Source organism: Eublepharis macularius, chromosome 7, assembly GCF_028583425.1.
Source record: "Eublepharis macularius isolate TG4126 chromosome 7, MPM_Emac_v1.0, whole genome shotgun sequence".
Taxonomy (NCBI): domain Eukaryota; kingdom Metazoa; phylum Chordata; class Lepidosauria; order Squamata; family Eublepharidae; genus Eublepharis; species Eublepharis macularius.
The window spans coordinates 98616303-98688391 of NC_072796.1; the positions used below are offsets into that span (position 1 = coordinate 98616303).

The 72089-nt window shown below is 43.3% G+C and overlaps 1 protein-coding gene across 1 annotated transcript; it reads left to right on the forward strand.

The window, feature by feature from the left end:
- Positions 1 to 3405: 3405 nt before the first annotated feature.
- CRISPLD1 (cysteine rich secretory protein LCCL domain containing 1) lies at positions 3406 to 51147 on the forward strand. The gene is made up of 15 exons (XM_054985195.1): positions 3406 to 3457; positions 4684 to 5003; positions 35679 to 35797; positions 35922 to 36054; positions 37798 to 37913; positions 39782 to 39882; positions 40733 to 40888; positions 40978 to 41038; positions 41148 to 41214; positions 41659 to 41789; positions 47101 to 47144; positions 47231 to 47303; positions 47810 to 47885; positions 49940 to 50070; positions 51018 to 51147. Exons 2-15 carry the CDS (start codon positions 4746 to 4748, stop codon positions 51067 to 51069), a joined length of 1518 nt encoding a protein of 505 aa, XP_054841170.1. The 5' UTR covers positions 3406 to 3457; positions 4684 to 4745; the 3' UTR covers positions 51070 to 51147.
- The last annotated feature ends 20942 nt before the right edge of the window (positions 51148 to 72089 follow it).

Below are 72089 nucleotides of genomic sequence, written 5' to 3' on the forward strand. Positions count from 1 at the left end.
GCTTTCTAATGCCAGTATGGGAGGAGACTCATTCTACTTTCAGTCAAACTTACATTTGTCAAGGTTGCAAAATGTAATGTTCCTACAAATCAACAAATGCAGTGAGTGCACAGTCATAAAGTTTCAGTACTTGCTTACTTTCTGCTCATTTAACAGCCCAAACTGAAATTGTAATTATTATAGAATCTATATTTTCTGATATATTTTTCAGAGCATAAAAGTTTCAATAAATTTTATATGATGCAATGAAATATCCTACTGGATTAAATTCTGATGATATAGGAATCTGGAAGCATGCATATCATCTTGAACAGGCATCACTGAAACAAATACATATGCTACATAAAGAACTAGCTCCCGGTACTTACTATAGCAGTACTGAGACTGTGGTTCATCTAATTTGGCAAGAGGGTTGAGGAAACAACTTGGTATTTTATAGTGGTGGTAAACGGGGTGTGTGATCTGGGATTTGTGAACCAGCAATATAGCTGGATTTATGCCAATCCAGCATAATCACATTAAAGAATCCTGGATCAGATCATGGTAGCCAAATTTTGATGAGCCAGATTATTTGACTGCAGAAAAAGCAGGTAGCTAGCTGAGTAGTCATGAGTGAGAGAGCAGCACTAGCTGCATGAAGTGGAGGCAAGCCTTGCATGCATAGAATTGGACCCCAATCTTTCTGAGATGTGGGGGGTCTTTAGTGGAGAGGAAGGAGTAGGTTCCTTGCTAATTTGATGGAGTTTGCTTGAAAAATGCCTCCCCCGCCCCCATGGATAAATTCAAGATTCTCTAACCGGATTAGAGAAATACTTTCTACAACCTCACTCTAACCTGGAAGATGGCTTCTTTTGACCTGGCCGACCTGGCCACCTGGATCTATGCTATGGTAACATCAAAACTTGACTGTTGTGATGCACTATACATAGGTGTCCCATCTAAGTTAACTAGGAGACTCCAATTGGTGCAAAACGCTGCAGCTTGACTGTTATCAGGAGCGAGCATGAACATCACTCACATCCTGCAGTGACTCCATTGGCTACTTATCTGTTACCATGCTCAGTTCAAGGTATTGGTTATCACATACAAAGCTCTTCACAGCCTTGGTCTGGCATATTTATGGGACTGCCTCTCTCCCTATGTACCTCCACAGCAACTTCACTCATCTAAAGGGCATCTCCTGCAGGTGCCACCTGCACATGGATGAAATCAAAAGCAGCCCAAACCTGGGCTTTCTCTGTGGTGGCCCCTACCCTGTGGAATGGCCTGCCTGAGGAGGTCAAGAGACCCTCCACTCTCTTGGCTTTCCACAAACAATGCAAAACCAAATTATTCAAAAAGGCTTTTTACTCAGATAAGAGGGAGGGGGTCTCAGATGCTTCACCATGGACTCCACCACTAAGTTCCCTTACATGCTATCTGTTGCTTTAAATAGGTGCTCCTATGAGCTACCTGTGCTTCATGTTGTCTAATGTCAGTCCTGGAATTGCTTGTTTTCTTTCATCATTTCTTCAACTCTGTATTAGATTCCTGCTAATACTATGTCTTTATAAATTTCTATTTATTTACCTCTTGGCATTGTTTATGGAAATGTCCTTGATACTGAGTGTACTAATCTCACATTGTGTAATCTACTGAGTCTCAGTGAAAAAGGTGGACAATGAATGATATCAATCAATTAATTAGTTTCAGAGATACAGATTTTTTTTGGTATCCCTGAAACCCAGTTCTGGATTGAATTAATGTTTTGTTTGTTTGTTTGGTGCACACCCCTACTCAATGCTGGCTTATGGTCTTTCAATACTAAGTGCTGGCTTACCAAATAGAGAATTGCCAATTTTTTTGGTGCATGTCCCTAGTGATGGAAGCTGAACTGAGATCTAGTGATGCTTCATGTCCCATTTGCTTTCCCTGAACATCAAGAAAAAAGGTTTGGATTTTTCAAAGCTCATGAACAGGAATTGGTTGGAAACATTGACTTTTTTTGGTACCCTACAGGATTTATTTATTTACTTAATTTTCTTCTCAAAGGGAACCCGAAGTTGCTTATATTGTCCTCTCATCCATTTTATCCTTACATCCACCCTGTGAGGTAGGCTAGGCTGAGAGCATGTGACTGGACCAAGATCACCCAGCAAGCTGCTGATGGTAGAGTGGGGATTTGAACCTGAATCTGCTAGATCCTAGACCAACACTAACCACCATACAACACTGTCAACCAAGATAAGGCCAGAAGAGCCAGTTTACCACAAAGTGATGTGATATAGGCCCAGTTCAAATGTTACCTGAGTTACTAGATTGCATGTGCAGTACCAAGACTTATGTCAACTAGTAGGCTGAGTGAAGAGCCGGCAGTTACTGGCACTGATTCCAGAAGTGCCATTTTCCTGCCTTCATATTTCTGTGTTAATAATCATAATAATTATAATTATACTGTCATCCAGTTCACAAATTGCATGATTTCTCACTTTAAAAAGAACATGAACATACAAAGCTACAGAGTTAAACCACTGGTCCATTTAGCACAATATTGTCTGTTTTGATTGGCAGCATCTATCACAGGCATTCAGAAAGGCTCTCTAAGCCTGAGAACCTTACTTGGGAGATGCCAGGAATTGAGCCTGGCACCTTCCGTATGCAAAGCATGTATGTGCTTTGTGCTCTACCACTGAATATTATCACTTCTACAGGTGGAGAGAAGGTGACTGAATAGGAATGTCTTTTTGTGGTCTTTTTCTAGCAAACTCCACTGCCTCGAACCGTTGCATGACAGACAAACTCTAACAGGCGCAGCTTCCCTTTACCGCATTCCCATGATAAGACCCGTCCATCTGTTAAATGCCTGTCATTCATCTGGCCCTTTCAGCCCAAGCCATCCCTCAGGGAAACCCGTAGCACTTCTCTAATAGGTTGGGGGAGGGGGTCACTCTCGGGCCAGCCAGGTAAATCTCCGTCCCCTCCGTTCCCACAAAAACGAACATAATTGCCCACTGACCCGCCCCGGAGCAGGTCGCCGGCTGACATCACGCGAGGCCCCGGAGGTGGGCTGCGGTGCCGTCAACCGGGCATCACCCAAACGGGGTCAGGCGGCGGCGGCGGCATGCTGGGGAGGGGTGAGCGGCCAGGGCGCGTCATGGTGGGTGTGGGCGCCCTTCGAGCTCGGGATAAATGTCTGGTCGCGGAGCAGGCGAAGGCGAGAAGCGTTGAGCTCCTCTGGCCGGCGGCAGCGCAATTCAGAGGCGGGAAGGGGAAGAAAAGCCCGTCGAGCAGCGTCTAGCGGAGGGCGCGACAACGGGGGCAGGAGGAATTCCGCCGCGGGCGCCTTTCTCGCGCGGCTCTCTGAGGGTCGGAGGAGCCCGCCTTTCTCAGCTAAGCAACCACCCCCCCACCCCCCACCCCCGAGAGGAGCTGAGAGCGTTTGGTTCTGAGCAGGACCGACGGCGACGAAGGCGACGAGGTAAGAGAGAGCAACGCTCTTGCGCCCCCCCCCCTTCTTGCCGTGCAAAGCCTCTCTCACGTTTGCATCCCTGAGGGAACGGAGACCTTGACTGCAGTTGGGCCAACGCGCGAGGGAGGGAGACCTCGAGGGAAGAGCTCGCCCGCTGCCCTCGCGCTCTTTATCCCCACCCCACCCCCGAGCAACGGGTTCCGGAGGGGAAAGGCAGGGGGAGGCTCTGTCGCGGGCCCTTGGCACGCGGGGGGTCGCGTGGGAAAGGGTAGGGGCCCTTCTCGTGGGAGAGCAACCACCGAGTTCGATTTAATCTCTGCTTTAAAGTGATGCATGACATTGTTCGGGTCTGGAAGAATGTGGTCCTTCTCCACCTCTCCCCCAGTAACTGGGTCCATAACCTTGGCCACAAATAGTTTTGAACAGAGATGAGGAAACGCCGGTGTGATTGTAGCCTTTCCAAACTATGCCAAATACTTGCAAGTTCAGCTGATTTCTGTGGGATTTACATGTTGCTTAACTAGTGCAGCTTTGCATCCAGAGAACTATCCAAAACGTTTGTTAGTGGAATTTTTGAGAACACCAAAGAAGGTTGAGTTTAAAATACCCAAGTAACCTATCCCTTGTAATTCATGATAAAGTCAGCTTGTGACTTAGAAGTTTTGAAAGTTTTGAATTTTGTTGTAATGTGGAACAAAGCACTATATGATCTAGCCAGCAATGAATATCATTAGTGCTGCGTGTATATAAATTGAATGTTGTTGTTATTTCCATGGCAGAGTTAAGCATCTCTCCCACTGAATTTGGTGGTTCTTTTGGCTGGATTTCCCCATGTTTCAAAAACATATGATTCTTTACATTCTTATTTTAAGTTTGTCTTGCAGTTTCAAAATATTTTGAAGAGGATGTTGTAAGAGGACAGATTTATTCAGTGAATTCTATGACTGGCTCTTTTTAGTATGTTCATGGGGAAAATGAGTTTCTTTCATACAGTCTCTCAAATGAGCATTGAAGTACAGGTTTCTAACTACACTTTTCACTTCATGGATCTGAAGATAAGTTATCGGTTCAAACCCACAATGTCAACGTTGAGTGTCTGCATAAGCTGGCTCCTTAGTCTCCCTAGATACCACATTGGCATACTTGTCTTCAAAACATCATTTGACTTATTTAGTAAATTAGCTCAGTACAGCCCTTAAACCTCAAAATTATCTTGCTTTCTTTTGCTATTACAGCCTGCAGACCTGGAAGAAGGTTTTGTTTTAGAAGTAACTCAGGAGTTTTGAGATCATTCATCATGAAACGAGTAGCAGAGGAATGGTTCAAAGTAACTGCTTTGCTATGCATAGCTCAAGCAGTTTCTGCTATGGTACTTCCCAATGCAACACTTTTTGAACAGCTGCTGGAAAAATACATGGATGAGGATGGAGAGTGGTGGACTGCCAAGCAAAGAGGGAAAAGGGCCATCACAGACAGTGATATGCAAAGCATCTTGGATCTTCATAATAAGCTACGAGGTCAAGTGTATCCACAAGCTTCAAATATGGAATATATGGTAAGGATGTATTGCTACTGGGTTCCAGAAAGAACAAATTAAATTCTTTTTATATCTTTGTAGAACACAGAAATATTATGCTTGCTGTTTGCTTGTTCTAGAGTACTTATTTGCTTCTTATATTTCATGAGGTGACACTTTATCATAGGAGCTTATCTTTTTCTTGTGGCCCTACACTTTGTTCCAGAACTGTCGAAAGCCCTTCTCCATTCTACATTTTGTAAGAAATAATATTTAAATAATTAATAAAAGATATCCAACATGATGTTATACAGCATCATAACATGAGATTTTCAAGGATCTGTGAATTAAGGTCTTGATTCAACCAAAAATGCTATTGAGTCGTCCTGATTTAGGAGGAAAGATTCTCACAGTCCCACTGAAATTCTAGTGACAAAATTGTTTAACTTTAGCTGAGTTATGTCCAGAATCTACCGGTCCTTGAAAGAGTTTATATTACAAAGTTGGATTATGTCATGCTGGACAGTTCTTATACATTACTGTAGGACCCAAAGATTGTAATCCCCAACTGTACAAAGATCAATTATGGGAAAATGTGTCTGCAAAATGAGCTTTTGCTTTTCAGAATGATCATCTACTTGGTATGATTTTTAGAAACACACATGAACAGTAACTCATAGACAGAATCAATCCTGCCTGCTAATGAGAGGTTGATCCTGTCTAGAGAGGTCAAGTTTGATATACTTCCAGTTCTCTGCCCAGTGAACAGATTTCTGCTTTTGTGTAGGATATTTAAGATTCCATGAACATGCAGTATCATATAATCTTAATTTAGTTATCACAACTTGCATGCAAGGACTGGGAAGAGAACAGTTAATATTATTTTGGGGATGGAGTTTCCCCAAAAGGTTAACCATTTGGAAGATCACTCGGGGATTAAGGTGAAAGAGCAAGTTCTTTTATACAATTGCTGTGTTTTTTGGGGAATTTGTTGTCATCTACAAGGGTGGCATATATAATTTTTAATAATGAGTCATCAGCAAACTTCATAATTTGCAACTGTGATGATAGGTAACTGTTTCTGGGAAGGGAAAACAGAGCTTTCCGCCTACTAGAATGGACCTAACTGGTGCTGTCCCCTAGGAGTCATGAACACGGTGCCTGTGGGGGAGTATCCAGGGAAGGGGAAAGCAAAGCTCCCATACACTATTTCCAGCTTTAGTCCTAAGGCTTGTCCTCTCTTTCTTGCTGAGCCATGCTGTACTGCTACCATGTGGCTTAGTAGGGAAAGTACAACTGAGGCAAAAGATTAAGTTTCTGAGCCACAGGGGTCCTAGCATGAGGAAAGAAAAAGGGGAGGAGTGTGGTGGGGACAGCGGAGAGCAGTGCAGGAACGGCATGTGTGTATGTTGTTTTCATGCCTGCTGCCACCATGGCTGGCACGTGGTTTTGCTCCTCTATGAAGTATCAGTATTATTATCCATTTATTTGAATGAGGTGAGATGCTGAGTTTCATAGAGGGTTACTTAGGCAAGCCGCTAGATCAGAAAGTAGCCCTTAACCACTACACTACATCAGGCTAACTAGAGAGTTTTTACACATGTTGAATATTTATTATGCAGAACATATACTAAGGGCCAATATTCATAATGATCTGTAGAAGGTATTTATTTAGAATTATTTTTATATTGCTTTTCTCCTGGAGTGGGGTGGGGGAACAGAAATATATACACAGAAGGAAAAAACCAAGAAAGAGTGGAGAGAGTTCCAATGTTCAAGCAGGTCTTCTGTCTCCAAAGGATAAAAAATCTTTGGCTCACACCTCTGGGCATGCCCAGCCTATGTATACCTGTGTGCAGAGAGGAGAACAAACTGATAGAAATTGAACCCTATGAAGACAGAGGTCCTGCACCTGGGTTGTGGTCTGCTGGGTTCAGCGATCTGGCTCCTGAGCCTCAATGGGGCATCTCTTGTACCCATTCTGATGGTTAGAAGTCTGGGGGTGATCCTGGAATCTTCCCTATCAATGGAGGTCCAGGTCACAGTGATCACCAGGTCTGCCTTTTTTCATCGGTGTCAGGCCAGGCAACTTGCTCCTTACCTTTCAATCCATGACCCAATGACAGTGATCCAGGCAACAGTCATCTCCAGATTAGGTTACTATAACTTGCTCTACATAGGGCTTCCCTTGGGCCTGATCTGGAAATTACAACTGGTCCAGAATGCAGCTGCACATGTCCTTATGACTACACCATATAGGCACATATAACACCGGTTTTATGCCAGCTGCACTGGCTTCCGGTGGAGTTCTGGATCAGGTTCAAGGTTCCGGTCTTAATCTATAAAGCCATTAGTGGACTGAAACCACTATATCTGCAGGACCATCTCTCACTGTATGTTCCCCGGAGGGTGCTCCATTCAGCTGACAAGCAGCTGGTGGTCCCTGGCCCCAAGGATGCTCGCCTGGCCTCGACCAGAGCCAGGGCCTTTTTGGTCCTGGCACCAACCTGGTGGAACTCTCTGCCTGTTGGAACAAGGGCCCAATGAGATTTACTATCCTTATACTGGCCGTCAAGACAGAGATGTTCTGCCAGGCATATGGTTGAGGCCAAGGTGAGTACAAGCTCCTCTGCTGGTCTCCTGTTGAGGGGAATAGAAGAATCCCCTCACCTACAGTTTTCTGTACCAATATATTAATGTCTGCCCACTTCCATCTCAGGAGATGTTTTTGGTCACCAAATTTTATTGTGTAAACTATTTTGATGCTTTTAATGTTGATTTAATTGTAAACTTATTTATCTATGTTGTGATCCACTCTGATCCCGTTCACAGGAAGAGCAGATAATAAATTATTCAGCTGCTGCTAACTAGCAGTGTCTTCCCCAGTTCTTCCCTTGCCTGGTAAAGGTAGTTTGAAATATTACTTCATTGGTGAAAACTGCTGAAAATGCTTCCACATAGCTGTTCCCCAGCAGCAAGTGTAGCATTTGAAATCCACCCACCAGATCCAGTCACATGGATATTTTTCTTGATAGCCTCAGTGTCTTCTCTTTATTAGAGCTAAACTACAAGAGACGAATTACACAAGGAGGAGCATGTGAAGGGAGTCACAATGTTAGCCAGGAAGGTGAGTTTTAAAAGAGATCGGAAGGCTTTTTTAATTTTCCCTCTCTACAGACCCAGGGAGATCGCTGCTCAGAAGGTTTATTTCCTCTTCACCTCTTAGAAGGGGGAGGTGAAATTTACAGAGCCTTTGGGAGGCAAAGAGGAAATTAACAAACCTTCTGAGCAGCTATCTCCCTGGCTCTGTAGACAGGGGAAATTGACAAAGCCTTCAGATCACTTTTAAAACTCAGCTTCCCGGATAACATTGTGACTCTCTTCATGTATTCCTCCTTGTGTAATTTGTCTCTTAATGTCATTTCTTCCTGAGAGGAGCTTATGGAAGGCACAGCTTTAGGAACAATAAGACATTGGAAACAAATGGGGATTGTCCGGGGTCTGAGTCCCAGCCCCCAGACTTGGTAGGAGGGAACAGCAGGTCAGCCGGGCTGACGGGCAAACAGAGGGGGCAGCCAGCAGACAGCAGGTCAACTGGTCAGCCAGCTGACAGCAGGTCAACCCCTCCCACAGGCAAATGGAGCCAGAACCTGCCGGTGCCAGGGGCAAGGGGCAAAAGCCCAGGGCCTCAGGAGGCAGGGGGAGACAGAGAGAGGCCAGCGAGTCCCACTCCCCTAGGGAGGGAAAGGGGGCTAGGCAAGGCAGAAGGGGGCAAGGGCAGAGGGATTGGGAGCCCAGCAGTCACCCACCCAAAGACCTTACCTGAGGAGGAGAAGCAGCTGCAGCCCCAACAACCCAAAGCCACGCCCCAGCTAGAAAATAGTAGCCTGGCCCAGGGGTTGCCAAAAGCCAAGCCACTCCAGGTGGGGCTATTGGAGGCACTCTGCAGGAAGCCCTGGGCAACCAGCCAAGGAGCCGCAGCTGGACCCACCTTCAGCCATCAGCTCAGCCAGGGAGGCCGAGCTGCTAGCCAGGGGACTGCAGCTGGACAGGCCTTCAGCAATCAGCCAAGGCAGGGAGGCTGGGCGGCCAGAGAACAAGGCACAGCTGGTGCTGGTCAGTGGGGCCAGATCAGCTACCCCAGCTGCAACTGCTTGGTGCAGCCCAAGGCCAGGCTGGAAGAGGGGTGGGGCAGTAGAAGGAAGCCCTATAAAAGCTGGCTGGGAAGAGCCCTGTGGTGGTGGGTGTGAGTGAGGAGTGATGATGTGGAGTGAGAGCAGTAAGATGCAAGGGTGGAGGCTTGGAGGAGAGTCCTGGAAGGAGGAGATGAAGGAGGACGCAGAGGGTAAGCAGGCCAGGTTGAGCAGGCCAGCGAGTGGACTGAGAGGGAGTCTGGGTGAGGTATACCGCCCCTCCTTCCACAGAGCAGGGTCCTGCAGAATCCCTGGCCCCCCTGTGATGTCAGGAGCAGACTGCCCAGGGCCACGCCCAGCGGCAGCAGCGGCAAGCCCTGACAAGTTGGTGGCCCGTACGGGGAGAGACGTTCTGACGCAGGCGCCAGTCAAGGGGCGGCCTCCCAAGGCTGCCGCCCCAGCGGAGCTCGGACCGTGGCTGGAGGAACGCCAGGATAGGATGTGGGGAAAGCTGGAGGCAGCCTACCCAGCCGCTCCAGTGGAACTAGCACAGACAGCGGAGCTGCAGATGCAAGCTGGCGCGCTCACTGAGGCCTTGCCAAGGGTTTGCGCCCTCGTTTGGGAAAATAACCCACCGCCTGGCAAGCAGGTGCAGAGTCTATGCGCCACCGTGAAGATAGGCCGGCTGATCCTACAAGCCCTGTTGGACTCTGGGAGTGCAGTCTCAGCAATTCGGCCCCAGCTCCTCCCAGCTGCCACCCCAGTGCACCGCTGGATCCCGGTGACAGATGTGATGGGCCGCACCCAGCCGTACCCTACGGCCCTAATCACAATAGAGTACCTAGGGGTCCACCACCAAATGGAAGTTGCCCAGTTAGCTCACCTACCTGTACCAATACTGCTGGGAAGAGATGCCCCGGGGTTCTTCAGGCTCCTCCAGCAGGCAGCGGAGAAATTGGGAAGAGACACCCCAGAGATCGCCGGGTCTCGGCTGAAGGCGGCAGGGGAATTGACAGACCCACAAGTTGCCACCGCTCTGCAAGTGGAGGAGGCCAACGACCCGGGAGAGGGTCCCTCCACCAGACCAGGGGCAGAACCACGGACTGGAGACCCAGTTGGAACCCTGGCAGACCGCCCATTCCGTGAGGCTCAAGGGGCAGATGAGTCCTTGCAGCGCTTGCGAGAGACAGCCACTCATGAGGAGGAGCAAGTGCGGGATGAACGGAGGTCCCAACGGCTCCCTCGCATCGAGAAGCAAGGAGGGGTTTGGGTTCGCCTAGCTCGTGCCCCAAATGGCCAGGGGGAGGTCCGCCAACTACTCGTGCCAGCAGCCTATCGGGCAGAAGTCCTCCGCACGGCCCATGAGCACGCTTGGGCCGGGCACCTGGGGCACCACAAGACCCTGAGGAAGGTTCTTGAGCAATTCTTCTGGCCCTCCGTGAATGCAGACGTGAAGGCCCACTGCCGCTCGTATCCCACCTGCCAGCGGGTGGCAGCCCGCCGCCCGCCGAAGGCCCCCCTCTCCCTGCTGCCCGTCATGGAGACGCCCTTCCAACGCATCGCAATGGACTTCATCGGACCGCTGCCACGCACACCCCGGGGCCATCGCTTTGCCCTGGTGATTGTGGACTATGCCACGCGGTTCCCCGAGGTCATCCCGCTGAAGACCATGCAGACCCCAGGGATGGTACGGGCCCTGTCCAAGTTTTTCGCGATGGTGGGGCTGCCAGACGAAATTTTGACGGATCGGGGGGGCCCGTTCCGTGCCACAGCCATGCGCCAGCTCTGCCGGAATTTGGGGATCCGGCAGGTGTTCACCTCGGCTTACCACCCTCAAACAGACGGGTTGGCAGAGCGGCTGAACCAGACCGTCAAGGAGGCCCTGAAGAAGATGACGCGGGACAAGCCTCACCAGTGGGACTTGTACATTGACCCGCTCATGTTCGCCCTCCGGGAGACCACGCAGGCCTCCACCGGCTTCAGCCCATTCGAGCTGCTATATGGGCGCAAGCCAAGGGGGATGCTCTCCCGGCTGATGGAACGCTGGGGGCCCCGGGCCAGCAGCCCCGCACCCCCCATACAGGAGTATGTGAGCCGGCTCCGTGACCGGGTGCAACAGTCCCAAGCGGAGGCAAATCGCAGACTGACTCGCACCCAGTCAAAGCAAAAGGCCGCCTATGACCGGGGTGCACGGATGAGGACTTTCCAGGCCGGAGAGAAGGTCCTCGTGCACCACTCGGTGTTCCCAAGAGAGGAAGGGGACCCATGGAGGGGTCCCTACCAGATTCGAAGGGTGCTGGGCCCCACCACCTACGAAGTCCAGTGTGGGGTTGGCCGGCGTCGGCGGAAGACCCTGCATGTGAACCTCCTAAAGCAGTGGCACGAGCGCCCAAAAGAGGAGTGCGGCGTGGCTGAGGACCCGCTAGAGCTCCCTGACAGTGTGCTGCCTTGGACCACTGATGCCCCGGAGTTCGAGGAGCCCAAGGTGGACCCTCAGCTCGACCCAGCTCAGAGGGCCCAGCTACAAGACCTCTGGGCTCGGATTCCCGGGGTCTTCTCCCGCAGGCCGGGCAGCACGAGCCTGATCCAACATGCCATTCCAACAGACCCGGGGCAGACAGCCCGGGCTACCTGGCGCCCCATCCCCAGGAAGCGGTGGGAGGCAGTGGAGAAGGAGACCGACGAGATGCTCAGGCTTGGGGTAATCGAGCCCTCGCGAAGCGCTTGGAGGAGCCCGATAGTCTTGGTGCCCAAGCCGGATGGGACCACCCGATTTTGCATCGACTATCGTGAACTGAATAAGGTGGCCCAGTTCGATGCATACCCCATGCCCCGAGCAGATGTGTTGGTAGACCACCTAGGGTCCGCCCGCTACCTGTCGGCCCTAGACTTGACGAAGGGCTACTGGCAAGTGCCCGTGCGGCCAGCGGACCGGGAGAAGACAGCCTTTGCCACCCCACGAGGCCTCTTCCAGTTCAAGAAGATGCCGTTTGGTCTACATGGGGCAGCTGCCACGTTTCAGCGGCTGGTGGACCAAGTGCTGGGAGAGTGCCGGGCGTATGCAATGGCGTACATAGATGACATCATCATCTTCAGCCCAGACTGGCCCACCCACCTCCAACACTTGGAAGCTGTCATGAGGGCCCTCCAGCGAGCCGGACTACGGGCTAACCCAAAGAAGAGCCACCTGGGGTTCCAGGAACTCCAGTACCTGGGCTTTGTGGTCGGGGGAGGCCGAGTTCGCCCACCACCAGACAAGGTGGCCTCGATAGCTGATGCCCCCCAGCCCCGGACCAAGAAGCAGGTCCGACGTTTCCTGGGACTACTGGGGTATTACGGGCGGTTCATCCCCCACTTTGCCTCCCGAGCCGCCTCCCTGACAGACTGCTTAAAGAAGGGGCTGCCCAACCAAGTCCGGTGGACCCCAGCACTAGAAGCAGCTTTCAAGGACCTGCGGTCAGCCCTCTCTAATACCACAGCCCTGTGGAACCCGGACTTTGACCAACCGTTTACGCTGGCCACAGACGCTTCTGACACCGGCCTTGGGGCAGTCCTGACTCAGGAACGTGACGGAACCGACGTCCCCATCCTCTTCCTGAGTCGGAAGCTGCAGCCCGCAGAGAGGCGCTATGCAACAGTGGAGCGGGAGGCCCTAGCGGTCAAGTGGGCAGTGGGGGCCCTGCAATACTACCTGGCCAATAATCCCTTTGTCCTACTAACGGACCATGCGCCCCTGCAATGGCTCCACCGCATGAAGGCACACAACCCCCGTGTGCTGCGGTGGTACCTCTCCCTCCTCCCCTTCCGGTTCACCATCAAGTACCGCAAGGGGGCGCAGCATGTGGATGCGGACTTCATGTCCCGCATGTTTGAGTCTGACCCTGACCCCCACAACTCAAAGCTAAGTGGGGGGGGGGGTGTCCGGGGTCTGAGTCCCAGCCCCCAGACTTGGTAGGAGGGAACAGCAGGTCAGCCGGGCTGACGGGCAAACAGAGGGGGCAGCCAGCAGACAGCAGGTCAACTGGTCAGCCAGCTGACAGCAGGTCAACCCCTCCCACAGGCAAATGGAGCCAGAACCTGCCGGTGCCAGGGGCAAGGGGCAAAAGCCCAGGGCCTCAGGAGGCAGGGGGAGACAGAGAGAGGCCAGCGAGTCCCACTCCCCTAGGGAGGGAAAGGGGGCTAGGCAAGGCAGAAGGGGGCAAGGGCAGAGGGATTGGGAGCCCAGCAGTCACCCACCCAAAGACCTTACCTGAGGAGGAGAAGCAGCTGCAGCCCCAACAACCCAAAGCCACGCCCCAGCTAGAAAATAGTAGCCTGGCCCAGGGGTTGCCAAAAGCCAAGCCACTCCAGGTGGGGCTATTGGAGGCACTCTGCAGGAAGCCCTGGGCAACCAGCCAAGGAGCCGCAGCTGGACCCACCTTCAGCCATCAGCTCAGCCAGGGAGGCCGAGCTGCTAGCCAGGGGACTGCAGCTGGACAGGCCTTCAGCAATCAGCCAAGGCAGGGAGGCTGGGCGGCCAGAGAACAAGGCACAGCTGGTGCTGGTCAGTGGGGCCAGATCAGCTACCCCAGCTGCAACTGCTTGGTGCAGCCCAAGGCCAGGCTGGAAGAGGGGTGGGGCAGTAGAAGGAAGCCCTATAAAAGCTGGCTGGGAAGAGCCCTGTGGTGGTGGGTGTGAGTGAGGAGTGATGATGTGGAGTGAGAGCAGTAAGATGCAAGGGTGGAGGCTTGGAGGAGAGTCCTGGAAGGAGGAGATGAAGGAGGACGCAGAGGGTAAGCAGGCCAGGTTGAGCAGGCCAGCGAGTGGACTGAGAGGGAGTCTGGGTGAGGTATACCGCCCCTCCTTCCACAGAGCAGGGTCCTGCAGAATCCCTGGCCCCCCTGTGATGTCAGGAGCAGACCGCCCAGGGCCACGCCCAGCGGCAGCAGCGGCAAGCCCTGACAGGGATAACACTCACAAGGCAGGACATTTTATTTGTATCCTATTTGCTAACAGCTGTAATTTCAAAACCAAGAGCAAGCTATTAGTCAATTTATTGTAGAATAGTTCTATTTACATACTTACGCCAATGATATACTACTGGGGAGCTTCCTTTGAAGCCTCTTCAAAGAGCTTCCGCTTGAGCAGAATCCTGCTACCTTATAAGTGGTACAGGGAAGCAAGATCAATAATCTGGTATGCAGATTACTTTCAGTGCTGTAGGAGTTGCTACAGTTCCTTATTGTGTAATATATTTCTGTACCACATTCTGAACAGAGATATTGAGGCAGGTTCCAATAAATACATTCAACCAAGTAAATATAATAAATGCAACCAACAGCAACCTTAAACCAAAGGGAACATCCAGAATAATAGTTCATAACAAAACAAACTACCAATCAAAGTAGCAACAAAAAGACCTAAAGAACAATGTATAACTGTATAATATATACATGACACTATAACTAGTTAAATTTGGTTAAACTGTCACACTAATGATTTAGAAATACACAGGCTAACAGAAGTCAGAATCCCAAAAGTTATTACTGTAAATTTGGCATCAGGCAAAGATTTATAGTGTTTGTATGTCCTCTGCTTTCCTGGCAATGTCTTCAGAGAGGAACCACATAGGTTGGTGGAATAACATAATTCCTTCCCACTACAGCAGTTCCTTTCAGTTGCCGTGCCATTTTAGCAACATATGAATTGAGTTTTAGAGATAGCTGATGTGCTGAAGCACAGAGAGTAGGATGGGTCTGGGTGGAGTTGTCTGAGGCCACAGAAGCAGGATGGACTTCTAAGGAGTGAGGAAGATGAATTTGGCATACAGAGTCTTAAGACTGATTACCAGCTGCTTTGATACTATTTTTCAGAGGTTATGTATATTGGCCCGGGCATGGGTTCAAAGGCATTTTACCTTTATTAAACATTTAGAATTATCAGTTAGAGTATATATAGATTTATGTGGTAACGGGCTTCAGCATCACCTATTTCAGAGATTATTATTGCCTTTTGACAATCTGGTTAGTGATTGTGGTTGTGAGGTTTGCTCCTTGCATCACTTAATACATTTTCAAGGTTACCATTATATTAAATAAACAGGAATGGAGACACAACAAACTGAAGGTAATGGAGTGTTTCTGTTTGACTGTTTTTCTATACTGATCATAGTGCTTTTTCTCAGTGATCGTTGCACTCTTTCAAGTATAGGCTGGTGTGCAGGTAATCACACTCTAAATGACAAAAGTGCTACAACTCATGTCGATTGCTTCTAGTCCAAATATAATCATGCTACTATCATGCAAATTCCCTTTGCTTCTTTACTGAATAGCTTCCTGTTTTACTTGTATATAGAAACAGTTCTTTATTAAAGCAAGGATGGTTCTATCACTCATAGCTGCTTGTGCTTGTGCTGTTATGAAGCCTCCTTTTCAGAAGGTTTTAATCATCATCTAGTGTAAAATACTGTACAAAGTCTAGATGAAAAAATTTGCATTTGAATGCATAAGGAAATATTTGTGACCATTAAAACTTATACATGTGCCTGTTTTATTTTAATTCACTGGCTTCAAGAACATCATGCTAAACCTACAGCTGTAAAATGGCCACACTTAAAAAAGTAATTTTTATAAGCTAGTACATTGCAATGAGTTCAGTTTTGTAACTGGACTTTCAATATAGGATCATTACCATGCCCAGTAATTGTAAATATTGAGAGGAGGACTGATGCTTGTGGACTAAGTCAAAAATAATTCAAAACATGCCCTTCGAGCTAGCTTTTTCCCAGGGACATGGTTATAGTTGAAGTTTATTGTAAAGAACCAGCATGATAGCAATGAACTTATGAAGTAGGAGTGTACATTTGGATATACATGAGCTGAAATTAGCTGTTTGAGGTCAGTTTGGGAATATCCAAAATGACCTAAGTATTCCTTAAATTCCAGGAATAATGAGAATTTGTCTCCTGGAATTTCTGGAATGTTTGGATCTTGAGAGGTGCAAGATTGGAGAAGAAGAGAGAGGAAGTGCCCCTGGCAAACACTAAAGGGCCATTGTTTTCTTTGCCTCCAGAGTTTCTGCTTCCAGAGAAATACCTCCCTCATGCTCCTGTCAGAGGGTGGGGGTGGGGGTGGGGGGAGGGCTGCAGCAGGGCTGTTGACTCTGTGAGCATTCAAAATAATGTTGCCATTAAACTTAAAACCTTGTGTGGCCACCTGGGTGCCAAGAGATCGCTCCTGATTGCCCAGCGGGAAGTAAAAATAACTGGGCTGGAAATGACATACTGCTGCTGATGGAGGAGTGGGGCCAGCCCTGGCTGTTGCAGCCTTTAAGGTCTGGCAGTGGGCCAGCTGCAAGAGAAGGCTGGAGAGGGAGCCATGGAGGCTTGAGAAGGCTTCAGGCAGAGGGGGAGAGAGGACCACAGAGGCAGCTTGGCCTGGAACGGCTTGGAAAAGAGCTAGTGAGGAGGATGCAGCAGCACCAGAGCTGACAGAGGCCTGTGTAAGAGGGGAGACTTGAGTTCAACAGGCCCACAAGACCAGGTCCAGTCCAAGGGGAGCAGAGGAAGGTGGCAGAGTTGCAGGAGCTGCCAGAGGCAAGGGTGGGAAAAGAGACCAGAGCCTGGAGAATGGCCCTGCTCTGCTTAGCTCTCCAAAGGCATGAGGAAGTGACCAAGCCTGATGACCACTCCAAGGCCCATGATGTGCTGGAATGGACTGGGGATACCCAGCCGGGGTGGGCAAGGAATGGGCCTGAGAGAAAGACCACCTCATGGGAAGGAGGATTAGCAGAATGACAAGTGAGATCACTATGGTAGAAGACACAGAGGTGTGAGGAAGGCACGAGGGATCAAGAATTGTACAGTAAAAGAGAACTATCTGAGAAAACAAACACATTTGGGCCATGGAAGAACCTCTTGGGACCCTTCCTAAGATAATAGAAGGCATTACACCATGTTTTTTATCTCCCTCCCCTAGCTTTTTTGGTGGAACATATACCCTTGAAATTTTAAAGGGTGATGTAGCACAGTAGTTAAGTGGTCCAGCTGCTAATCAGCACTCTACTGGTTCAAATCCCACTACTGCCAGGAGCTCAGTAGGTGGTCTTGGGTAAGCCACTCCTCTCAGCCCCAGCTCCCCAGCTGTATTGTGGGGATAATATAATACTAACTTGTTCACCACTCTGGATGAGGCACTAATCTGTCTAGAAGAGCAGTATATAAGTGTAGTAGTAGTAATAGTAGTAGTAGTTGTTATTTTCTATAGGGGTAGACATGGCACATGTACCACCAAACAGCTGTTTTCTGAGGGCATGTTGCTGCTCTCTCCCTCTCTGCTCTTGCTGCCGTAGAGGGTGGGAAATGGAAAAAGAATGGTCATGAAATTCCAGAATCTGAAAAAATATACCCAAAGTGGAAGCCTAAACTAGTAACAACAATCCTGAAAATATGGGATAACAGAAAGCATGCCTTCCTTAAAATCCAGAAATTAAAGTAAGTTGAAAACTTTTAAAGTGCATACTCCTACTTATGAAATCTTGGGGTGGGTGGGATTTATTCATTTCCCAATTTGGAAAGTATGGCTACCAGCTGCAAAATATAAATGGAACAAGTAGATTTCTAACAGTTCCACTTGAGCCTCATTTCATTGAAATGTCAAAAGTTGTATGTGTATCTAGAGATGGGCACGAACAGCAATACGAACAAAAAAAAAGCCACAAACAGCCCAATCTGCTGTTCGTGAGCAAGCTGTTCATGAGGCCCCATTCTCCACGAACATGTGTTCGTTCCAAGCCCTATTCATGGCGTTCATCAGCCGTTCGTAAAGCCAGTCTGGCACCTTCAATCAATTCCCTTGGCAATGTAGGCAGGGACTGTCTGAACTGAGTGGGAGAGAGCTGTTGCTGGCATTTGAGAGAGAAAGGGAGAGTGCATTGGAGCATGATTTTTTTCTGTATGTATTGGGGTGGGGCTCTAATCCCTCAGGTTCCACAGCTGCTGCCAGGCTCTGGGATCAAGCTATTCTTTATTATTATTACCTGTCCTGCTGCCTGCTCAAGTCAGGTTTCTTGAACAAACTTGAATGATGGCTGGAGGAGAGTCTTCTGAACACTCCCTGTGAATATGGGCTCTCTAAGTCCCAAGGGGGCCAGTCTGGCCCCAATGAACATCCAACCACGAACATGTTCGTGAACAGGTCATGTTCGTTGATGTTCGTGAATCACTGTTTGTGGATGGCAACAAACATTGTGTTCATTTTTTTTCCTGTTCGTGCCCATCTCTATGTGTATCTACATTTCATTCTTTCTTGATGCAACTAGTGATTTCAAACTTTTGCTGTGTCCTGAGAAAAATGCTTTTGCAAGCTGTTAATTGTAATGGGAAGATAATAAGATCATGCAATTTTTTTTACTAATTAGTTTTACTAATGTGCTTTTGTGAATTGATATAATAGCATATACTTTGCAATTGTACATCATGGCATATACTCTTGTGACATTTTCCTCTAGAAACTTCACTTAACCAGACACCAAGCCAGGATTTGTCCCCTTTCCACCATCTTTACTACACCAAGGATTCACAGTGGGAATAATGTTCTGGGATAGAATTCTGGCTTGTTTACAAAACCCACCCTCCTGTGAGTGGTAATTAAGGGGAGAAGTAAATAGGACAGAGACAAGATGCTTTTACTTTTAAAAAATGACTTAGAATGAAATTTATTTATAATAACACAAACTAATGTAAATATAAACAAGTGACAAGTAAATATGGGGTTTCTGCTTTCAAAGAACAGGCAGGCCAAAGGGAGAGAACGACCCTTTTCCAGACATGACATGGCAACATTCTGGTGTTGTTGTTGGATGACACAAGGACATTGCATCAGGTGTTCCAACACATGTATACAATTTTTTTTCCTTTTGACCATGGCATGTTGATAGAAAGTGGCTTCAGCCTTCCCTCCAGTGCTGTTTTCAGTTCCTCAAACCACCCTGTGGAGCTACTATTGGCTCCATTGTGAAACGTACATGTAGCTGCTTAAGCAATATGCAGGGGATGCTGAAGCCACCTTTTAGTCATGTGCCATGGTCACAAGGAGAAAAAGGCATGTGTAAGTCAGGCAGGCTCAAAATGTCCCACTCCCATTGTACATGTGATGCAAAGTCCTATCTACCAACAAACATGAGGACTTTGTAATGGGGAAAGTGGTTCTCATCAACATCTTATACATTCAGTTATGCAGACAGTAACTCCTGTTAGGTTTAACCCTTTAACTAACAACTCTGCATTCTATCCGACTTCTTCTAAATGTTAAAACCCAATTCTCAAATCTTAATTGACGCCTTACCAGCCAGTTCCTATTCCTTCCCAGCCAGCTCCTCTGTCATTGGCTTAACTGTTGCTAGTAAACTTTTGTCTTCTCTCTGTCACAGTGATGTTCTGTTTATATATGTAGCAGGGACAAGATACAAATGAACAGAAGAAAACTGAAAACTCCACAAACTGCATATGCTCCATTTGCAAACTAAAAACAGAACAATGGATTTCGATTCATCATGCCACCAGATAATTTGGACCTCCCAGATTCAGATTTCTGACTGGCTGAAGAATATTTGGGAAGCACTGCTAATCTTTAGAAAGAAGGAAGACCATCAACTATAGGAAAGACAAGTTCTTTCATGAAGTGATAGATACAAGTTTTTTTTAAAAAAAATTGTTATATGAATCTGTGCAATCTTTGTTTCAATGGACTTTGGTTACTACCTATGTGCTATTTTCTGGCTGGGTTCCAGCAAATGATACACAGACACCTCTGTTTGGTTGGAATGGCCACAACTTTACTGATTACAGCCAGATTGGAGCATTGGCCAGGCATTTGGGCAGCGGATGCTTTGGCATCGAAAGGTTGCTTGCTGTTCAATGCATAACACCCCAGCCCAATGCTGGCCTTTGGGATGGCAAGTGTTGTTCTGCCATCAGCCATGCTGGCTGGTCCCTTGCCTCCCTTTTCCACAGGGGTGAGCCACCCTGCTCACCCCTTAAGGATCTACCCAATGCCTCAAAACAGCCAAACCCATAAAGTTGTGACAGGCCCACTGGTGTTTCACAACTTTATGGGTGGGTGGGAAAGCGTCTTGCTCTTGCCAGTGCATCTCTGGAATGGCACCAACTATGTTGTTGCTCTCAGAAGAGGTTTCCTGCCACTCCTCCTCTTCCATCACTGGACCATGCCTCCACCTCAGCCTTGTCCTCGGTAGCAACACAGCCTGCACTGAGTCTGCAAGCTTCCTTTACAAACATGTCTAAGTAAGTTTAAGTCATAAATGGTACCTTATCCTATACTGATTTCAAGAAGAAAATCAAAAATTTGCTGTCCTACGCATGCTCAACTCTTGCACCTTCGGAAGAAATTCAGTTTGCTATCTTATTGTATTGGTAAAGGAAACATGCTGAGGTGCTAATTAGAGATGGGCACAAACAGCAATATGGGGAAAAAAGCCGTGAACAGCCCAATCTGCTCTTCGCGAACAAGCTGTTTGTGAGGCCCCATTCTAAATGAACAGGTGGTCGTCACAAGCCTCATTCGTTGCTATTCGTTGCTGTTCATCGAGCCAGACAGTCTGGCACCTGCAATCAATTCCCTTGGCAACTTAGGCAGGGATTGACTGAACTCTGTCTGAACTCCTGCTGTTGCCCTGGACACCCCAATCTAAGCCCAATTTAGCTTGATAGGCGGTCTTTCTTTCAAGTGTGGAGCTCCAAATGTGTTACAAGGGAGCAAAAAGCAGGGGGGAGGGGCTCCTAGCTCTGGCTTAGTTTGCAAACAGTGGAGAGGGAGAGAGACAGTTGCTGTTGGTATTTTGATAGAGTGCATTGGAGCTTGAATTTTCTTTTTGTGTGGGGGGATAGGGATCTACCCCTTCAAGTTCCAGGGCTGCTGCCAGGCTCTGGGCCAAGCTATTATTTATTATTGGTACCTTTCCTGCTGCCTGCTCAGGTAAGGTTTCTGGGAGTGGTGCGGTAGGGATCTACCCCTTCAAGTTCCAGGGCTGCTGCCAGGCTCTGGGGCCAAGCTATTATTTCTTATTGGTACCTTTCCTGGTGCTTGCTCAGGTCAGGATTCTCCCTTTCTCTCTCAAATGCCAGGTGGTGCAGTAGGGATCTTGACTTGGATGATGGCTGGAGGAGAGCCTGCTGGCCCCCATGAACAGCCAACCATGAACATGTTCACGAACAGGGCCATGTTCATGGTTGTTCATGTGAGTCCGTGTTCGTGGATGGCAACGAACAATGAACATCATGTTTGTTTGTTTTCTGTTCGTGCCCATCCTTTCCAACATTTAGCAGGTTGTGATGTAATGAAAGCCTGTGGTTGAGAGACAGTGCATGAGGAAAGATGCAGTGCTGTCTGAGACTGGAGGTGGTGGGGAGCAGAGGCAAGGAGAGCAAAAGAAGGATGAAGCAGGAAAGGCCAAGATAAAAGAAAATGGAACTAAACTAGCTGGAGGACCTGGGAAAGTGAAGATGAAACTAAGTAATTTTTCAGCAATAGATCCAACCATGTGAAAGTGCTTCATAAAACTAGCAGGTAAATCTAAGCTATGAGAAGGTGAAGATTATAAACACTAGTGCTAAAAATGCCAAAGCAGTGATACATTTCTAGATACCAGGGTTTAGATTCCAATCCTCTTTTTTGCTTATGAAGGAGGACTGATTTTTGGTGATTTACACTTTACCTTATGCTGTTTTGGGGGGTACATTGATTTCCATGTGTATGACTTCAGGGGGAACAGCAGGCTTTAATGGGAAGGAAGAGGTGGGAAAATTCCTCATCTCGCACACTTCTACTTATTCTAGATTGGGTCCATCCCAACAATTTTATCAAAACCATAATAATTTTCAAATGTAGGAGCATTTTTCCTTATCTTATATTTTTCTGCAAAAATTAGGTTCTGCATTTATAACTAGGACTGCAATCCTTAACTGGTATATTCATCAGCTTTAGTAAGAGATCATTTGGGATAGCAAAATATGAGATATAGGATCAAAAATGAATTTTAGCTATTGTGCTTAAAAGAGAGAGATGAAAGTATTGGGTCAATGCATGGTAAAAACTCAGAAGTCTGAGAAGCAGAAAGTAGCACTTCCAGTGGTCAAGAAAAGGGGTTCAGTGCTCTTCATTCTTACATCTCCATATCACTAGTAAAATAAATTATGCAAAAAGGAACGCTCAAGTATGAGACCTGTGAGGACTTGTGGGAGAGGAGAAACCCCTTGTTCCTACAACCATTTCCTCTTCGTCTGCTGCCATCCCAACCCGCCTAGTTGTGTGTCTCCCCCTCCTCCTGCTTGCATGCCTTTCTTTCCCTCCTGCCTAACCCTCTCATTGTATACTTGCCTTCCCATTGTGTACTTTCCTTCTTCCTTCAGCATACCTAGTTTTTAATTTTCTTGCATTTCCACATGCACAGATGTCACAGGTTACTTTGTGGGCAATTTAAATCACTTATGTGTAATTGTTGAAGCTTTTATATTATTTGCAAACCTCAGGATTACCCCAGGTCTGAGATGGCCACCAGCAGAATTAAATATATGGTGTGCATAGTTTCATAATGTGTACAATTTATACAAGTCCTAGATTTGCTTTTCTTGGCACAGCAATTTTTTTAGGTCAGAGTACACAACCCTGACCCTAATACAGAGTGGTTTCATACTTCTATAATGTATGTAATGGTGGCAAACATTTTAAGTTTTTGTGGACTAGAGCCCACTTCTTCCACTGCAATAAATGGGACAATTTATGTAGGAGATATGAAAACAAGCAGCACGGTCAAGGGTCTACAAAAGGAAAAATGCCACAATGTAAAAGTCAACTTGAATCAAGAAAGATGCAGAAACAAAACTCTAGCTATGCTAAGCTAAGAAATCTGACCTGAAACTCACCATTCTTCAACAAAAGAACTTCAGTGGGAGACTCCAGCATGAACCTGCTGAATTAGAATGTATTAAAGTTTCATACCACCTCTCTAGAGTTGAACAGGATTTTTTTTTAAAAAAATCATGCCATGTTAACTAAGAGGAGTCAAACCTGTGACTTCTCACCATTTCATGTGTGCTACTAGTTATTGTTGTTGTTAAAATTAGATTTATAGGTTGCATGATGGCATTTTATGGCCCATTGACTCTGCACCTATTGCAGATGTTAACTATTTCAGGACCAAACTGGATGTGTATGCTGTTGTTATTTTAAAGTTATTTTAAAATACCACAAGGACCTGAAGTGTGGCGGGTTGAAGTGCTCTGATTCCCTGCCCCTCTGCCTTTTCAAGTGCCAAAACAGTGTGTGTGTGTGTGTGTGTGTGTGTGTGTGTGTTGGGGAGCTTCAGAATTGGGCCTCGCAGCATTTTAAAATCATTATAAAATGATAGTGGCATCCACAGGTCAGGCCCTGAGCATCACGTTTGGTTTCTGGCTTGACTGCAAATTACAATTACTGGATTTGAACTTTCTATATACTTTTTGTGTCTGAACAATTTCAACATGCTTGGGCATGTGCAGTTATATATTTCTCCATAAGCCATCAGCCCATATCTAATGTTGTTGCCTCCAATTGCTATGGCACACTATTAAAAGAAACAAAACACATTTTGAAATGAGATGAGATTTAAAAAGAAAGGACATAAAATTGTCTGGATTGGGATACATTGTCTCGTGGAAGTTGTAGTTATTTTTCTTGGGATGACCTTTTGTTCTCCATGCTTTGTCTCTGATCACAGTAAGTAATGTATGCAGTGTATATGGTGCAAATGAAAATACAATCAGTGTGTTCCCTGTAGGTCACCCAAACAATGCATTTGACAGTGTCCCTGCAAAGAAGAGGTAAGCTGTAAGTGACTATGTGCTTGGCAAATGATTACTGATGACCTCAGTAGGAACTAGGAGAATTCATGCCTTTTTCGTGGTGACCAGAAGATTTAGTTCATTGATTGCATGATGCAAAAGCAAGTCATAAACTGTAATACTTAGATATTTAGCTTATTTACCAAGTCACAAACTATCATGATCCTATAGAACAAGCAGCTGCTGGGCATGTGGAATACTACACAGCAAGGCATTTGAATCATAGTTCAAGCAAACCATTGAGGCAGTTGGTGAAGGGGTTCAGTAGGATGATCACAGTAAGTTCAATTAGTGATCACATTAACGTTTAAGTTCTCATCATACCAGGATTACGCTTCCTTTTGGGCTCTCTTAAGTCTTGGTGCTGTACTATCTTCATTCTTTTTTGGCCTGCAGTATCACTGTAGTCAAATTCTATTAAATTCTTTCTCTTGTTTTTTCTCCTTTTGTTTCTCACTAATGCTTCCAGTTATCTTACAGTTAATTTTGCTTGGATGTTGAATCCTTATCTCAATATATACAGGACAGAATTTGAGTTTCTCACTAAATTTCTACTTTAAGTTTCTCTTTTTCAATTGATAACATAATTCTTCTAAGCAAGGTAAAAGATTGGGTTTCGTCCCTTCGCTTTTCAGCTTTTGTGGCTAATCTAGTTTGAGATTTTTCCTTCTTACAATATTTCAAATATTCATCCTTTTAGATACTGATTTTTTTTTTACTAATCATGCCCCAAGGAGCAGGCCTATTCAGCCATCACTTTCTCTAATTCCATTTTCTCCTTGGTATTCTTGTCTCTTGACACCTAACTTACGCCTGCCTCTTTGCTTTCCTCCTTACTCTATCTCTGTGTTGTATTCTTTTTATTTCATTTTATCTTTCCTTTCTTGCCTGGTTCTCCTTATGGTACTCATCCTTCTCTTTTCCAGTCACTTTCTTCATATGCTGAGCAGAAAAGAGGCATGTCAATTCCAGTGTCAGTGTCACACCACCACATCCCTGGCTCCACCCTTCTCTACTGCCACCTTCTCTCTAGTCACACTACCTTCAGAGTCATGTTTTGGTCCATCATGCTCCCTGTGGTGGCTCAGTGCCTCAATCAATCCCAGTAGCATCCCCTTGCTTCATCTGTGGGATGTGCCCCACTGTCTCAGTTCTACTCCAGTCTTGCTGATCTATTTATTTATTTATTTATTCTCTGTGCCACCACCCCAGAGAACCTGCTCGTGTCTTACTAAACGTGATATAAACCTAACAGGATAAGAATTGTTAAACAGTAACAAATTGATCTTTTAGAATTGGGATGAGATGATCCAAGAATCACCCCCTCCTGATATTATCTTTGCTGCATTTCTAACCAATTGAAGTTTCCAGACCATTTTCAAAGGCAGCCCCCACTTAGACCACATTACAGTAATCAAACTTGGATGTGACCAGAGCATGTATTAATGTGACCAGATGGTGCTTTTTAAGGAATGGCCATAGCTGATAAAAGGTGCTGTAATCTATGGAGCAGGCCTGTGTCTCCAACAGTAGGCCAAGATAGAGCAGTTCCTCCAAGCTACAAATGTGCTTCTTCAGGGGGACAGCAGCTACTTCCAGGATAGCTGACTCCTCAGTCTTTAAGCAGCTTGGTCATTGATCAACTGCTCTTCAGTTTTGTCTGGATTGAGCTTCAATTTATTGGCCTTCACCTATCCTATCACTTTCCCAAGGCATTTGTTTAGAATTTATGTGACTGCTTATTTTTGTAGTCTACAATGGCAAGGTATTCTGGGTCTGTATTCAGACTTTCATTATAATCTCAGTTCACTACCATGTAGTGAGAATAAATATTAAAATGCTCATTCCACTGAAAATAATTCCATGTGGACAGATAGTATCTATGCTCATAGACACATTATGATATACATTTGATTGCACATCAGATTTATACCCATGAATGATTCCTGAGCAATGTGAAATATATGCAAGGAACAATGCTTCTGTACATAGATATCCTTAGCTAAGGGCTTCACAACATGGTGCCCACCAAGTGTTTTTAGAAAGTAAGTGGGGCCAGATGGGGCTTTTGCTTGGCTGGGCAGATTTTTAAAAACATTGCTGGGCAGAAGTTGCTACCATGGTACAAGGATCTTTACCATGTGATTTTGTGGCTGGCTTTATCTCCTATAGCAGCCATTTTGTGGCTGCTCCCACCCTACTATGTCAGAATTCCAAATGTGCCCACAGGACCAAAAAGGTTGGGAACTTCTGCTATAGCTGGATCCAGATATTATTATACAATTAAACGTCACAATTTTATATATTTCTTAAAAGGTAAAGGTAGTCCCCTGGGCAAGCACCGAGTCATTACTAGACATGGGCACGAACAGAAAAAAACCCCGAACACCCTGTTTGTCATTCGGTGCCATCAATGAACAATGGACAACGAACATGAATGAACATAGACTGTTCCTGGACATGTTCATTGTTCATGGGAGCCAGAACCCCCCCACCCCAAACCCCCCACTTAACCCCCCTCCCCTCAAACCCACTTACCTGGCCCTTTAAAGATCCCTTTAAGCTATCAGCTGGCAGGTGGCAGGTGGGGATTCCCCCTGCCGCCTGTCAGCTGATAGTTTAAAGGGCCCTTTCCTGCCACGTGCAAGGAGCAGGGCCCTTTAAACACCCCACAAACTGGCCTTCCCAATGTCCAATACCCACCAGATTTGCAGGGGACATAGTCCTCACTGTCCTCTGAAGACCCCCCCCCCCCAAGTTTCAGAGAGATTGCACCCTGGGAAAGGCATGATCCACAGGTCTCTCCATTGGCTGTCATTTTCTCTTCATAGTGGCAAAAATGGGACTCTCTGCTGGAAGTACTTTGAAGGGTTAAAGCCAGAAGGAAAGCCAGAAGGAGTTCAGACAGAGTTCAGTCCCTCCCTCTCTTTGGTTGCCAAGAGGATTGATTGCAGCAGGTGCCAGACTGTCTGGCTTGCCGAATGGCTGCCGAAGGCAACGAACAAGGATTTTAACGGCCACCTGTTTGTTTAGGATGCGGCCTCACAAACAGCTCGCTTGCGAACAGCAGATTGGGCTGTTTGTGGGGTTTTTTCCTGTTCGTAATGCTGTCCGTGCCCGTGTCTAGTCATTACTAACCCATGGGGGGACGTTGCATCACAACGTTTTATATTTCTTAACCAGATTTTATTCTCCTTTTCCTCTTTTCGTTGTAACTTGTATTAAGTAATATTGTAGATGTTGTTAAAAAGTAAATAAGTACCATACTGTACTGTTATATTTACTCTACCTGCCTGTTCGTTATATTTAGAATGAATACAGCATTGAGGCTTTATAACATGCCACAGTAAATGTTTACTTTTGTTGGTGCCAACCGTATGCATTACTGTCTTACTAACTCTGAACTTTAGCTCTTTTTATTTTATATTAATAGGTCTCTGCATCAAGTTGTACAAGAAATCTCTTTCTGCTTGTATGTCACTCCAAAAGATTGTGTGGTTCTGTTGTGTGGTTCTTTGCCTGAAATGTGTTGCATACTTCCTTAAACAAAGCGAATGACGATACAATTAAGAAATGAAATTAATTACCTTGGATTGCTCCAAAATTATCATTTACAGAGATCCTTCTGGCAACTTCTTTGCCTCCCTCTGTTGTAAATTGTACAAGCAGCCTCTGCTTTGCATGTTCTTCAGTCTTGGCCCCTCAGGGATCCTGTAGCAAATTGGTGGCTGCTGAGGCTTTACTGAGAGACTGACTACAAATGCAGGCTGAGCCAGAGTGAAAACTGAATAAAAACTTGTTTATTGTAAACAAAACTGGTGCATCATGGTGTTCAAGATACAACATATGGTGATGAGGATAAACTGAAGCCCCATCTTGGCAAATGACTGGCCTCAGAAGGGAGTATTTCTCTATTTTTTGGTTGAAGTTGTAAGTAATTCCTCAAGATAGGAGAAACTGGCTGCCACTGTGTGGACTATGTCATGATTTGATCTGCGGCAAGAAACTTGGTAGGAATACTGTGAAATTATCACACATTTGATTCAGCTTTGAGGTTGGCCTTGGCCATGGAACCTGTTACTAAAAATGTACAGGACTTGCAGGCACCAACTCTGTACCAGGAGGAGAAGGATCCCATGCTGAGGATGCCTGAATGTGTTTTGAAAGTTATCAAAGAACCAGAAAAGGGAAGGAAAAGTCTGGACAGCTGTTATCATTGTGCTGGATTGCATGCCTTTGCGGCTTGTAGATTTAAAAATGCAAAATGTTACAATACTGTTCTCATTTGCCACATTAGAAGAGTCTGCAGATCTATGAAACAAAGTAATGTGAAACATCAATTCTTATCTCATAGGATGCGTGCAGTAGAAGATGAAAGTAGCTGAAGATGTAGCCTATACCATTTACAATCTTACTGGAACAAAAATTCCCAAGGTGGACCCTATTTGCAATATATTAGATGTAAATAACAAGAAGGTATCCTTTGAACTGGACACAGGTTGCAGTGTGACTCTTATGAGTCAAACGTTATTTGAGGTGTTATGGCAGGAGGGGGAGGCTCCCTTATTGCACCCTAGTGGTGAAGTCTGTGGTCCATAACTCATTAGTATAGCATTTCTTTGAGGCCACCTCCCTACAATACAGCCCTCCTGAGTAAAAAGCCCTTTTGAATAATACAGTTTTGCATTGTTTGCAGAAACCCAGGAGAGGGGCTCTCCTGATTTCTTTAGGCAGGCCCTTCCTCAGGGTAGGGGCCACCATAGAGAGTGCACATATAGTAAGTTTTTACCTAACTTGTCAATTCTTCTCTGGACTCTTTACATATTGCTTAAGAAAAGAGTGACATGGCACTGGAATGCATCTCAAAAACAGGTGTTTGAGAAATCAAAGCACTTCCTGAAAACTTCAGATGTACTGGTCCATTATCAACCAGATAACGACTTAGTTTTAACATGTAATGCTTCACTTTATGGAATTGGGGCAATTCTGGCTCATTGGATGAAAGATGGGTCTGAGAAACCCATAGGATCTGTGTCACAAACTTTGTCTCCTGCTGAGCACAACTATTCACAGCAGGATTGAGAAGGATTAACGGTTATATTTGGAGTTCAGAAATTCCACAAATATATTTATGGGTGAAATTTTACAATTTCTACAGACTACAGACTACATACTCTGATTTTTTTTTTATTTAATGAGATGAAAGCAGTACTACAAAGGCTTCACCAAGGATCCAGAGATGGGCTGACACTTTGTGAGCCTATGAGTATAATATTGTGTATAGAGCTGGAAAAGAACAGGGCCATGCAGATGCTTTGAGTGGCCTAACATTATCTGAAGTGCCTACAACTGTAAACAATATTGATCATATCTTACTCATAGATTACATTGCCTCTCCGCCAGTGACAGCCAGACAGATGAAGGCATGGACTGATACAGATACTGTATTAGCCAAAGTTAGGGAATTTATTTTGAGGGGATGGGCACATAATTTGAAAGACAATGAATTTATGTTATTCTACTAACATTGGTGTGAATTGAGTGTCTACAATGGATGTGTATTATGGAGTGGCTGTGTAGTAATTCCAAAATAGCAATGGGAGACCATATTACAAGATCTACACCAGGCTTACCCTGGAATCACGAAGATGAAATATTTAGCTAGAAGTTATCTGCAGTAGCTGGGAATGGACCAAGAAATTGAGCATATGGCACAGGAATGTGAATTGTGCTAAGAAAGCTGTAAAATGCCTACTGTGGCTCCCTTCCATCCTTGGGAGTGGCCAGATCAACCTTGGAGGGGGTTACATATAGACTATGCTGATCCCAATCATGGAAAGATATTCCTTTTATTGGTGAATGCACTTTCTAAATGGGTGGAGTTTTATCCTATGTCTACGTCAATTAGCAAAGCTACTATTGAGCAGTTAAGGATGTATTTCAGTATGCATGGACGTCCTGAAATGCTTGTGACAGATAATGAAAGTTTCTTTAGTAGTCAACAATTTAAAAGATTTATGGAACAAAATGGCATTCAGCATGTTATGTCTGTACCATATCACTCAACAGCAAATGGACTAGCAGAAGGTGCACTACAGCCTTCTAAGGAAGGCATTTCCAGAATACTGGGTGAAAGTCTCAATATGAAGCTTGCTCTTTATTTGTTCAATTATAGGATTACTCCATATTCTACTACAAATCCATCTCCAGCTGAAATGTTGATGGGATGGAAATTGAGGTCCAGGTTTAATTTGTTACACTCGTACCTAACAGAATGTATGTATCACAAATGACAACATGACAGGCAAGCGAGGGGATTTTTTTTTTATAGGAGATGCAGTTTATGTGAAAAACTTTGGCTTGGGTCTATTGTGGATACCTGATGCAGTACAAACAGTGACTGGCCCAGTGTCCTATTTTGTCATATTACAGGATAGAAAATTTCAAGTGGTAGAGAAGTAGTAATGCACATCCAGTCTTAGGTTTTCCAATAATAATAATGTTTCATCCTGCAGTTATAGAGTGCCTCTCTCAGGAAGCCATTAGTGAAACTGTTGGGATAGCTAGGCCTTCCACATACCAAGGTTGTTGAAGTTCAGTACAACTCCACAAAAATAATTTATTATGAGGACATTATGCACAAATAAACTACAGGGAAAGTACTAATAGAAATGCTTGGTTATTTGCCTAGGAGAGAGAGAGAGAGAGCCTGCTATATGACTGCACATTACTGAAACTTTGAAAGCTTAGTACATCAACAACTACCCTCATCTTTTGCAACTACCCTTGACTTCAGTATTATTTAATCTCTATTTTTATATGAACAAGAATTCCAGGATATAGGCTAATTCTACTTCTTCTGTTCCACTGGACATGGCAAATCTGCCAGGGGAGGGATTCTTACCTATTCTCTCACTGCAGACTCCACTCCTCATCACACCCTAAACCCCAGAGGCAGCATTTTGAGGCACACAGTGAGCTGCAGTGAGACAGGCAAGAGGGGAAGTTTAATCTGTAAGTAAAGACTCCTTCCCCTATCTGTGAGAAGGGATGGTTGAGTCTAGTAGTGGCAGCAGCAGCTCCTTCTGTTGCTGCTACCCACCTGGAAGCTTTGGGCTCACCTTGCTGACTCTTGCCCTCTCATCCTGCTGCCGACTACACTACCCAGGTAAACTTGTGAGAACCCAACATGTGTCGGGCATCTCGTGTAGTTTTGCTCTCTGTCAGAGAGACTGGAACAGATGTGGTTCTAATGTGGAGCTTGGATGCAGATGATGGATTGTTTGGTGTGTTTAGGATGGTAACTGGAGGAATGTAGATATGTTTGCCAAATGGTAGGTTTCCAGTAAGGTGGCTCTTAAGAATCTGTCATGTATTTATACAGGAGAGTCTAGAAAATGTACTTCTTGTGTGGATTGATTCATGTTCAAGTTGATGGTGGGGTGGAAGTTGCTGAAGGCCTGGTGAAATTCCTCCAGTGTTTCTTTCCCATATGTCCAGATGATGAAAATGTCATCAATAAATCTCAAGTACAGGAGGGATGTTAGAGGGTAGTAGCTGAGAAAACACTGTTCCAAGTCAGCCATGAAAACATTGGCATATTGTGGTGCCCTGTGAGTGCCAATGGCTGTGCCGTTGATTTGATTTAAGATAAAGTTTCCTTGCTGGCCCTGTAGTAGTCACTATGAATTGTTATTGTAGCAAGCATTGATTTAACTATTTAGTGGCCATATGAGAATTTGGGTCATTGGAAAGTTAATTAATGAAGTATTGCATCTGAATCATTTAAACAACACAAATGCCTTATTTGCGCCAAATTTGTTATATTTTGGTAAGGAATATGTATATATTCTTATGTCTGCATTTAAATATACATAGTGGAGGACATTTTCTAATGTGGACACAGTAGAAAAGAGAATGTTATTCTGTAATGTTTGACTAGAAAGCCCTTTGAAACATGTAAATATTTCAGAGACACCTGAAGTATACTATCCAATCTCAACAGTTCCCTAGAGTGAATGTGTTCATCTGTCACAAGCATTCACAATAAATTAAATGTTTCATGGACATCATTTTGCAGTGCTTTGGACAGCTGCATTTCATCATTTTTCCATAGAAAATGGTTTCCTGTTAAAAACTCACTTGATCACAAACATTGTCTTTGCTTGCCCAAAGACACTATTGACAGATTTACGAGATTAGTTCTGGCAGTTAATCAGAGTTCAGTTGTAGATTAGCATTTTAAAGAAATTGATGTTGGGGAGGGGGTGGAAGTATGTGGATAAAGATATTGAACATTCCATTAATTATCCTTAAAGGATGAAAAAAAAGTTTTCATTGTAATATATAAGAGAAAGAGTCTGAAGAACTGTTTGAAGAAGCAAAATTAGAATAAAGTGTTTTAGTGGGGGAGGGTTGCAGGAGAATGATATAGGGAAATATACAAGGAAAGATAGCACTGTATATCACTCTCTTGGAGACTTGTAGTGCTACAGAAAGTAAAAAAGGAATAAAAGAAGACACTCTTCAAATTTAAGAATTATGTCCATGGAAGAATTAATATAGGATCAAATCAAGTGAAGAAATAAGACAGCTCTATAAGTTAACTCTCTCTTGAGGTGTTGATTTATGAACTTTTAACCACAAAGAGCTTCTAGTTAACCGCTAATGGTTTGAACCCGAAGCATCTGAAGGACTGCCTGAAGTTTAGGGTTGCCAACTCAGGGTTTGGAAATTCCTAGACACCTGGTGGTGGTGCTTTGGGGTGGAGAGGGGGGACCTCAGGGGTTATAATTAGACATGGGCATGAATGGAACCCCCCCACCCCGATCAAGCTGTTTGTTGTTCATTGCCATCCACGAACAATGAACAATGATCAGTAACGAACATGACCCTGTTCACAAACATGTTCGTTGTTCATTGTTCGTGGCCCTTTAAAGATCCCTTTAAACCAGAGGTGGGCAATTGTTTTGGCTCGGGGGCCACTTTGTGGGAGCGGAGGTTAGCGGAGGGCCACACCTTTTAAAATGAATGCATTCATTAGTTAACCTAGTTAATTGAATTCATTAGTTTCATGACAGTAAACACACTGCTTTATTCCCTCTATTACCAAAGAAATATTTGTTTGTCCATTCTTCATTAAACACACGACATTCATAACTGATTTTATGTTTTTTCAGAGGGTTCATGGTTTCACTAAAGTTGGAAATTTATAGATTTACTGTTGCAAAGACAAAATTGAAATTAACCAGATCAACCGGAAAAGCGCGTATCTACACTGTGCATGCGTATTGACGTAGCCATCCTAGTGGAAAATACGAGATGAATCTTCGGTCGCGCACGGGAAGGAAATCTCGGTTCAAGGCGGATTTTTCTGACTGTCTTGGCGGGCCACAAAAAACTCTGTAGCAGGCCGCATGTGGCCCGCGGGCCGCTATTTGCCCACCCCTGCTTTAAAGTATCAGCTGGCCGGTGGCAGGGGGGATCCCCCCTGCCGCCGGCCAGCTGATAATTTAAAGGGCCCTTTCCTGCGATGTGCAAGGGGCAGGGCCCTTTAAACACCCCACAAACTGACCTTCCCAATATCCAATACCCACCAAATTTGCAGGGGACATAGTTGTCATTTTTTCTTCACAGTAGCAAAAACAGGACTTTGCTGGAAGCTACTTTGAGGGGTTACAAACTGACCTTCCAAATATCCAATACCCATCAAATTTTCAGAGGACATCGTCCTCACTGTCCTCCGAAGACCCCCCAAGTTCCAGAGAGATTGCACCCCAGGAAAGGCATGATCCATGGGTCCCCCCTTTGCTGTCATTTTCTCTTCACAATGGCAAAAACAGGACTGCCTGTTGGAAGACAGCTACTTTGAGGAGTTACAAACTGACCTTCCCAATGTCAAATTACCACCAAATTTGCAGGGGACATAGTCCTCGCTGTCCTTCAAAGACCCCCCCAGAGAGATTGCACCCCGGGAAATGTATGATCCATGGGTCTCCCCCTTTGCTATCATTTTCACAGTGGCAAAAATGGGACTCTCTGATGGAAGTACTTTGAAGAGTTAAAGCCAGAAGGAAAGCCAGAAGGAGTTCAGACAGAGTTCAGTCCTTGCCTCTGGTTGCCAAGGGAATTGATTGCAGGTGCCAGACTGTTTGGCTTGACAAATGGCTGATGAAGGCAACGAAAAAGGCTTGCAACGACCACTTGTTCATTTAGAATGGGGCCTCACAAACGGCTTGTTCGCAAACAGACGGATGGGCTGTTCATGGGTTTTTCCCGTTCGTAATGCTGTTCATGCCTATATCTAGTTATAATGCTGTAGAGTCCACCCTTAAAAGCAGCCATTTTTCTCCAGGAAAACTGGATCTCTGTGGTCTGGAGATAAGTTGTAATTCTAGGATATCTCTAGGCCCCACCTAAAGTCAGCAACCTCCCTGGGTCATATCCATGTATAACCAGCACATTTCAAAGTCCTAATTCTTACCTTTAGTGCCCTAAACAGCTTGGGACAAGTGAACTGAAAGGACCACCTCCTCACATATTGTCTAACCCACTGGATATGAGCTGCCTTACAAGCCCCATTCTTTGTGCCCCCACATTCAGAGGTGGAGTAGGTAGCAACCAGCAACAGTAAGCACCTTGCTTATAGAATGACCACCCCATCAAGGTTCACCTGTTGCCTACATTACTTTCTTTTAGGTGCCAGGCCAAAACATTTCTGTTCACCCAGGTTTTTAATTAATGGACTGAAGGCCAGTCAAAAGGGGGCATACAGAGCTCCTGAAGAAGGAGTTCTACAATTTAGGTGCTGTTTCTGAGAAGGCCTTCATGCAGTTCCCCACCAGTGGCATATGTGAATGTGCAAGTTCCCACAGATCCCTCTCCCCCTTCAAACTACTTTGGGGCATAGTCAGTAACATAAGAGTGGAGGTGATTCTTCAGATACCCTGGATTCAAGCCATGAAAGATTTAAAAGCTCAGAGCCAGCACTTTGACTTAAGCCTGGAAAAAAACCTGAGAAGCCAGAGTAATTGGTTTAATATTGATTTAACATGTTAATGTCAGTTAGCATTTGGGCTTCCATAATCAACAATTAGAAATTCCGAACAGTTTTTAACGGCTGCACCATATCCCAGAATAGTTCTGGGAACAAACAACTGTCAAGTGATCTGCAACAGATGCAAAAAAATGTGTGGAGATTACGATGTATTTTGCTGCCTTGGTACCTCAGTTGATAATCCTATATTGTGTCCCCCCCCCCTTTCATAGAAGCAGATAGGATAATCGACTGTTATGGGTAGAAATTGTATAATGGAAACACAAATTGACTAAATTTTAACTGGAAAGGCAGATTTCTCCCCCTGCCCCCCATTTAGTCTGATATGAGGTTGGAAGGAATCTGATTGTTTGCTATGAAAGCAGCATATTGCCTTGCTCTTGCTCTTTGTCTATGACATCATAATCTGGATTGTGTAAACAGATCAAAAGAGAAGCTGGTAAGTCTTGCCCTGAGGCAAAAGGTTAGCTATGTATCCATTTCCATTTATGAGCCTGAAACAATGTTTCTTAAAGATTTTTCTAAAAATTCAAAAATGATGATTTCCAGTGAGTAACCCATATAAGGGAAAAGGGCATTCCCCTTTCAAAATATTAGTATATAAAAACTAGAATTATTTTCTTCTCTCCCCCCTTCCCCCCCAAATATAGACATGGGATGTAGAGCTGGAGAGATCAGCACAATCCTGGGCTGAGACGTGTCTGTGGGAACATGGACCGGCAGGTCTGCTTCCATCCATTGGACAGAACTTGGGAGCACATTGGGGAAGGTATACAAAGAAGTATTTTTTGCAGTAATTGAAAATAATGTGAACATTTGGTTCTTTGTTTAAATATGACCAATGGAAATATAGTTTTATTTTGATGACATCGTCCAATGCTTTCTTTCTGTAGATATAGACCATTGACATTTCACGTCCAATCATGGTATGATGAAGTAAGAGACTTTAGTTATCCATATCCTCAAGAATGCAACCCTTATTGCCCTTATAGATGTTCTGGCCCTGTGTGCACTCATTATACACAGGTATGTGCATTTCCTTTCTAGTTGGTTTGTTTTCAGTAAACACATACACACACACACACACACACACACAGGAAAAATTCAATCAAAATAAAATTCAAACATAATGTGGAAGTCATAAAAATGCTTTTTGTACAGGAACCCTTACTAAAGATTTACTGAGCCACACAAAATTTGTTTGACTTGTCAATCTATTCAAAATGAAAGAGTATATTTATTTATTTATTTAAATAACAAATTTGGCTCTCTTTACTTAAGCAAGAACGTTAAACAAGATCATTCCTGAAAGATAAGAGATACAATGGCATTGATCCATCAGAACATTTCCTTGATCTACTAGAGTGATTCTATGAAAGGATTTCCACCCATGGAGCCTGACTTCCTCACTCCCCTAGCCCCCCTCCCCTGAGCTGCAGCATTCTAGGAAGCATTTGAAGTTGCAGTGGGAGAGGGATGCATGATAATTAGGGCTGCCAGACCCCCGGTGGGGGCGGGGAATCCCCCACCCCACCCTCTCACCCCCACCCCCACTTACCTGACTTTCCATGCGCACCCCCCTGCGGTGCTGCGCCCCCCCTCCCCGCGCACAGCAGCCCCAGGATCAGGCCTGTTTTTGGCCTGGATCGGGGCCCCTGTGGAGCGCAGGAGTGTTCTTGCGTGCCGCAGGGGCCCACAACGGGCCCAATCCACGCCAAAACATGCCCAATCCGCACCCATTTTGGCATGGATTGGGTCCGTTTTGGCGCAGATTGGGCCCGTTGTGGGCCACTGTGGGGCATGGGAGTGTTCCTGCGCTCCACAGGGGCCCACAACAGGCCCGATCAGCGCCCAAACGGGGGCTGCATGATGATGTCACTCCCAGAAGTGACATCATCATGCTTGCAGGAGTGTGCGCACACGCTTTGCGCGTGCACCCACGAGCTCCACCAAGGTAAGAGCCAGGCCCCAGTCTCCCGCTGGGAGATCGAGAGGACCTGGCAACCCTAATGATAATTGCACTCCATGGATGGGCATTTTTCCATCTGCAGAAATGTGGTGAATCCAAGCCAATACTATGCTGTGGATTATGGGCTAAGCACCAAAAACATTCCCAAAAACATGTCTGGTAATTTACTGTGCAAAAATGCATATTTCTATAGATGGAAAATCAAGTTGAGTACAGTTGTCATAAATATTGTTTGAATTATATTGCTGTAAATATTATTATTTTGCCTCAGTAATAAAAACAAATGATTCTATCCTTTGTAATGTTTGACTACAGACATATTTTTCATATATTTTCTTTTCACACTGGAAAGACTGTGTTATAAATTCTATTTTAAGAAATAGGCATGAAATTTAAGATTCCTGTTATTTAAATTCATATTTATCTTAAACCAAGTGATTTTAATAGTAACAATAAACATATGTAATAATCACATTTAAATTATAAAATCTGATTTTTTTTGCCAATCAATTTTATTCATCTTCCCTCTGAAAATGCCTTATTTTTTCATGATCAAAATAATTTATTCTATTTAAGAGTTATATATTATTTAAATCAGTGGGTTCTAGCCACTTGCACCAATCACAAATATGCCTCAGATTTTCTTGTATTAAGTTCTCTATATATGATTGAATTATGCCTGTAAATGTGTTTTTGAGTAAAGGAAAATGAAATAATTGTTGCTTTTTAATTTTTCTGGATTACAGTTTTATCAACATGTGTCTAGTGTTGAGATAACTATCTTTATTTTTATCTTCCAGGTGGTATGGGCAACAAGTAGCAGAATAGGTTGTGCTGTTAACTTGTGCCATAATATGAATGTCTGGGGACAGATATGGCCAAAAGCAATTTACTTGGTGTGCAATTATTCTCCAAAGTAAGTATGTACAAAAGACAAAGGATCTAAGTACACATTATAGAAATGTAACAAAATTCCAATGCCATTTTTCTAAAGAAAAGCTATTGCAGAAGGATCTGAACTGGAAATGCAATGAGGACACAAAGGGTAACCATTCCAAATTACTCCTTGCCCCAGGCTGCCAATAGGTTACTGTCCTAAGTTTGTAAGAGTTAAGCACCACTCTAGCTTATCCACTCTTAGCCTCCCATTCTTTCATCTTCTTTTAAAAAATGGTGCTGTCTTACATGTATTTGCACATGTAGTTGGACCCTGACACCCACTTTTATTTAGAAAAGGAAAACAGTATATTATCCACTAGATGATGCTTCTGGAGAAAAATCAGAATGAATTTTACATTTTGTGGGGGATTTTTCCTAGTGGAGTTTTGATTCAGTGTCTTGTTAACACATTTTGATGTTAGAGAACTTTGATCTCATTCTTATATAGTCCAGAATTTCAACATTCCAAGCATTGTCTAAAATCCAACAACTCTGTTTATTAAAATAATTTGTTTATTTCATTAGGAATTATTAGAAGAAACCTAACTAGCAGCACTTGTATGTCTTAAATAAGGTTGTCTTTTAGCTATAGTCTTGATTGGGTTTGTTGCAGCATTGTTGGGTAATTGAGTTGCAGAGATGTTGAATATGCATTTTAAAATGCTTAAACAAATTTCCTATTTATTACCAAAGAGCATTATTAGATAGTTTTTGAATTGCAGTTTGATGTGTTCTTATATTGAGGGAGATTATGGATGAATTTCCAACATGATATAGAATGCTTTGGAGACACTGGAGACTATGTTTTAGGCTTAGCGGTCTCCTTTGTTGATATAATACACTGTTGTAATTATTTCTCATTCATGATTGCCATAGAACGTCTTTAAACATAATGGTTGTCTGTAGACTTAAAGATGGCTACAGCATGAAACAGAGATGTGCTGGATTCAGAATATGAAGCAAATTTGAGGTTTCCTTCTGGAAACAAAGTGTAATCCTGAAAAGTAGGAATGGAAAACAATTCCATTCTGACAAATTGCTTCAAGAACAGATCCAATCTGGCCACTGTCTATGTATAACTGGAGTCAGTAGGGATACCATTGGTACTAAATCCAACACATATGGTGATAAAATGAAGATGGCAAAAGCCATTATCTTTCTGTGCTGTTTTAATGCTGTTTGTCTTTCTCCCAATAGCATATCCTTTTCCATTTTGTTATCCCAGAGAGGCCTGTAACACTTTCCGCAGTTAGTTAACAGCATGCCCCATCTGCTACAGTCATAAGTGAAAATTAAAGCTTACAAAATTATTTAAGCCTTCCCCAAGTACAGACCTATTAACTCTCCAGGTAGTCTGCAACTGAAACTCCCCACTTCTCTTAAAAGGGCAAACATTGGAACCCTTCAACTTTGTCTATTGTTATTCATCCAAGCTTGAATTTTGGAAATCTTCCAATTCCTTCAGAATTTCTGATCAGCTGGGGTCTGAGGGGGTGAGGGGTCATTGACTGGCAGGCAAGTCAGTCAGTGCTTATGGATCCGATCCATATGATTCACCAATGTTCCTCTTCATGCTGCATTTAATAAAGTTGTGGCCTTATTTTCCTCCAGCTAAGCGTGTGGGTTTGATTTGTTTGCCTTGCGTCTGCCCTCTTCCTTGCTCTCAGCATAGGCTGCAACCCTTCAACTTTGTCTATTGTTATTCATCCAAGCGTGCATTTTGGAAATCTTCCAATTTCTTCAGAATTTCTGATCTCACTAGCAGCAGTGATAATTAGCTCAGACAGTGTAACTATAAATTGTGTCACTGTATTTAGCAAATTCTAAATATATATTTTTTTCTAGGGGCAATTGGTGGGGGCATGCACCATACAAGCATGGCCGTCCATGTTCAGCATGCCCACCTAGTTTTGGAGGCAGTTGCAGAGAAAATCTTTGCTACAAAGGTGTGTACTCAACAAATTCAATTATAATGATTGTCCCAAGTGCCAGCCTTGTATTTTGCTTGATGCCCTAGGCAGAGGAAGTATGATTCTGATTTAATAAGAACTCCTGTATCCTGCTTGGTGTGCTTGTGTGCTTCCCCTTTCTGGAAAGTTTATTTGAAAGCAGAATGGAGTTTGTTTCTTCCCTACAAAGCAGGATTCCAGAATGTGATGCTTTAGAATCCTGTTTTGTAAGAAGGAAACTTTGCTCAGACACCTACATTTAGCATTGGAGTTTCATCATTCAAGGCTTTCTTCAAATCAGGAAACCCATCATGTCTTCCACGGTGAACATATGAGCAAAACTAGCCACATTTGTGTCTGCTGCAAAGAAGCAAATGTTTATTATGATCTAGGAATGCATTACTTTTGCCCAGGTCATTATAATTCACTGTGGCACCTTTATATTCTGACTTCTGGAAGTTTGTGGTTAAAAGGTTTTGTGAAGAAAATCCACACTTGATTATAGTGCAAGAGAAGAATGTGCAAGAGAAGAATTTGTGCAACGAATGAATGAAAAACATCTTTATTTTCATAACAATTCAACAGTTTCTGAATTGATTTTATAATTTCTCATGGATTCAGTGAGCTTTGCCTTTGGTTCCTTACTGCTGTGTTTAGATGAACAGTATCATGTTATTTGATATAAAATTAAGGATTATAAAGAACCATGGATATCACAAGGAGACATTTAAATACAACGGTCTTAGAAGTACTAAACTTTGGATGAAATGTATACCATTTTAATGTTCAAAAACTGAACAAGTCTGTTGAGAGAAATAATGTTTGTTTCATATGTTTTCTTTCACAGAAGGTTCAGAAAGGCTTTACTCTCCAGAGGTGGAAACCAATGAGATTGAACAACAGCAGTCACATGTTCAGGATACATCACAAGATCGATTAAGGTCGCACGCATCTGTCTCTGATGACAGTGAGAGAAATGAAGTCATAAGCACGCAACAAATGTGTAAGAATGTTTTAAACATCTAAAACTTTTAAAATATCTGGATCCCAAACAACTTGACACACTGCAATAACTGGTCATTTTTTTGACAGCTCAGATTGTTTCCTGTGAAGTACGGTTAAGGGACCAGTGCAAAGGAACAACTTGCAATAGGTAGGATAGATGCTTATTTTAGAATCCCTGAGACCATGTCAATTTCATTTAACTACAGATATTCATTTCATAATAGATTCTCAGATCAATTTCTATTTTAATTCTATAGGTATGAATGTCCTGCTGGCTGCTTGGACAGCAGTGCCAAAGTTGTTGGAAGTGTACATTATGACATGGTACAGTATTTGATTATATTTTTAGCTAGCAAATTCAGCTAGTGTGTGTTGACTTTGAGAAAACTTTTTGTAAACAAGAGTTGTCTAACAATGGGTTAAATTTAACAGAAAGTTGTGAAGAGATATTTGGTTTGCATAGCTATACCAGACTTTACTCAGTGTATCATTCTGAGCAGAAATTCTGATTGACTTGAAACCTCATGTGCAGAATAATTCATAAACATTGTCAGACCGGTATAGCATCTTTGACATAATCTGTTAATTCCCTCTATCAGCATGAAAATAAAAATGTCTTTTTTAATTTTGGAGATAGCGGAGTTTTCTACCTTTAGAAACCTACTTGAAAAATTAGGTTTTTTAGGATATTAGGATATTAATATTAGGATAATATCCTAATATTAGGATATTAGGATATTAATTTTTGTTGTTGTGTTTCTTCAATAGCAATCAAGCATTTGCAGAGCTGCAATACATTATGGCATCTTAGACAATGATGGTGGATGGGTTGATATTACCAGACAAGGAAGACGAAATTACTTTATTAAGTCTTATAGAAATGGTGTTCAGTCAATTGGGTGAGTAAATAATTATTCTTTCAAGTACTTGGGAATCCAGTAGATTTTCAGTCTATTAAACAAATAAAATATTTAAAACTATTACAAGACCATGTGTGTGTGTGTGAGAGAGAGCAGAAATTCTGTCTCACTCATCATGTGCTTGTCACTGGTATGCTTTATGAGAGCCAGTTTGGTGTAGTGGTTAAGAGTGTGGGACTCTAATCTGGAGAACTAGGTTTGATTTCCCACTCCTCCACTTGAAGCCAACCGGGTGACCTTGGGTCAGTCACACAGCTTCTAGGAGCTCTCTTAGCCCCACCCACCTCACAGGGTGTTTGTTGTGGGGATAATAATAACATTGTAAACTGCTCTGAGTGGGTGTTAAGTTGTCCTGAAGGGTGGTATATAAATTGAATGTTGTTGTTGTTATTTATAATGATGTAACATCTTTGGAAAATGAATATTAATTTGAAAACTGTATTAATAGCTTACTCAGTTTTTCTAAGATTTACAGTTTTTATGAAAACCTTCCTAAAGGATGACAGCCACAGTATTTTACAAAGCTACTTGTATTACAGAATAATAATAATAATAATATTTGATTTAAATATTGCCCTTCAGGATGACTTAACACCCACTCACAGCAGTTTACAAAGCATGTCATTATTATCCCCACAACAAAATACCCTGTGAGGTGTGTGGGGCTGAGAGAGCTCTGAGAAGCTGTGACTGACCCAAGGTCACCCAGCTGGCTTCAAGTGGAGGAGTGGGGAATCAAACCCGGTTCTCCAGATTAGAGTCCTGCGCTCTTAACCACTACATCAAACTGGCTCTCATAGTGGCAACTGCTAGAATAGTGGCAACTTCTAGAATTCTCATTTCTATGTAATTCAAAAACCGTATTGAAGATGACAATTCTACCTGGCTCCCCATTAGGAGTGTGCACCGGTGAAATATTCAGTTTTCCCACTTTGAGTTTACCCAAAGCGGGAAAAAGATTCGGAATAACCCAAGCTGCAGGCTGCTTCGGATTTGGGTTATTGGAATAGCTTTGGTATGCTTCATAATGATTTGGAGCATACCAAAATGAGGGGAGAAGCTGTCTTCAAGCCCCCACCCCCACTGAGCCCCCTTCTCCCCAACCCCACTTACCTTTCCTGAAGGTGGGAACCAGCGCCTCCACTGCCTGCACAGCCGCTTCCGCAGCGGCCAGCTGGATGGCAGGGAAGGCTGGAGCAGGTGCCTTTGTGGTGGCGGCAGCCATCAGGGTGGCAGGGAAGGCCGGAACCAGCACCTCCACCACCGCAGTGGCCAGCAGGGTGGTGTGGAAGGCCAGAGCCGGCCCCTCCATTGCCTGTACAGCAGCTTCTACCGCTGCAGTGGCCAGCTGGGTGGTGGGGAAGGCCGCCACCGGTGCTTCCACCAGGGGGAAGGCCACAGCCACCACCTCTGCTGTCCATGCTGCCTGTGGTGCCGCCACAGGTAAGTGGAGTGGTGGTGTGAGGGAGCCCTTTAAAAAGTCCCCAAAGCTTCCCAAAGCAACACGAATCGCTTTGGGAAGCTTTGAGCCAGTATTTCTGAATCAGGGCTATCATACTGGCCTCAATTTGGACATCTTTACCAAGTGTCTTTGCATAATTCTTAAATCAATTAATAGGCATGAGTGTGCTTAAATATATATTGGATACCCATATCCATGTAGATTTCATACAGTTTTCTAAGTTCTTGACTAAATATGATGCAACAATGTATGTATGTACATTTGTTCTCTGAATGCATTAATAAACCTAAGAAAGACCAACATTTTCCAGATTAGATGCTCCTGTAAGAAGTAAATATATAAATAAAAGTGCAATCCTAAGAAGAGTTACTCCAGTCTAAGCCCATTGATTCAGTGGGCTTAGACCGGAGTAACTCTTCTTAGGATTGCACTATTAGCGCACTTGGCTGGAGGAATTACCCATGCTGGTTGGCCTATGTATTATTCTTAAATTATTTTCTGTTTGAAAGCAGATCAGCTTTAAATATTAAGGGCAAATAGAAGATATTGCCCCCTCAGTAGGAATGAAAGACACAATATTTGGGTTCTAAAATGGGCCGCTTTATTAAATTACTACAACCAACAGAAACTACGGCAAGGGCCTAACTAGCAGTACAGGTCAAGCCCTGGGGTCACTCCTGGACCTCCACCATGGCCTGTCTGGGTGAGACACCTGCTGCCCCGGGTGCAAGCCATCCATCATATGGCTGGGACCCGGCCTGGCCAGGTGAAGTGGTTCACCCCTTTAAAGCTCACCCACCCGGCCATACAGCAGCAGTGGGGAGACTGGCTTGTCCAGGGGTTCCCCACCAGGGCATCCGTCCTCGCAACTGGGCCGTACAGCAGCCAGCCGCTCCTGACAGACCCCTATTCCCCACCAATGGGGAGGTGCCAAGGGTGCTCACTGGCCCGCTCATTTTCCCCTAACTTCAATCTTGCCACCGCAGAGGCCAAGCCTCTGCTTAGGCCTCGGTGCCCCAAAAATGCTTAAGGCCAATCTGAGCCCTTGTTGCAGGTCATTCAAAAATATTCTGTTTCCTCTTGTAGAGAGGTGCACACCATTCCCTCAGTAGAGGTCAGCAAACTCGGCTCGAATTTGCGCATGGGGCAAGTAAATACTTAACCCCCATGTCATTGCCTTGAATAGGGCTCTGTTGGCCTTTAGCCTAGCCCATTCTACTGCTTTGTGGTCCAATGCGTCCCTCCACACCTAGCGTGGAAGCATTGCAGACCAAAAAATCAGAATGCTGGGCCACTACTTGCTAATCTCAAGCAAGTCGTCCCATGCCTGCCACGACAGGGCCATACCCTTCATCAAACCCAAGTTCACCCTCCCAGGTGAATGACCAGTATATGAGGCGGAGGGGCACTCCTCCCCTCAAACAACAGGGGCAGCAACCCAGACCAGTGCAGGTCTCTTCTGTCCTGCCATTCGATGGTGTCCCACTGGCTGAATCCAAGCTGGGACCCAATCAGCATCCTCTTTGCTTGGTGTGCTGCCCAAAAGACCATACTGTGGCCACAGATGAGAATCCACAGCCTCTCCTGTCTAGCCACAGCAGCTAAAAGAGAAACAATGTCAAAGAGGTTTACCATAGCCCAACAGCTGCACATACGATCTATAGACAGCAGAACGCCACCACCCCACTCTTTGAATGTCTGGCCCCGAGAAGCCCATAGCTGCAGCCGTGGATGCAGCACCTATCCTGAATGAGTGGGTGCCAAATTTAACACCCACAAGGCCCAACTTCTTGAGCGCCCTGTCCGTGACTATCCAAAACTGGTATTTATTCAATGGTGCACCATCAGAATGGTGAAACAAAATCCCCTGAGCCTCCCCTCAGACACCAATATAACTCCTGAGGGCAGAAACAGGACACAAATCAGGCACAGCACACGGGCCCATAAAAACATCCCCCCCTTTCTGCCGCGGGTCCGTTTTGGAGCACTGAATTGTAACAACGACTCGCTCCCCTTGAAATTTAATATCTGCCGCCATAAGGGCCTGGCCCGAGTCATCCTTATGGGACTGAGCAACCAGCTCACTAACCCAAAGCGCCCCAAAGAATGCAATTAGGGAAGCAGCGTGAAACAGCAGCTCTTCACACTTTGAATTACAAACTGTGGACCACATAGCTTTCAAGCCCCTAAGGATGTCTGGAGAAATGGGCTGCCTACCATCCCTGGGACCAACCCTGGGACCAACCCTCCAACATCTTCCGGATACAGAAGTGCCCAGTGGAGTCTGCCAATCCACAGGCTTTGGAAGCAAAAGCTAAATCGGCCAATTGGCTCCTAATATATTTAACTGTGTCCCCCTTACCTTTCTGGACCATGCAAAATCTCATCAGGAGCTCCAAGGGAATAGGCCATGATTGGCGGAGACCTACCTCCTGTCAGAGCAGCCTTATAAGGCTGCCAGCTCTGCCCCCCGATGAAGACCTGGATAACTGGGTGTGCACCGTCTGCCTTCCTTCTCTGAGGAGGCAAACTGTAGCCCCCGGTCGAAGTGGCTGTTGCCACTGGCTGGGAGGGCCAGATTCTTCCAGTTGTGGTGTTTAGACATAATGTTGCTCTTCTGGAATTAAGTTAATCTTGCCACTGAGTAGACTAGCAGTGATTAGTACTTTAAATGTATGGATTTCAGATCACTGCTGGACCAACTGAGAAAAATGATTATGCCCAAAGAACTACAATAGAATCATACTATAACTTCTCCAGTTTTCCTGCCCAATATGTGCTAACATGAAGAATCATTTGCAGAATCAGGAGTATGGGAGGTTATTTAGGGAGCAACCCTAAGCAGGTCTAATCAGAAGTAAGTCATATTATTCAATGGGGCTTACATCGAGGAAAGTGTCCTAATGATTGCAGCTATTCTCCATAGTCTTTTCTTGTTTATCCAACAAATCAATCAATGCAGTGTTAAAATGGTGACTAGCAACATGTAATGTAAATGATTAAATATTCTTCTCTGTAGGAAAATAATATTAATGGTGACTAGAGATGGGCACAAAACGGAACACAAACCAAAAAGAACCACAAACCGGCCCAGGATGTGGTTCACAAACTAGCGGTTCATGGAAGCTTGTTTCCTTGAACTTCTGAACTGGTCTGCTGGTTCGTTTGGTTTGTTAATGCCCCTTTACGTGCTGCTGCAAAACAGAACGGAAAGGGGCATTTAAACCTGCCAATCAGCTGCTTGTCAGGGAGATCCCCAACAAGCAGCTGATCATTTAAACATGGGGGCTTGGCTGGCCAGCCGGGAAATCCTGGCTAGCCAGCCAAGCCCCACCTGCAGTTTAAATGGCCATTTCCCCGCCGCTCCAAGCCCTGCTGTTTAAATGGCCATTTCCCCGCAGCTCGGAATGGCAGGGAAATGCTCATTAAAAGAGCGGGTGAGGCTTGGCTGTCTAGCCGGGAGTTCCCACCCAAAGTTTAAATGGATCTCCCTGACAAGCAGCTGATCTGTGGGTTTAAATGCCCCTTTCTGTGCCGCTGCAAAGCACGGAACCACGAACCTCACGGTTCTTTTTTTCACGGTTCGTGTCCACCTCTAATGGTGATATTCTAGATTTATGTTATACATTTTTGAAAGTCAGAAACATAAATTCAGATGTGCAGTTGCTGAATAAGTTCTTGTGCATGTTTGATGATGTTTTATTACTGCTATTTCTATAAATTTTGTAAGATTATTATTATGATTTATTGCATATCATTTTTGGTAATTTGCCAAACACAAATTTATTCATATTAATACTAATAAGAAATTTACTGTTTTTATTGTAGCAAATACCAGTCTGCTAATTCCTTCACAGTCTCTAAAGTTGCAGGTTAGCATTTATTTCTATATAACAGCATTAGTGGTTCGTTTGATTATATTCCATTTCATAGTATGTGTGATTTTCTTTAATTTCAGTGCAAGCTATCACTTGTGAAACAACTGTGGAACAATTATGTCCATTTTACAAGCCAGCCACACACTGTCCAAGGTAAACCAGTAAAATCTGTCTCTTACTTCGTTGCTGTCCTCATCTAGTTGAAAAGGAGTCTTTTGTTGCCAGATATGCACTAATGACTGTCTTTTTAGAATCACAGAATTTTAGTTTATTATGAAGTTCAAGGTACTGCCAATTTACTAAGCTTCAATAACTTTAAAAATTCAAGAGAAGACATTATGAGAGAGACACAGAGCTGTCATCTAACATTCATGCAAATTTCTCATTTACAAATGTGGTGGCACAGCCAAAAAAGATAAAATTTTCGAACTATTTATAATATAATATATGAAAGTCCATATGCTTCAAGGAAAACAGTGAAATGACAAAGCAAATGCACATAATGCCATTCAACTGTCAGTTTAATCTTTCATAGCATAAAAAATCAGACAAAGCTGGGTTTTTTTTTCATTTAATAAAATATTCACATATGAACTAGTTTTCTTTGCTGTTGTTCAACTACTTGTATTTTATACTTCCTTTCGTTTCCTTTTGTCCAGGGTTTATTGCCCTCACAATTGCATGCAGGCAAATCCACATTATGCCCGAGTAATTGGAACACGGATTTATTCTGATGTAAGTAAAACAACATATTTTAAATATGGTATGTGAAATAATAGCATAAATAAAGATTAATATTTTTATTAAAATGTATTAAGAGGCAACAAGTCTAACTAGTGTAAATTTGGGTTCTTTTCTGGTTCAGATTAATCACTGTTTTTTAACTCTTCGTGAACTTTGAAATCATATTCATTTCAAATATATTTCAAACAGAACAATGTTATAAATTGTTACAGCTTATAACTCGGGTAACAAGACTATAGTTATAAAAAGTGTGTCTGTAAACATGCTATTGCTTAGATTAGCACACCATACTTCGGAAATGAGCCTTCCTAACCTCATCAAGTAGTAGGGTTGCCAGGGACCTGGAGTCCCTCGACAGGGTATCCAGGTCCCTGTAGTCTCCTGGTGAGGGATTGGGAGCTGGAACTCACCCTGGCTTCCTATGCCCGTGCGCGCTCCTGGCTCGCGTAATGATGTCACTTCTGCGAGTAATGTCATCATGCAGGGTCAAAGGGAGCCCCTGGATCAAAGGGGGCCCTTGTTGCCACCGCCAGGTCTCTCTGCAAGCTGCTCACCACCACCACTCGCTCACTCTCATTTGGTGCACAGGAGCTACGGCAGCGAGAAGCGGCAGCGGCGGTGGGAACCAGCGGCAGTGGTGGTGGTGAGAGCAAGTGGCCATGCTCGCAGCGAGAGCCTGCTCTTGCTGCTGCCACCACTGCCCGCTCTCACAGTGCAGGAGCGTGCCCCCTGCCCAGGGGTGTGCCACGCCACCTGTGGAGGGGGCTCCCCAGGGAGCGTTCCCCCTGACAGCCAGGTAAGTGGGCATGGGCATGGGGGCGGGAAAGGGTGGGATCTGGGGATCCCCCGCCCCTGGCAGGGGAATGACAACCCTATCAAGTAGCCATTCTACAAGGCTGGAGCCATAACAGAGAATGTGAGAGTGTGGAGAATAGGGTTGTTATGTAGAATTCTCTTAATTATTCTTTACTGAACTTCTTTGTGAAATCCAGCAATTCATTTCTATTCTTCTCCTTAGGAATTTGAGTCAGTTTAGAATCAATTATCTTTCATGAAGATTTGGTATAGATTTCTAGGAAGTAATATATTTATTTATTTATTTTTATATATACTATAAGCATAGTTGAAATTAAGAACAAGGTGAATGAACCATTAAAGAAACAAACACTAGTCAGGACTTATCTGAATATATCCTTTCTATATCAGACTGCTTTTTATCCCTTGTATCCTATTACAGTGGCACAACAACAGGCAGAAATCCACATGTGAGGAAATCTACACTATCACGTGGTTAAAAACCTCAAAGATAAATTAATGAGAAATCAAAGAGAATTCCTCTTTTGAAAGAGGAAAAGGGAATATTAGAAACCAATTGCTATATCTAAAAAAGAAAATTTCATAAAAAGGAATTCCACCCCCCCAGTAAGAAATCCTGGTGGAGAACTGTTGATTTTGCAGACTGGCAGACTTATAGGGGTACTAAAAGCAGTCAGACCCGTGGCAGCCCCGCTTTAGGCAAACTCAAAGTGCTGCTTGGGTTGTCAGACTTTCCAGCGGCTCAAGATGCACTCACCAAAACAAATGGTTGGCTGGCAGCTCATGTGCCCACCTGGTAGCTTCAAACACTTGTGCACACACTGAGCCAACTGATTGGCCTGTGGTTTGGGGCATGCTGTCCAGCATGCCTGGTGAGCAGAGGATAGGGTTGCACCCTCACCACCTGTCCTCTGAAGATTTAGTAATGCATTTTTTAAAACTTTCTTATGAGTCCTTTTTAGAAGAAAAGTGGGGGAAAGGGTTTTAAATAAAGAAATTCAGTCATCTGAATGAATACTCAGCTTCTAAGCTATTAGAATGACTAGCCTGTTTTACATGGTGACATCACTATCTACTACATCTTTGAAAACATTGGTGTTTTTTAATGTCTGGTCTCCATTGGAACTTAATGGAACTTAAGGGAAAAAATGATGCCAATACAAGTTTAGCATGTTAATATATAATTCTACATAATTTTTTAAAAATCTTTCTGTTTTTCTTTCTCCTAGGTGTCTAGTATCTGTCGGACAGCTGTACATGCTGGAGTAATTCGCAATGAAGGAGGCTTTGTTGATGTTATGCCAGTGGATAAAAGACGGATGTACATTGCTTCCTTTCAAAATGGAATTTTTTCAGAAAGGTAAGCACAACTTTCAAGAACATTGTTTGCTATACTTTCCATCTTTCCCCATGTGATAGTACATCTTTGTAGGGATTGTGATATCAATGGGCTTATACTGGAAAGCCACATATGAGTGTGGTATAGTGATAACGATAGTGTTGGGACACTCAAGTCTGAATCCCTGTGCTACCATGGCAGTTTGTGGGGAGAAAAGTCACACATACTCAGCATAACCTCTACCTCACAGGGTTATAGGGATAATATGGAGGAGTGGAGAATAATGTAAACTGTTTTGGGTCTCCATTGTGGAGAAAGATGGGTTGTGAGTGTAGTAAATAAATAATAAAAATAGCTGGAGATGGGGTACAGACAGACAGTAGATTGATTGGTGGGTGGGAAGGAGAGAAGGAAATGTGAATTGCCAGGAAAAGTGAAAAGAGGAAATAGTTTGGGAAGGGGCTAGAGGGAAAAGTGAGATCCCTCCCACAAGTGGATTGACCACCACACAGCTGGGCATGGCAGATGATTCTAAGCAGCTGGACTAAGTCTAGCACTGCACAACTGAGCCATAATTTTCCCGGGTAGAAGCTGCCTGCAGGTGGGAAGGAATGAAAGATGGGGGCAGATAAAAGTAAGTTGGCTGTGGGTGGGAAGAAAAGAGGGATGTAGAAAAAGGGGAGAGGCTATGGGTGTTTTCAGGGAAAGGAAAGAGGAAATAACTGAGGAGGGGGAAACAAGATGACCTGGCAAGTCCTTGAGGGTCTTTCACTTGTGTGCGCATATATAGAGGGAGATGTGAAGCCTTCTAGAACAGGTGGACTGATTCAGCAATATATGAGTGAATCCAGAATACTCATGCTTAGCTATAAAAATATAGAAGTTTGGAAAACTATTAATAAGTGCTTGGTAAGATTAAGATCTTACTAGCTAATTTTTGTGGAATAACTTCTGTTATCTTTTTGCAGTTTACAGAATCCTCCAGGAAGCAAGGCATTCAGAGTGTTTGCTGTAGTTTGAAATGGCAAGTAAATGAAAAAGAAAAGCAGAAAACTGCACACTTGGAAGAAGAAAATGAAACTGCCATTTTATATACTTCCTAGAACTTGTATAAAGGTGTAATATTACTGTACAGAGGACATTTACTGTTTTATAATCTGTAAATTAAACATGGGATGGGATGCATGATGAACTATAGTGACAAGTAACTTGTTTTGATCCTGTGTTAAATATTGCTATATTTTCTTAGCATTTATTACTATGCAATTCATTCAAAATTTATGAAATGGCCCAGTTTCAAAAACACAATAACCCCCCCCCCCTCACTTAATTACTAATTGTCATTGAGTTGGATCCAATCCTGTGTTGAACAAGTAGAAAGGCACTTCTGCTTGTGCAAGAAGGGAGAGAGTTTCTAGAGATTTCCCCTTCCTTCTGCAGCACCTTATGCTGGATCCCATTCTGTTTTTAAGGTCCCCCAACGGTTGGTATTGACTTTTTAAGGTTCAGGGATTACGGACTGAAGGGGAGGTATCAAAGATCCACTCCACAACCAAAGCTTGTACTTCTTTAGATCCAGCCCAATAATTATGATGATTATAGTGTTATGTATACCACTATCATTATCTGTAAAGTTATGAACCAAGATTTGGCCTTTGAAATATTATTAACAAATGTGTGCTTGGCTGTAGGATTGATCACATGTGGTATGTATAGTATTGGTGAATGGAGAAACCGCACTGTAAAACAATGGATAATGCAGGCCTAAATACTTTCATTTTCTGCACCTATCATATATTCCTGCAGGGCAGGACACAAATCCAAAGATTATTATATCATATGCTATTTTACCATTTAATTTTATTTCATTTATGCTGAATAGTCTTGTGTGTTACTTTTTCCATATTGTGGTATATTAGAGAAACATAATGGTGACATTATCAGTCTTTTTATGACTAGGTATTGTATAAGACTGTAAAACTGATTAATACTGTATTTTTGGATTTGTCGTTGACTTTATAATTTCTTTCAAAATACTATTGATATTCATACATGCATCAAAATATTTTTCCTTTGTTTCACTACATGTACTACCTCATGTAGTTAGGAAAGTTAGTTTTTAAAAAAAGAAATAATTTTTTGGAATAAATTCAAGTAAATATAGATTTGGAAAGCTTTTTTATCTATACAGAAATGTATATTTGGGATATTGCAATAAAAGAACAGTGTCCACATGTCATAGTTCAGAATAAAAGGATAGCATCCACACATGACATGCTTTGCTTTAAAAAAGTTCCCTGGTACAAACTCTGCATTTCCAGTTGAAAGATATCAGCTAGGCTGGGGAAGAACATTTACACAGGAGTATTTCAGCTAGACAGGGTAGACATTTCTGGGCTACATGGACCAATATCTGACTCCATATTAGGAAAATATTTATATTTTTCTTATTAAACTTCAAGTTTGACAAGGAGGGTGGCAAAGAAAAGAACAATTTCAGTATTTACCTAGCCTCATTCCTCTATACCTTCCTCCATACTTGTGTACATCAGTTGGGGCATGATTTTATGTGGAGCAAAGATGGAGGCCAGACCTGCCATACCAAAACTATGCATGAGAAAAGCTTTGTTCCTCTATCTTTCCCAAAGCAGTTCAAAGAGATCTCAGCCAAGTAGTGCTTTGAACTCTAGATTCTCCAATTCCATTCTAGTACACAGTTCACTAGACTCCACTGTTAGTATTCTTAAAAGTAGCTACTATAAAATATCTCTAAGATAAAACAATAAGAGAACAATTTCATGAAAAGAAACTAGCTTTTCAGTCTGCTCATTTTTTGTTCAGTATTTGCTAAAATCCATCTGTTTCTTGTTCTATTTTTATTTATTTTGGAATCTTTTGGTTTCTGAATAAGCAATTCTATTATTGTTTCAAAGCAGCTCCAAACTCTGGGCAGCAGGCAGCATTAAGTACAGAAACAGAAAAGTTTTTTTTTTTGCATAAAAGCTTAGTTTCTGGATTAAAACCAATTGTGTCCACAAAGGATTGTATTGTCTAAACTAATTTCATACTTGCTACATTGGGGGGAGGAGGGGTGAGATGCCTCCCCTGGCACAGCTATAATTGACCCAAGAGCTAAAGAAATGGTTTAGTGAAATACTCTGATCCTCTCTCATTCATCTAGAATGAATTATGGGCTAAATTAGATTGCTCTGTTTTTATTATTTTAAATGAGCAAGTGATTTAACAGTGGTATTTGGCCTGTAGGTAACAGCTGGCTCTTTCACCATTTGGATGGAAGTTAAAGAATGTAGTATGAAATATACATTACTAAGCACCACTCCTCGGCTTGCAAGTTAGCCATTTGACACTATCAATTCTATTTACTCTAATAATCAAAGTTGTATATTCAGTGCATTTACTAATGCAGAGAGTCGCACGGATAATGAAGCATTTGTCCAACATAAAATGATATGTATTTGAATATAATTTTTTTTCCTTGGTGACAAATGTATATTTCATAGTCAAGGTCATCTCTTATCAAGACCATTCATTTTTGAAGCTTACTGAATGGGTTTGAGCATTCTTCCAGCTCAGGTTTATCTTATATGACTGTTACTAGGTTTCCTGGATCACTAACATTAGCTACAGGTCCTCCTAACTTTAAGCAGTATGAGGGGTCTGAAAAGCTCCCTTCTTCAATGGCCTCTTTTAAGACCTCAAATCATTTCCTCCTTCACTGCCACTTCCTTCAGGTTACTCAGTCCATTACACACTTGCTTAGAGGCAGGAGGCATTTAACTTACAGGGAAATTGTGGCCCAGTGCCTACAGGGCCACCAGTGGCCAGAAGCAAGCAGAGCCAAGCCCCAGTAACTCTTCCAACACTTCAGGAGCCTGTTTGGCTCACACCCTTCATCAGCCATGGTTCTTAGTAGTGTGAGCTCATCAGTTGTCTCCAGTCCTGCTGCCAGTTTGTAGGAGCAAGAAATGGGTGATCTAATGCTCATTGTTCATTTGTTTGTTTGTTTATGTCATTTATAGTCTACCTTTCTTACTGAGACTTAAGGTGGATTACATAGTGTGAGATCAGTACAATCAGTAGCAAGGACAAGGGTAGGCATTTCCATAAACAATGCCATAGGGTAGATGAATACAAGTTTACAGAGACATAGCATTAGCAAGGATCCAATACAGGGTTGAAGGATTGCTGAAAGAGAACATAATCCATTCTAGGATTGACATTAGAAAACATGAAGCACAAGCAGTATATACAAGTACATATTCAAAGCAACAGATAGTATGTAAAGCAACATAATGGTGGAGCCCATGGTTCCGAACTCATTGGCAAAACATCCGAGACCCCCTCCCTACAATACTGCCCTCCTATCTGAGTAAAAAAGCCTTTTTGAATAATTCAGTTTTGCATTGTTTGCGGAAAGCCAAGAGCGTGGGAGTTCTCCTAACTTCCTCAGGCAGGCTGTTCCAGAGGGTAGGGGCCACCATAGAGAAGGCCCGCGTACAGGCTGCAGTTGATTTTGCCCATGTGCAGGCTGGCACCTGCAAGAGACCTTGTTCAGATGAGCAAAGCTGCCGTGGAGGGACATAGAGAGGGAGGCGGTCCCGTAGGTATGTCGGGCCAAGGCCATGAAGAGCTTTGTATGTAATAACCTTGAATTGAGCACAGTAGCTGATAGGTAGCCAATGGAGTGACTGCAGGATGGGAGTGATGTTCATGCTCCTGCTTGCACCTGCTAACAGTCGAACTGCAGCATTTTGCACCAATTGGAGCCCTAGTTAAGTTAGATGGAAGACCAATATATAGTGCATTACAATAGTGAAGTTTTGATGTTACCATAGCATGGATCCAGGTAGCCAGGTCGGCTGTATCAAGATAAGAAGCATCTTCCAGGCTAGAGTGAGATTGTAGAAAGTATTTTTTCCAGCTGCCTTAAGTTGTTCTTCTAGTATTAGCGCTGGATCCAGTATAACCCATAGGCTCTTAACCGAGTCAGCGGGTGAGCAGCCCCTGAATTGCTGGCTTGTAGCACCTCAGGAGCTGCTCAGCACAATTTGCTCCAGGGCCATTTATACTGCCCAGTGCACGTCCTGACACCATGCCTTTAGAAATGTTGTCTCTTAGTTTACCTACCCCTGGGATCTTTTCAGCCATCTCCATCAAGCTATTCCTGCCCACAGGAACTGTGTGAGGCCCTATTCCCAACCACTGCGAGGTAGGTTAGGCTGACAGTGAGATGTATTTCATGGAAGAGTGGGGAACTGAACCTAGGTCTCCCCATTCCTAATCTCAATAACAACAAGAAGAAGATTTGATTTATATACCGCCCTTCAGGACAACTTAACATCCACTCAGAGCGGTTTACAAAGTGTCCATTATCCACATAACAATAACTCTGTGAGGTGGGTGGGGCTGAAAGAGCTCCGAAGAGGTGTGACTGACCCAAAATTACCCAGCTGGCTTCAAGTGGAGGAGTGGGGAATCAAACCCAGTTCTCCAGATTAGACTCCTGTTGCTCCTAAGCACTACACCAAACTGGCTCTCTGTGTAAGCAGAGCAGTTTAGTCAGCGCAGCTAGGTGTGTGACTGCATGCTGATAAGGTAATAAACTTACACAGATCCTGTTTACTTTACTAAAGGAAATAATAGTCCTTTTTATTTAGGAACTCCATTCAGAATAGGAAAGAAGAGAGAGAATCTTGTCTAATCTATCTAGGTTTGAATGCGGAAGCAAGTCCTGCATCTTCCATGATGGCAAGATGGAGTGATTGTGCACATGCAAGGAAGAAGGCAGAAGTTTCCTGAGAGTAGCAATCTACAGGTCAAAGGGATAACATCAGTAGATCAGAAAGGTGGGATCCACAGATCCTGATCTCTTTTTCTCTTTGTGTCTATGGCATGTCTCCCTCTGTAACCTGAGACAAAAGACAGTGTAAAAGTCATTCACTTCTTACATCCAGTTAGAGATGGGCACGAACCACAAAAAAACTGAACCATGAGGTTTGTGGTTCGTGGGTTTTCATGAACCAGGAACCAAGAACTGGCACAAACTGGGGCCAGTTTATGAGCCGGTTCGTGGTTTGTGGTTCATGGAGTTTAAATGCCCCTTTTCAGCCACTTAGCAGCGGCAGTGTAAAGGGTATTTGATCGTTTAAAGGGTCCTTTCCTGCTTTGCAAGCGGCAGGTCCTTTAAACTGCCCCAACTCTGTGGCGCCCATTTGAGGGGCAGGGAAAGCCATTTTGGGGCCCAAAAATGGCAAGGGGGGCATCCCCCCATGCAGCCTGCCAGCTGATAAAGGGATCTGCTACTTGCAAGCTGCAGGAAAAGTTTATATGGCCATTTCCCTGGGGAAATGGCCATTTAAACTGCCCCTTTACAACTGAACCAGTAGACCAGTTCGTGGAAGTCCGTGGAAACGAGCTTCCATAAATCACTGGTTCATGAACCACGAACTGGCCTGGTTTGTGCATTTTTTGGGTCATAATTTGATTCGTGCCCATCTCAACATCCAGTACACCACATTGGCTGAAATCTTAGCTTGTGGAAATGTCTGAATTGATATAACATAAGTTGGTCCCTTATGTTATAGAGCCATTACAAACACTCCATAAGCATTCCTTTTTGTCGAAAGAGAGAGCAAATATTAATAGTGTTGTTAAGAAGGTCAATTTTTTTACACAGGAAACAGAAAAGATATTACAGAAACCAGCACAGCATTCTCTAGGAGCAAGAACCTGTTGAGCTTATGTTCTCCCACACAGAGACTGCTTCTATCACTGTTCTTTTGTTCCAAGGCAATTATTTCAGATAACCACCTCTTTCATGTTATTTTGTGTCAAATGAGATGCTGAGTCACAGGGTTGTGAGGTGAAAAGAGACCTAAATGTACTGGAAGGGCAAAGAATTAGCTGTGAGATAATAGACCATAATATTCATATGAGAAGTGGAGGGGAAAAAAATTTAACCTGCTGAAGTAGCATAAGATAAGCCCCAAATAGTGTCTTTTAGTCAAAGGGGAAATAATTCAACAGGGTATTCTGCTGTGATGCTGAGCAGGTGTTCAAAACAGAGTTCCCTTCTCCTTCATTCTCTTACCTAGCAGCTACTTTACTCGTAAAGTGCTAATGAAATTAATCTTGACCCTCTCTCATGCTGCTTCGGTATCCTAAATAGGTTGCTGCCAAAGCTCACAAAGCAAGCGTCAGTGGCCAACCTTGTGTAAACAAGTCCATCAGGATACAGAGAATATTTGCATAAATATTCAGAAACAAAATGTTGCTTCACTCTAAAAAGCAGAGCAAAGCACCCTATTGAAAAGGGCTAGGAAGAAGAGGAGTATTGTTTTTCAGAGAAAGAACTTCAGATGTTCTTGTCCAAGAGAGTTTTTGTTCCTTCTTGGAATCAGTTCCATACCTCTCAGATGTTGGCTTATGGAACACCTTGATTCCACTGAAAGGCTAGTTTCAATTGTCTGCCTTTTTCATTCTACCCCCAAAGGACTGACTTCCTTTTCTATTAGACATGTATGCAATTTAATTGAGCTTAGATATTGGCAATTTCAGAGAAAATATCATCTAACTACATACTTTGTGTAAACAGCAAAAATAGCCTTCTTAATGGGCATAGTAAAAGTAAATAATTATCTTCCAACATAAGCAAACGAGTTTGCCAGCAAAGCCAGATAGCTACTTAATAAGGTTTCTTGAGGGCAAAAAAAGGTTTGCCTTTATAATAAACTGTATAAAAGCTAAAGTCTTTTGCAGAATTTAAAAATAAATCTGATGTTACAGTAAAAACAGTATGGGTTGTTTTAGAATTAAAATGCCTTACGCAAGCAAAAGGACCTGAAATGTCCTGACTTTACTCCTTGGTAAAGTGCAAAATGTTAGCGCATTAGTGACAAATATAAAAATGACTGCATAGTGTATTTTCACATATTAGCTACTTAGACCCAAATCACAGTGAGAAAGGCAGACTATATATGATATAAATAAGTAAATAAATGCAGTAAGGTTGGTATGTGATGGTAAATCAGTTTTCCTGTATGGCTGTCAATCTATTTACAACTCTAATACAAAGCACATTTGGGCCTGGAGCTGTCTTTATGGTCTTCAGACAGGCACACCAATGGTTGGACAGAGGCTGTGAGAGTGCTTAAAGAAACATGAATTTGGTCAAATTAAAACTTTGACAAGTGTTCGAAACAGATATGCAACTAAAATCCACTGCGTGATGATGACCCCATAAAATAAATAGGCTAAGTACGTAAAAATGATATGCTGGATAACAACCATTAGTTTTATTTATTTATTTAAAACATTGCTATGCTGCCTTTCTGGGTCCCTAATGTGACAAACATTTAAACATAACAGACATTAAAAAGCATTTAGAACACATAAAACACACAGAGCAAGGAAAGCTGATAAGAGTTAGTGAAGAAACCACAAACAAAACAAACAAAGTCTCTCTTCATCCACTGGCAGTAGAGGGAGACAGACAAATCTCCTAAGGAGTTCTCAAGTTTCAGCACCACAAACATGAAGACTGTTTCTGGGGTGCCACACATCTAGCCTCAGCCATCTATCCTCTGAAGATGATTGGAATAGTCGGATAGGTTTATATGGGACTAGGCAGTCCTTGCAGGTACCAAGTCATATATAGGAATTTAAAGCTCAGTGCCTTGAATGGGGCCTGGAAGCAAACTTAGAACCATTGTAGATTGAACAAGACTGGAGTGATATGATGATCCTGAAGTGGATCCCTAAGATCCACTTCAGCCAGCATTTTGTACCGTAGCCTCTGAACAGTCTTCAAGAGCAACCTCACATAGGGCACCTTGCAGCAATTTAAGTACATCAGCAAGGCATGCACCACAGTGGCAAGATCTTTCCTGCTCAGGAATTGCAGCAGTGGGCTCATTAGTCAATGTTGGTGTAAGGCACCCCTGCCCTCTACTGCCACTATCCAACAAGAAGCCTGGGTCTACCAGTACCCCCAAGCAATGAACCTAGTCCTTTAGGGGGGATGCAACCCCATCCAAAACAGTCATTCTTTATTCTACTACATTATACTTTTATTTTATTTATCTGCTCAGACCTCTGATTGCTCTCATTATCCTTTATATACAACAACTTTAACCATTCCAGTTCCTTACATGGAGAATTACACCTGAAAACTTCTAACAAGATACACAACAAAAAGGCAAGAAAACAATAAAACATACCAGCTGACTCTCTGCTCCAATTCTTCCTCCCACCCCTTCTGTAATTTTCCTTATAAATGTATGCAAAATGATTTTCTGTTAATATGCATCTGAATAAGTGAGCTCTCTCACAAAAACTCACGCATGAATAAATATTGTTAGTTTTTAAAGGTGCCATTAGACTTCTGTTTTATTTTGCTACAACAGTCTAAGATGGCTACCCCTCTGGAATTACAGTGGATTGGGCCCTAGGTTCTGAGAATTAAATGTTTTGTTTTTTTAAAATGGGCATCACAAATTCCGCTATTGTTATGGATCAGAGTTTCCCCCCTCTTTTACAACACTAGATTACATGGTTTCCCTATAACAATTTACAATGGTTTGGGGCCAATATTTCTTCAATCCATAATTAACTTATGGAATTCATTTTTACTTACTTTGCTTGAGAACAGCCCCATATTTTATAGTGTTGTTCACAGACCATCAGTGAAGCATCAAACTGTGGCTTTCAGTCACCCGGCAAGTTCCCTTATAAACTATGTTGGCCGGATAGTCTTAGGTTTGTTATTGTTTCAAGATCCTTTAGTTAGCATGAAGAACAATGATTGCATTGTGTGCCTTTGGCGATTACATACAGTCTTACGCAAAGTAGTAATTCCAATAGTGAGAGGCCTTCCAGTGAATGCTGCTTTCTAACTTATGAATAGCATTTTAATATTGTTTTTTATTCTCAAAGGCTATAGAATTCCTTACTTAAGAACTCGTTTAAAAAGAAAAATGAAGCAAATTAGCATCAAATCAAGCCTAATGGAGGAAACAGAAACTATTTCTTCTCTTTACAACAGTGAGGAAAAATGGATGTTGTTTGAAAGCTACTATTATGCTTACAGCTTGGACACAAGCACCCGCTGGAATGTGTCAGAGCATTTCTTCAGCAGTTACTGATTTATGCTATTTTCAGGGTATTTGTAATACTGGCTTAGCAGGGGAATTTAAGTTGAGCTACAGGTAAGGAGCTCTAATTTGGTTTGCCATTTGCAGCCAATTCTTAATGTAAAAGTCCTGGACATGCGATATTTGAGCATATGTTATTCAAGGAGTCCATGGATCTTCATTAAATGGGAAATTATAGGCCAGAGCTGAATCTCCTTCTTACCAATATAGTAGAGTAGGTAATGGTCAGGGCTGTTGAGATTAGAGATGGGCACGAATCAAATTATGACCCAAAAAACGCACCAACCAGGCTGGTTCATAGTTCGCAAACCAGTGGTTTGTGGAAGCTCGTTTCCACAAACTTCCATGAACTGGTGTTACTGGTTCGTTGGGTCGTATTTAAAGGGGCAGTTTAAATGGCCATTTCCCCAGGGAAATGGTTGTATAAACTTATCCTGCCACTTGCAAGTGGCAGGTCCCTTTAAACTATCAGTTGGCAGGCGGCAGGGGGGGATCCCCCTTGCCATCAGCCAGCTGATAGTTTAAAAGGACATGCACCCCCCACCCCACCCCCCAGCCCCAGCCCGACACTTACCTTGAGCTGAGGCCTGTGGTGTCCTCCCCCTCCTCCTGTGAGGGGCAGGAAGACCATTTTTGGCCTCTTCTGCCACTGTGTGGGTCCGCAGGGTATCGAAGGACTCCGAAAACAGCCTCCCTACCCTACTCCGCTGCCCTGCGGGCCCACAGGGCAGTGGAGGAGGCCATAAACGGCCTCCCTGCACCTCAAATGGCCATAGTGGCAGCCATTTGAGGGTCAAGGAGGCCATTTTTGGCATCCTCTGCTGCCCCGTGGGCCCACGCAGCAGTGGAAGAGGCCGAAAACGGCCTTCTTTCCCCTCGTGGGAGGAGAGGGAGGACACCGTGGGCCGCAGGGGAAGGTAAGTGTGGGGCTGGGGCTGGGGTTGGAGCAGGGGTGGTGGGCTGGGGTTTGGGCAGGCCACTTGCAAGCAACATGTCCCTTTAAACTATCAGCTGTCACGCGCTGAGGGGGGGAAATCCCCCCTGCCACCTGCCAGCTGATAGTTTAAAGGGACCTGCTGCTTGAAAGGCAGGAAAGGGCCCTTTAAACTGTCAAATGCTCCTTTCTCTGCCACTGCTAAGTGGCAGGAAAGGGGAATTTAAACCCCAAGAACCACGGACCACGAACTGGTTCATAACTGGCCCCAGTTCCATGCCAGTTCGTGGTTCTTGGTTCGTGAAAAGCCACGAACCTCATGGTTCAGGGTTTTTTTTGGTTCGTGCCCATGTCTAGTTGAGATGGATGGCTTGGAGGCGTCTTTATTTGTTTTTTTTAATCCATAAATATGTTTAGTTGTGTACAAGGTTTTAATTTCTTCTGCTGGATTTTTTTTGTCTTTTATCTCATTATATCCTTGTTTTATCACCAGTATTGTATACTTAGAAAATCTTTTGATTGAAAATTGGGTTGGATCCAGCCAGCCTTTGACTCAATCTCTCCTAATTCCTAGGGCTGCGAGATCTCCCAGGCTACTAGTGGGAAGGCAAGGGGGACTCTTACATTTGCACTATTTGATGACATCACTTTCAGAGTATTTTCACTATGTTTGTGGCCAATTCCTAAAGAATCAGCCCTGGTGCAATGCTTCTAGTTGCACCAGAAGTGACATAACCAAGTCACCTGGGCATGTTTGTGCCCATTTATCTGGCTTCCTGGCCAGGTACTCATCAGTGGCAGGCACTCTCTGGGCAGCCTGTTTCTTCCTGCCAGTTGTCAACAATCAGCAGGCACAGGCAGGGATTGTCAGGAGTTTGCCCAATACTGGCAGGCACCTGACAAGCCTACAATTCCTTTTCTTACTACAGCCCCCCTATCCCATCACACATGGCTTTTCTTCATTCAGGTTCCATGAACCCCTGCTTCTCCTTTTTGATCAAAGGGGACCCCCCACCTTGCCAGCATAAAAGCTAGTTGAGATCCAACCAATACAATTTCTAAATAAATATCTGGGAGGGCTTTACTGTATTCTGAACATGCAGTGCAGCTGTCTTTTAGTTGAGTATAAGGTACCTGGCAGGACCAATAGGAAGACAGCTTGAGAACTTAAGAGTGGTGTTTTAAAAAATTAACTAATGTTCACAGCAGCTGGCATTGGCTATAGGTATTTTATAAAATGGTGTTTCATCTTGAAAGACCCATGCAACAATTTGTACAAAGATGAAGTCACAGCAAGTAAGCTTTCAGCTGTTAGACTGTATAATTTTAAGAAGATTAGTACTTCTGGCTTGCCTTCATTTATGGACTCTGGAGATGACCCAGCTTTATTTTCTAACTTGTGACATGGTGCCCAGTCTCTGATCTGTACAGAAATAGGATCAGAATGCTGATTTGTTTACATTCCAGTGAGGGTAGAAGGACCCAGGCTGAGACAGCACTAACTCTCTTTAAGTATGTTTTAATAGGGGTTTAGTTTGTATTAACTCTGGCCATTGACCTTAGCAGTGGGAAATATAAAGGTAATTTGGTTATTTGGTATTATGAAAGAAAGAAAGAAAGAAAGAAAGAAAGAAAGAAAGAAAGAAAGAAAGAAAGAAAGAAAGAAACTATAGCATTCTGCAATGCTAATATATTTGAAATTAGCAAGAAATTATGGTACATACTAGAACTGTATGTAGGGGAGTTAAACAAAGTATATCTCTGGTGAATTCTGCCGTAAAGTCTGGATATAGGCCAGAGATCCCCAACACTTTTGAGCCTTTTTGAATATCTTTAGAATTCTGACAAAGGGGTGTGGGTGCAACAGAAAGTTGAGCACCCCCCCCCCCCGCCCCAGAAATTCAGGGAACAAGAGCAGCAGCAGTAGCAGCAACAACAACAACAACACACACACACAATTTTGATCTGCATAGCCAATCAAATCCTCATCAACCCCCCACCCACTTTCTAAAAAAGCTTGATGGGCACCAGGTTCCATGTTGGCAAATGAGTTCGTATTGTTTTTCTTAGATTTCAGCCTGTCTTCCTATCCTTCTCTTTTAAGTCTTTTATGTCAATTTCAAGTTCTGAATGGTTTATTTCATAGATTAAATGAACACAGTCACTCATATTTGCATCATTGATTTCTATGACAGCAGGTGTTCCTACATATGTATGCTGCTTAATGCATTGGCGCACAGGCTTTCTACAGCAACATAGCAAATACTTTGCTATCTTTGGCATGGCTAACAGGGAAGACTATAAAAACAGAGCTAAAAAGGGCCTATCTAGCAACCTTTCCTACTCTCTGGCATGGAGTTGTCTGCTGAAAGACCCAGTGATGCCTCTATTCTCTGGGACCTTAGGGAAATGAAGGGAACAGGTAAACTTCTCTTACTTGGTCACAGCCAGTGGAAGGGAGATTTAATCTATTTGGAAGGGAGGTTTAAACAAGTCTACACCAGCATACTTATTTAGAGTGTTAAATGTTTGCTTCACACACAGATGACATGAGGTTTCAACTAATGCTACTTGGAGATCAAAAGATTATGCTATAAGGAGAATTCGAGAACAAATACATACAACAACTAGGCTAGAGCATACTGCTCACTGCTATCACCAAAAGCTAGAACTCTCAGACTAGATCAGGAAAAAGGCAGTGTGCTTAAGGGTACACTAACACTGGTTTGCAGAACTGTTCCATGTGCCACACTAGCTCCCATATGTTTTTTATGTTCTATCATTTTGTTATCCATTTTATTATCTGCTGCCTTGTGCTTTTGCCTTGACTAAGAGTACTCCTCCAAAAAAACTGGGTATCTCTGTAGGACCCTGCTTCTTTTCTTGAGCATTTACTTCTTCATCATCAGATTACCCTTTTACAGATAATCTCTCAGCCTCTGCTTGGAACTCATCTTCTTTTCTAGTAAGAGAAGTATAACCAAGTTGCCTACTGTAATCCCTGTAACTGATTTTGTGTCAACTGATCCACATGTTGATTTATTATTTCTCCATAGGGCTGTTGTGGGCAGCTCTCACTGCCCCCTGCTGCTCCATGGGTGGTGGGAGAATATTTTTAAAGTCAGCATTGTCTGCACTGCAATGTACTTCAAGGGAAAACCTTTGTAATATTTGGTATGGGTAAACAGGGAAGACTAATGCATCAGATATATAAACAGAGAGGGAGAAAGGTCCACCTAGAAATCTTTCTTGCTGCTCTGGCAAGGAGTTCCCAGGGTTGCTTGGCCAACAGAGCACAGTGGGGTAGCTGTCAGGCATCCTGACCCACAGCTGTGCCCTGTCCCCCAACTCTGGGAAGGGGCTCCCAGGCAAGGAAGCATACTAACAGCCTCATGCAGGGCTGCAAGCATTTCTGCCCACCCCATAAGGAGCTGATCTGGGAACACTTCCTCATGAGAATGCCCCATTGCATGACATAGGGAACGTAGCTGGGAGGGGCTGAGATATGCACACATGGTGGGATCAGCTATAGGGGCTAGCATTGTGGTATTGGCACCTGACCACTTGCATGGGAAATGGTGAAGGCAAAAGAGGGCTCCTGGGCCTGGCCAGCTGGATTTCCATCCCTGCTTACCTGTTAGTGCATGGTTGTCCCTTCAAGTTACGTCTCCATAGATGGGGTACCAGTTAGGGACATGTTAACCATACAGTATGAACGTTGCTCTCCTCCTTGAGTGTTAGTGCTCAGTGCTCCTACAGTGGTGCTAAATGCCCTCTCTGTGCTTTTTCTATCACCAAAGTGCAATGATACATACTCTAAGTCTGCATGGCAGAGAGCTCTGGAGCAGAGTCCTGTGCCATACACCCTACCTAATGAATTATGGGGCATCCTGGTTGGGGCTTATGTAGTGCTGGGGGCTGAGACTGGCTGCTGGGGAGGCATTATCCAATTTATCCATTGCTGTGGAAGGAGGTGATTGGTTGTGGCTGTAGTGGACAAACATCCTGTGCTCCCCCAGGAATTCTGGGCAGATCCACACCTGTGAAGGATGCACTTGGCCTTTATTGGTCCATGGGTGCCTATGTGCTGTGCTGTGTTTTTTGCAAGAATAAGTTTCTGCCAGTGATGGAGAGCATTCCTGGGCTGAAGCAGCTTAGGGAACCAACTAACTTCTTCCATGCCTCTTGGCTCGCCCTGTTCCATGCCAGTACAGGAATTTATGCAAGCAGCTTTCTGGCAGGTGGGTGTGTGGTACAGCAGAGCTGGGATTGGCATGGCAATACCAGGGCATTGTGCCAGTGCATCCCTGCTTACACTTCCATATCTCAGAGATATGCCAGTGTACTGGTTAGTCAGCTCCCTAAATGCTTTTGCCACCCGTTCCAGGAATGCAGCAATACAGCTACCCTTTTTGAAAAACTAGGAAATTCTCAGAACTGGGGATGCTTATTGAAAACCAGTTGTGCAGGTAACCCATATGAGGCAAACAGAATTCAAAGCACTTCGATATTTTTTACTGTGTTTGTGTGTGGCATGGGAATGACTTCAGTCACTAGACTATGTATCAGTCATTGGTTTTTTTCTCAGCAAAATATGTATGTAGTTTTTGTTAAGGATATGCTCCCCATTTCAATGGGTGGGCTGAGCTTATTAAAAAGTGTGTGGGGCCCAAGGCAAGGCCTGTTATTTTCTGCACTCATTCAAATTAAAGGGTTTTCCATGTGACCACTGGGCAATCTGCAAGATTGGTAATCAGTCTCAAAATTCCAAAGCTGCCTGCAGGCTCAAGAAAATTGGGGACCCCAGTCCTAGTCAATATGCTATACTCAGGGCTTTTTTTCAGCAGGAACATGGTGGAGTGGAGTTCTGGCACCTCTTGAAAATGGTCACATGGCCAGTGGCCCCGCCCCCTGATCTCCAGACAGAGGGGAGTTGAGATTGCCCTCCACGCCGCTCAGCAGTGCGGAGGCAATCTAAACTCCCCTCGGTCTGGAGATCAGGGGGCGGGGCCACTGGCCATGTGACCATTTTCTCCAAGGGCAACCCACTGAGTTCCACCACCTCTTTTCCCAGAAAAAAAGCCCTGGCTATACTAATATAACCCATAGATAATTTATATAAAGGAACGGCAGTCATACAATGCTACATTTTTCTGCAGAAGCTGCTTGAGGTGAGATTGCTGGGACTTGGTTCTGCTGCGGACATTAGATGCCTTTGATGGTATTTCTAAAAGAAACCTCCATACCTTCATTTTCCATCCGTTCTTCATACAACTCTATTTATTTTCCAAATTTTAAACAAGTATAATATTGACTTTTTAAGGTGCAAAACCTGCAAAAGGGGGGTTCCTGTGCAGAAACAATTTTAAGGATTTGTACTGTAGCTTGGAAACCTAAATATTCACTTCATGTCTGGAGGATGTGGGTTTTATTTAGCGCCTGGGACTCAATATTTTTCCATACAAAATCATTCTAGTAAGTTTTGTTCAAATATATGACATCATGAGCTTCATCCTATATATGACTGATGCATTAATATATATTTTTTGACTAATGGCAGATGCAACAATGCAACATTTACAGCATAGTTCATAGGGCTAAACTAGGAAACAGCACTTTGGATCGGACCCAAATAATACTTTATACTGTTAGGGAGGAAGACCCCTTTCAGTTTAAATTGCTACAGCAAAAGGAAAAATTTGCCTTAGAGAATATATATTCTTATATAGCCATTCTCTGAGTCCAATTCCTTTCCCCCATTGGGACCCTTTGAAAGAGGTAATACAAGAGCTACTCAACCACTCTGGTCATTTTCAGAGGCCCTGCTTTGGGTGAACCCCACCAGCTGAGGCTACTCAACCACTCTGGTCATTTTCAGAGGCCCTGCTTTGGGTGAACCCCACCAGCTGAGGCTAGATGGGTAGCTACCTGAGAAGGGCCTTCTTGGAACTCCCTCCTCAGAAAGATTTATCTGTCTCCCTCTATCCCTCTGCCATCAAGTGAAGATTTTATTTTGTTTGCTATTCCCTTACTGACTCTTATTATTTCTTCCTGCTGTTTGTGTCTTTTTATGTGTTTATAGGTTTTCTATAAACAATGTTTTGTGTGTTTATAATAAAACATATATAAATATGATTGTGTTTGTTTTGTTTAAATAAAACATATTTATATATTTAAATAAAACATCTAAACACACATACACACAACGTTAGCAATGTTTTTAATGTTTTTAACATCTTAACATCCACCACTTTGGGGACCCCAATTTGGGTGGGAAAGCAGCATAGAAATGTTGTTGTTAATTATTATGTCATCTTGAAGCTCAATGATCTACCCATATGCATCAAAGAGAGCATTCAAATCAGATGTGCATCATGGCAATGCAGTCTATCCATACTGCTGCCCCTTAGGGGTCTCCTTGTCTCCATTTGTCCTCTACTAATACGTGGCAGGAACTTCATACGTCCAACGCTTTTGATTCCAAAGGAAACCAGCTTGGGTAAGCGGTGCTCCCAAACTTATCACTACTAAGGAAAGAATGGAGCAAATAACAATATTAATTAGACCTAAATCCCTCAGAACTGAATGTAAGAGGCAGCTATGAACCAAGTCAACCATTAGTGCACCAGGCTCAATGCAGTCTACTCTTTCACAATGGCTCTTAACGTTCTCAGAAGGAAGGCTCTTCCAGCCCTATTACTAGAGATAATTTCAACTGGGGGCGACCACTGACCAAACCAGGACTATTGTTAGGCTTACCAGTTGCCTGCCCATTACAAGCAACTTCCCATCCCTACACTTTATTCTCTGTGGTCACAAGATGGAGAAGTGAAAGGAAAAAAATGGAGGGTAGGATAATAGTGCAGACAGTGTGATGTCACCAGCTTTACCATAGAGATAGGGGTATTCCTAGAGCCTTGTGGATGTTGTGATGTCACTTCTGGGTGCTGGCCCGGAAGTGATGTCACAGCATCAGTGATGCTTCCTCTTGCTAGGGTCTACCCCCGAAACACTACCAGGGGTTGTCAGCTCAGGCCTGGCCGTCCTAACCATCTTGCATATGCTGTACCAATGAGGTATAATCTGCCCCATTTGTTTACCTCTACAAAGAGGCATCTATCTCTGTAATTATCAAGTTTGCTAAATACTGTGACTTACTAGTGTAAAGAAATCTACCTGATTATCATAAATAGAAGGGACATGTCACCACATGCTGCGTCACTGTGGCACATAGAAACAGTTGTGCTGTTCAGAGAGCTGCAGTTAAAATATCCGTAACGTGTGATTAAAGTAATATTTGTTTTTCAAATGTAAAAGATTTTCTACCCACATAAAAATGTCAGACTAGTTAAGGTCCTTGCCTTTCAGAAGCAAGTCTTTACCCTTTAAATAACTACAGCTACTATGATATTGTATGCCCTCTAGCCTGTCAGGATCACCATGAGATAATGAAAGAAAAAAATACTGTAGGTTGAAATATTGCCTCAGTAATAAAGAAGTTTCAGACGAAATAAATGAATGGAAAATATACTAGGTAACTTGATTTTGAATTGGTATTTTTTTTTGAAAGGGGGAAAAATTCACAAGTATATTCTGAAACGTATCTCTATGCTCTGCAGCACTAAATCTGTCTGCAAATTTTCCCAAAACCCTGGCTCTTATGATGTTTCTGTGCTCGTAACTGAGTACATTTTTTTTTCTTTTGGTCATTTACGTCCTTCACTGTGTCAGCTGTTCATAGATTATTTAATGGTGCTGCTCCTATGGTCTCTTTTGATATAAAATTCTTATCCACTGATACTCCTTTTAATAGGTTAAAATTTTTGATTTTTTTGTTTTTATTGAACCGATTGATATGATACAAACTATCTTACATATGTTTATAACAGAAAATGTGGGAAAGAAGTATTTTAAATAAATACAGTTTCTAAAATAATTGATTGAACATCAGAATTCAGAACAGCTGAAGAGGGGTTGAAGAAAACAGACCAGCACATATGTAAAGTGAAACATGGAAATGGTTGCAGGGGGATTTATGTGCAAGTGTCAGATGCAAATAAATAGAGAACCAGTTTGGTGTAGTGGTTAAGAGCATGGGACTCTAATCTGGAGAACTGGGTTTGATTCCCCACTCCTCTACTTGAAGCCAGCTGGGTGACCTTGGGTCAGTCACAGCTTCTCAGAGCTCTCTCAGCCCACCCGCTTCACAGGGTAATAGAGGATGTATTTGTCAGTGAAATATGTACCTTTGAGCTGGTATGATCTAGTAGGAGGGTTTGTTCCTTCTGTTTCCTCTGAGCACTTGAAGCTTGTGGTATTTCTGTGAAAATGGTGTTTCATACAGGGGCTGTTTTTCACCCAAATATTCAATCATTTCTCAGCCTCTCCAATAAAAGGCAAACAGCAGAAAGTTAAGGCTCTAGTTTATTGAACAGTTTTCTTGCAATAATAGAGTTGTGGGTACAAATGCCAGATTACAGCCTGGACATCCATCTGTCACTTAATGACTCTATCAAGACTGTTGTCTGGTTCCTAGGGCTGAGTTCCTGCTAGGCTTGCCTGCTTGGGGTTGGGAAATTCCTGGAGATTTTGTGGGTAGAGCCTAGGGAGGGCAGGTTTTGGGGAGAGGAGGGACTTCAGCAGGGTATAATACCATGAATTTTATGGTATTTTATGGTAAAAATTTATAGTAAAATTCACTCTTCAAAGAAGCCATTTTCCCCCAGAGGAACTGATTTCTATTGCCTGAAGATTAGTTGTAATTCCAGGAGATCTCCAGTCACCACCTGGAGGTAGGCAACCCTACTTCCTGCCCAGGCTTACTTAATTGCTGCCTCTTTTCACTATGTCGCGCTTACCAGACTGCTTGCTGCAGCAGGCAATCTCTCGTCTTACCAGGTTTCCCCTACTCTCACCCACTCTCACAGCAACAGGGGAAAAAAAAGGGGGGGGGTTACATTGCAGAGGTGGTGACATCTTTTCCAGTCTTAGCATCTGCAACACTCTAGGAATTTCCCCAATGTTTATGGTCTTTACCATCATGTGTTGGATATAAATATGAAAACAAAAGCAACTATTTCTGGTTAATACAAGCTACTTTATAAAAAGCCAGCATAAATGACTTTGTGCTTGAACCAGTATGTCTTTTATACATTTTTGTTTTAAAACAAAGATTGCATAGATTTTTTTGGTCTCTCCAATGGGATATTAAATGGCTCAGTCAAAGCCATTGCGGCACACCACAAAAGCACCTTTCCACTGTGCTCTCTTCATCCCATAAAGCTTTTTTCTTCTTTCATTCATTTTGACATTCCAAGAATGCACCTTGGGCAAAATGCCAAGAAAGTAAATTTTGTACTGAAATCTAATTTAGAATAAAGAGAGTGACTGCTGTGTGTTTTATAAATATAGAAACTCATGTTTATTGAAAAATATGCAGTATTTAAATTTATCCATATGCATTTTCTTTATATAACGGGGAAGTAAAATTATTGCATAAGCATGTTCTATATTGCAATAAATAATTCCAGATCTAACTCTAATTCCTTTTGGAAGAAGAGAAAGTCACACAAAACCTGGTGTGTGTGTGTGTGTGTGGGGGGGGGATTAAGAGAAATGAGGTCTATGGCATTTTCTAATACAGAACACTATACATCAAACAAGACTCAACAGATGGTCTGGAAACACATCCTAATCCTATTCTGTCCTAATCTACTTGTATAGTGGTTCTTTAATATGTCCTTCTTATGTGATGCTTGTTTACACCCAGCATAAAAATATAGTTTGAATCCTTACCTTTTGATGGTTGAAAGAATATTAAATAGTTTGTGGCGATAACCAGAAGTACAATGGAGTTCCTACCACTTTATTTCACTCCAAATGGTCTGGGTTTGGCACCACCTATGGGTTTGCAAGTTAATTTATTCCATATTTCAAAAAGGCCCATGATGGTATAATATTCCAAATTGCACTTTGTTCAGGAAGTGCTGTGGTATGTGAAATTGTTATTCTCTGTGCCAATCCCTTTTTATTACAATTCTATCTGTCTGTTGTTATTTTTATTCCAGTTTTATATGCAATGAACTCAATTGAAAGCAACGGCTTGCCTCAAATCTTATAGCATTGTTAATCAGATTTGGACCTAGATTTTATATCTCCAGCATTCATCTAACCACTTGATCACACTAGCTCCTATCAGTCTTGTAGCTCCAGCTATGCTGCAAAACCGGGAGCACAAGAAAATATCATTTGTTAATTCAACAACTAAGAAAATAGGATTGGGTATTTTCCACCTAACTAGCATATTTGTTTTTGTTAGTTTGTTAGTACTTTAAAACCAGATGGATTTAATATTATTGTTGTGAGTTGTTACAGTTGCCAGGATGTAAGATGTAGATAGACAGGAGGGGTGTACAAAATACTATACAATGCAGAGGTAAGTTAAGTGGGAATGTATCAGTGGTACTTTTCAACCCCATCATGGGGATTTTCTGTTAAGTTTACAGCTACTGTATATTTGTTTCAGAGCCAAGTTCAAAGATCTTGTGTTGACCTTTAAAGCCCAGTATACCTGAAGGACCATGTATCCTCATAAATAAAAGAAAAATGTACAGTAGCTTGATCTCATCAGCTCTTGGAAGCTAAAATCTTTTATGCATAGGCAGGACCCTTTCTGTGCATCTTTACACTGTGAAACACTGGCAGTATCTGCACATCACGTGGTATTGGCAGGAGGTGGGGAGGGAGGGGTCTCTCCTTCCTGCAAAATAGCAACGGGTCATGTTATGCAAATCAGGGACCTCAACAATAATAAAGCAGGGTTTCTTTTCCAAATGTTGCTGGCTAGCACAAGCTTGTTGAACACCTGCCTGCCATTAACGGTTTGCTTGCAGTTTCCCTCTATAGGAGTCAGTGAAATGATGAGCTGGCACTGT

Coding starts and splice junctions, on each gene's coding strand:
- CRISPLD1 (XM_054985195.1), top strand. CDS start 4,746: ATGAAACGAGTAGCAGAGGAATGGTTCAAAGTAACTGCTTTGCTATGC. Junction 37,914..39,781: donor GTGTGCAATTATTCTCCAAA/GTAAGTATGTAC, acceptor ATTTTTTTCTAG/GGGCAATTGGTGGGGGCATG. Junction 41,039..41,147: donor AAAGGAACAACTTGCAATAG/GTAGGATAGATG, acceptor TTAATTCTATAG/GTATGAATGTCCTGCTGGCT.